This window comes from Myiozetetes cayanensis, unplaced genomic scaffold (assembly GCF_022539395.1).
Source record: "Myiozetetes cayanensis isolate MyiCay16 unplaced genomic scaffold, myiCay2020 scf6-25, whole genome shotgun sequence".
NCBI lineage: Eukaryota > Metazoa > Chordata > Aves > Passeriformes > Tyrannidae > Myiozetetes > Myiozetetes cayanensis.
Window position 1 is genome coordinate 22707777 of NW_026087853.1, and position 72089 is coordinate 22779865.

At 40.6% G+C, this 72089-nt stretch overlaps 2 protein-coding genes and 1 long non-coding RNA gene across 8 annotated transcripts; 2 read left to right on the forward strand and 1 right to left on the reverse strand.

Moving 5' to 3' along the window:
- Positions 1 to 9712: 9712 nt before the first annotated feature.
- LOC126651265 (uncharacterized) lies at positions 9713 to 58603 on the reverse strand. Of its 6 annotated transcripts, none has more exons than XM_050336979.1 (6): positions 58504 to 58603; positions 38406 to 38498; positions 24085 to 24192; positions 22538 to 22640; positions 14228 to 14384; positions 9713 to 13793 (listed from the first exon to the last, which is right to left on the reverse strand). In XM_050336979.1, the coding sequence occupies exons 2-6, from the start codon at positions 38442 to 38444 to the stop codon at positions 13712 to 13714; spliced, it is 489 nt and encodes a 162-aa protein (XP_050192936.1). In that variant the 5' UTR covers positions 38445 to 38498; positions 58504 to 58603; the 3' UTR covers positions 9713 to 13711. The 6 variants fall into 6 exon arrangements, 5 of the variants coding, with proteins under 5 accessions (XP_050192936.1, XP_050192932.1, XP_050192934.1 ...); XM_050336975.1 differs by having other exon boundaries at positions 23929 to 24192; XM_050336977.1 differs by lacking the exon at positions 58504 to 58603 and adding an exon at positions 58295 to 58418 and having other exon boundaries at positions 23929 to 24192.
- A 2208-nt stretch (positions 58604 to 60811) lies between these two features.
- On the forward strand, positions 60812 to 66240 carry FOXA1 (forkhead box A1). Its single transcript, XM_050335774.1, has 2 exons — positions 60812 to 61213; positions 63667 to 66240. Exons 1-2 carry the CDS (start codon positions 61142 to 61144, stop codon positions 64927 to 64929), a joined length of 1335 nt encoding a protein of 444 aa, XP_050191731.1. The 5' UTR covers positions 60812 to 61141; the 3' UTR covers positions 64930 to 66240.
- A 3187-nt stretch (positions 66241 to 69427) lies between these two features.
- LOC126650694 (uncharacterized) lies at positions 69428 to 70631 on the forward strand. Its single transcript, XR_007631465.1, has 3 exons — positions 69428 to 69452; positions 69600 to 69632; positions 70411 to 70631. It is a non-coding gene; the product is annotated as an uncharacterized LOC126650694 (long non-coding RNA).
- The last annotated feature ends 1458 nt before the right edge of the window (positions 70632 to 72089 follow it).

Consider the following 72089-nt stretch of genomic DNA (forward strand, 5'->3'; position numbering starts at 1 on the left):
AGCTTGGTAATATCTTTTGTTCACAGCGTCTATCTTATTTTCTTTCTGTAAGCAGTATATGAAAAGCGAAAGGAAGGATTTATAGTCTCGACTAACCAGGTAGAATGAGAGACATTAAATTATTTTTAAAAACATTTTGCAAGGTGCATCTAAAAAATGATGTTATTTGCTAACAATATATCTTGAAGGGTTGATGTTATTGCTCAAATAAAAGAATCAGTAATGAAAGTGCTTGATTGGATTGTTCTGAAATTAAATTTATTTTAGACCATACCAAGTATATTTTTGTGCTTCTTTTTTTTTAATTGTGGCTGTTATGCCATAAGAGTTATTATTTGCACAACTCTAGTAATCCTTCTAAAAGTAATCTTCTTCTAGTCCAACAAATGTAACAACATTGGTGACATTTTGCTAAACGATTCCTAAAATAAAATAAAAAATATTAGACTCAAAGAGATTCTCTAAAACCCTTTACAAAACCCCAGATAAATGAATCCTTATTTATGAATATTTAGAAGGCCTCAGTGACCTTCACAGTACTACAGTACCTCACTCCAGACATTTGAAACCCTGCTCTGGTTTACCCACTTAGATGGAGCTGAATGATTCAGCATTAAGCTCAAATTACTATATTTATTAGTAACTGGGAAGATGTGATAAACTGCCTGCGAATTTAATCCGCAGAATTGGAATCTACTTTGTATACTGGGAAAAATAAATGTCAAGTCTTAAACAGCAGCACTGCTACCCTCTCACTTCTCTCCAGCTCCCCAGTTTTCCTTCATCTGTTATGTGGTGTGCCGGGCACCAAAGACCATTCCCAGCATGTGGCCCAAAATGTACCCTATATATCAGGACTACAGTGATGTGACAGACTCATTCAGACTGTCTGTGAAAGACTATTACAGAGGAAAAATGGTGACTAATTAGCAAAATACAGGACAAGTGCAAGGATGTGAATCTGAAAGCAGCTGGGAAAAATTACTTAGAAAATGTCAATGCAGGAGGGGCAGCTGCAGTAAATAAGCTGCAAGAATGGGAGCTGAGACATTCAAGCTCACTTTTCAGCTTGCCTACAGACATCTTGCATAACTTTGGACAACACATTCAAATTTGGTCTCCCATATTTATGCATTAAATTTCACAGTTTTACCAGCTAATACTTCTGCATGTCTCCTCATGCATTTTGACACCTCAAATACACATTTTAAAGTCTAAATTTTAAGCACCTCCACTTGAAAATGAACTTTTTTATCCTAATGGTTCAACCTTCCCACTGAACAACATGTACTAAAGACAACATGGACAACATATTTTGTTGGCAGAGAAACTGATGGATTAATGATGATAATGGTAACAATGATGGCAAATAAGATGAACACCCTAAAATGAAATAATGTATCAAAACATCAGTGTTCTGGCAAAGCTTCACACTGAGTCCCTGAGGAAAGATCGTTTCATTTGACACAGCATTAATGTGGCCATTAGAGTGGCAATTTAAATTATTTGCAATACCATATCTTCTGCTAAGTGTGTTTCAAAGTGGAAAAAATACACCAATAAATATTATATTTGTTAGATTAACAACTTCCATCTAGCCCTATTTGTAAAGAAATAAAAAATTTTAAAAAGGTGGTCTGTAGGACCAAATCTGTGTACTGATGCCCTCGTACCACACCCTAATTCTCGCACACTCAGGCACACCTAATGGAAAAAAAAACAAAACCAACCTCCTTTTCTCACATCAACATGGTCACTTTGTAATCTCACCTGGGTTGTTCAGGAGGTCCCTTAGCTGTGTCCAGTACATAATCATCAAAGATTGTACAAGCTTCACAGCTGCTGTGATGGTGGACCTTCACACCATCATCAAAGAGAAACATAAGCAGAGTAACAGTTTTGCAAATAATCCTCAGATTAATTCCTCATGCTGATTCTTAACTACAGAGCTTTCATCTGTCATTTCAACTTACTGCTGATAACTGAAGTTTAAACAACCTTGCAGGCTACAGTGAAGGTCACAAAATGAAAGGTACTTTTCAGCAGGACAAACTTGACAGAAGATGCAAAATAATGTAATGCTACAACTGAATACCTTTCATTTTTTTAATGTCTGATTATGCTTTTGGAAACAAAAAGTGTTTGTAAAAAGTAAGACTTCTACCATACTGACAGACTGAAGTGCACCAGTTTCTCCTATTTCAATGTCATGTACCATAATTACATTTATTGCTCTGTGCTGACTTACACAATGCTGGATAGTGTCCCATTAGAATTACAAGCAGCTGCAGTCCTGCCCAAAACAGGTGAGAGGGGGAATGGGGACAGTGATGGGCTCAGTATGATGTAAAAACCTGATGAAATCAGTGTTTTACCTAAGGCAGCATGAGCTAAATAAAAGCAGATAAAGGCATAGCCCAGATGTGCTCCAAAGCTGATTGAAGAGGTTGCAGAGGAAGGGAGGGCTGGAATGAACTGTTAGTCCACATAAAACAGGGAAAGTCCAGCCTGAACTGTTTTTTTATTATCCTATCATAGGTGTGCTGATTGCAGCTGCTTCTACTCACTAAAGTCTCTAGCAGCCCTCTATCTGCAGAATTTTTGCCCACAAAGTTAATTTTGGGAGACTTCAGGGTATTACAAGTGCCAAAACATATGTTATGATAAATAAATGGTTTTTTACTAACTATAATCAAGAGCACAGCTCCTTACAATTTTCAGGGATTTGACCCAAAATATCATGGTATGCTCCATGCCCTAACTCCAGCACACTGCATTGGTAAGGAAAATACAGATTTTATAAACTGTAATTCATTTAGCTATCAGACAGATTTCTAACGATGACTAGATAAAAAGGAAGTTTACTAGAAGAAAGGTTTAGAAATAAAACTTTGTATTCATAGTCAGGGAACCAGATACGTGGCTCTTCTGCCTTTATCTAGCATTTCATTCTGGAAGCATTGGAAATCACACAGATGTTCCATTCAGGCAATTTTCATTTTAAAATGATACTGTAATAGGTGTGCTGCCATCCACAATTTAGAGGAACTCTGGAGACATCCCCATATAATGGTGGAGATTGAATCAGCCTCTTGCAGTGTCAGTAGTCATAAACACACTTGGGGAACTAAGCTACCCTTGCATGTCCAGCCTCTCCATTGGTTTTCTGAGTTGAATAGATGTTAAGCAGAGCTGACCTAACCAGCTTGTTCAGAAGACACTAATGAAAGCATACTTTAGAAATTGAAATACCATGAAAAGAAATCCTGTGGAAAAGTTTCTGTGATCTTCAAGCAATTACCCACAAATATTTCTATCAATAGAAAATAAATTACTTGATTAGCTTCTGTTTTTAAAAGGCAGTTACTGGGTCATGCTGTCACTGCAGCAGAAAAGAGAGATGCTGCACCTGCAGGCAGCAACATCTGGGCACAATACAGAACAGAAGATGGCAAAATTACCTCTTATAAATGTTGGCTTTGAAGAGGAGCCTGGATGTTTAGGCAAAATTCTGCTTTTACTGTCATTGAGGTACTAATGGATTTTAAAACTCCTAAGAAGGCTTCTATGAACAGAATAGCACAGATGTGCTCCCATGAAAGATTCTAGTGCTGCTTTCTTAGAGTTCAGTCTCAAAGCAGTTACTTGCTTTTTTTAAGTAGTTCAGAAAGTAATAATTCCATCCATTACCTCTTAAGAGCATCTCATCTGCAAGCAGGTATTACCAATATCATTATCAATCTAACACTATTCATCAATAGCTTGCCTAAATTTCTTTTGAGGGCTGTTCCTGGGTTTTGTTTGTTTTATGTTGTTGTTTTCTGTTGTTGGGGTTTTTGGGGAGTTCTTTTTTTGTTATTTTACTGTTTATGTTCTCCTCCATTAATTTAGACAATGAATTTATGTTTATATGCACTAGGTTGGAAGTTATCAGACAGAGAGATAGTCACAAATGCAAGGGAAGGTAGATGTCTGCTCTGGTGCATGAAGATAAACTTTCCCAGGCAAGCAGTAAGTACATAAGGCTAATTTGACTGGACTCTGCAAAAGCTCATCTTCTCCATTTGACTATAGTAAGATCCTATGTAGATTAGGCTTCCTAAGTTAAAATACTTTCTATTACCTTTTTAAAAAATAATTTTCTATACACATCAGCTCTACTTTACATTTGATCTTTTCCTGTAACTGTTCAACAGGCTTCAACTGCATCTAAAAACCTCCTCAATTGCCAAGCAACACGGGTGGTGCTCCTTGTGTTTACAGTAAGACAGGGTGTATCCGTATTTACACTTCAGATATGCCACAGCTTTTACCTTTTACTCATATTCACCATGAAATTAGCAGACATTATGCATTCTAGTTTTACTTTCAAATAACTGCCTTTCAGGTGCTGCAATTTCAATGATCTTTTTCAGTGATTACATTTTCCAAGAAGTACATACTTCCACTTGCCACATCTATTTCTGTAAAGGAGTTACATAACTGCTTTTAACTTGCCACGTATTTTTATGTTAGATATATCTGTGAATTAACTCTTACAGGAAAAGACAAATGAGCATTACTAAAAAGCAATTACCTCAAAATAGTTCATGTCCTAAGTTTATCTGATAGCTTATCTCCTGGTAAAGTATTAATTTCTCACTACTCTGAATTGGATTATTTTACTGAGTTTAAAAATACTTCCTTGTTTGTGTTTTTTATTAATTTCTGTCTTTTTTTTTTTTTTTTCCCTCAGAAAAAAACTGTGTTTGGTCCAGTTACATCTACTGAAGGCCCAATTGATTTGCTACTCCATTATTTCTCTTCCACTAAAACATGTTTGTGGGTTATGTTTTGCTAATGACACTTCTAGGGAGTAACTATCAAAACAATTTGATCAGTTTAAACAATTAGAAAAGTGACTTATGGCAATTCTACTACCTTAGTCCTCACTCTGTTATGGATAGATGATCCCAAACAAAAGTGGTCACTCAGAGCACTCTTAAGATCCCAGTTTTAGAAAGGCAAATAAAACAGAAAAAATCTGTTAATTTGTATAGTGCTGAGACAGACTAGCAGCTCCATAGCAACCCTTTTCCTGGGTCCTGTGCAGAGAAAAAGGACCTGTTAAGCACGAATCTGTACAAAGGATCAAATTAGTCTTTAGCTGGCTAATTTTCATGGAGATGAAAATCTGCCTGAGGTACATTCCAAGCCTTCCAAAAGCAGCAGCTCCAGGTGTGCACTTATAACTGCCCATGACTGCTTATATTTTTTTTATTAAATGTCTATGAACATTTTACAGACAAGGTTAAATTATTCAACTTCATGATCAGTTTTGGTGTTACAATTGCGAAAATCCATGTTAACAAACTGGCTTAGAGAAGGCAGCTTTTGGTTTCCCAAGAAGGATAACTAACGACAGAAAATCAAGTAAAAGGCTGGTTGCCTTATAGTGGGGGTTGTTTTAGTTATACTGATGATAAATAATCAATAATCAAAAGACACAGTTATACATTAACAATTATTCACTATTATCAGTATTAAGTAAATCTGTTCCACTTATCTCTGAGAAACATAAAACCTTTTCCTAGAGCACTGTTCGTGCAATGGTAAGGGCTTCAAATTCTCGATTAAGTTCATTTTTGTGTACTCTTATTTACTCCACTATTCCTTCTCTCCTGTCAGAAAATTATTACATTAAATTTTATTTATGTATTAAGTCATTATTTGTTTAGTATCCTGTATGGATTCTGTACAAAACCAGCAAAAACTGTCGCAGTTTTAAAACTGAAGTGTAAAAATGGATATAAAGTTGACCATCTCCGTGTCTGTCTTAATTTTCCATTTGAGTAAGGGACTTTTCCTTTATAGCTCACAATCATTTTCCTTTATATTTTTTCCTTTATAGCTCACAATCATTCAGGATTTGGAAAATATAACAATTTTAAAGTTTTGTTATAAAAATTATTCAATGAGTTCTGATCCTGTGAGGACACCTAGTGAGCAATTCCATATAGGAACAAAACAGTAAATATTCCTACAACATACAGGATGAACAGACATTTTCATCAAGTCTTCTATTGTAGGCAGATAATATTTTATTTGCATTAGAGCAGCTTTTAAAGCCAGGCAATACTTGCAATAGGCTCCTTATACTCTATTTTATAAGAATACAGAGAAGAGAAATCTATGTCCTGAAAGTTTATACTCTCAGGAAAAATTAGCTCATACATTTTCACAGGCAGTTATACAGCCTCTGGTAATGTAACTTTTACATCCAGTTTGCAATGTTTATCCTGATATTATTCCTGTGACTACCACAGGCCTGTGACTGTAGGCTTTGGCTGGAGCAGGAGCCTTCTGGAGGGGCTGTCTAGAGACTGGGTACACAGAGCCAGCTGCCAGCCAGGTGCACCTGGCACTGTGAGCACTGCACAGAGACACCCTGAACCAGCAGGAAAACCAGATGAGAAGTAGGGAAAGGGAGAAGGAGAAGGTCATGTGTTTTTCACGCAGACTTCACAGGACTTGACAAGTCTATTAACAGAGGAAAAGAGAATGACACCATGACCCAGAGCTTAATCAATATCTGGATTCAGTTAAGAATTGTTTGACATATGCAAGCTTTATATCAGAAGAGTAACTGCATTCAACAAATGATCAGCCATAGAGTACCGTTGCATCATCTTAATGACAATTTAAAGGAAGGAAACAACATTTCAAAGGAAGTCTGTTACATTGTGCCTACTTGTAACATCTTAAAACCTGGAAGATTTGGTTTGGAAGAATACTTCATTCAGCCTCCAAAACCAAAATTTCATTTTGTACACTACATAAATAATGTACTTCTTGAATTGTGTACACAATTGCACTTCCCTTAAGCTCCTTTTGTTCTCTGTAAAGGCAATAACTCTCTCCTTGAAAGACTGCATATAAGACCTTTCTAAATTAGTAAAGCCCCAAACATTGTTTATAGTAGAGGTATTAATTGACAAGGCCTTCAATTTCCATCTAATTATTGCACTAGTCAACTTCTCCAAATCCCCATAAATATTTAAGAAGTTTCCAGGTAATGTAGCAAGCTTAAAGAAAACCAGAAATGAGATACAAAAGGAATTTCTGCTACACATCATGGAATGAGCATAGGGAAACCTGAAAATCCTGTGAAAGGAAAAAGCACAGGTAAATTCTTTAGTAAATTCATTGATTCATTTATGCTTTCAAGAAATTTCCAGTCTAGAAGTGTTAGCTCTGTCACTACACTGGAAATCACCCCCTCGTGTTATAGGAGATAGAAGAGAAAAAAAGTTAGCTTTATGTATTTGGAAAAGTAACTAGGTATTGTTGGAAAAATATATTTCTTAGTCTTTTGTAAAAGCAGTTCTCAGAATAAAGAGTATTGGGTATGTGCAAATAAGCAGAATTTAAGAATGGGCATGGAAATTCTGAAAATATTTTTTTTTCCTAGCATATAAGCATTGAACATCAAATAGGACTTACTGAAATGATTCTCTGAAAATATTTTGACAAAAGTCAGAAAAAGATAGTTGATGCTGATTTGACTTAAGTAATTATGGTAAACATCTGAAGGACAATTGCCATGCTGTGTGATGAGTTATTTTGCAAAAAGCAACCTAAAATAAGTTTATTATCTGGTATTGTTTCTGCTCTGAGCCTTTTTTAATTCATTCATAGTACTCGAAAAAAATTAACACTTGGGAAATGAAAATAATCTATGAAAATTGCTGCAGAGGTACTTCTAGCATGAGTCTTCATGCCAGTAGTCACGAACAGTTGGACCACCCAGAAATAATAACATCATAGACCCATAATGAAGTGAAAAGCAAACATTAGAAAGAATGACAGAGAAAAAGTTATATAATTCTGATATCAACTCCAGCATCCAGTGGGCAAGCCAATTGTCCAATCCATTTTCCTAAAGGGAGAAAAATCCCTGTTGAACACCATCATTTATTCTACCCCTCACAAAGCCTATAACATCTAAAAGAAACCTGACACATTTTAATAGCTATCAAGGACAAGAACTTATCATTCATCAAAATAATTGCCTCCTAAATGGCTGCGAAAAATTCACCCTCGACAATCATTATACAAAATGCATAATATACATAGACCTGCACATAAAAATGCTAATGTCTTATTTTATTCTGAAGTAAAGGTTAAAACATGACCTCTCATTTTAAGTAACATCATTTATGAACTGTTATTTGATGAAAATACTACTTAACATCTCTGTCTAATCTAGTGTTTTAAATTCCCCAGAACAATAAATATGAAGATCAAATAGGCTGAATAAGCAAGGAGTGCTTTCTGTCAGAACAGCCAAACCATTCTTACTTCACTGGCGGATGTAGCCCAGGCTCTCATTTTTCTTACTATTTCTGATTTCAGCATGATCAGACATCCCATTCCAGGTCCAGCTCAGCTGGATTAAACCTTTCCTGCCCTCACTAATGTATCTCCTCGGCTCTGTTTGAATAGGAGTCATGGTGTGCCACCCTTAGACTGTGCAAGTCAGAATGGCATAACTGAAATGACTATAATTATCTGAAGCAGTGGAAAAAGTGCTCCCACCATCTATTTCTTACTAGCAAAGCTGTAGAAGTGTCTAATGCATCTCACAGGGTGAGGGATGGTATCATTTTTAAGCAGAACACAGTACCTTGGAAGTGAAGCAGTTCAGGTAAGTGGAGCTTAATTTAGGCACATTGCTTTGCAACTACATCTTTGCTACTTCCAGTGTAGGCTCAGATAACTTTGCACGAGGCAGAACCAGGGCCTTTCTGCAGATTTCTGCACCCCATTCTTACAATCAACAGTGCTGGGAAGCACAGTGTGTGAGGCTCTGCGTGGGGTGACTGAGGCCAGTAGAGATGTCTAAAATCAGCCATGCCATCTCTCAGGTGGTGATTTCCAAAGCCTGCCTGAAGCCTGTTTCTTCATCTTGCTCCCTCACAACTCTATGTCCAAGAGTTTGTTTAAGCAGGTCCAGTCACAAAACAATGCAAAGATCCAGCTTGTGTTCACTGCCTCATCTGCTTTTGCACTTCTCTTTCAGAGCACTGATGAGTAGACAAAAAGGTGTGGCCTTTCCTCCTTATGGTAGAAGTCAGCCTACACCTAAAGCAGCTGATGTTGCACTGGATCTGAACCAATTTGTTGTGACATCACCCTGTTGTAGCAGGGTTTTTTTCTTGACTCAAGGGTGGCCCTGAGTTTACCATTTGTGTTGGCAACTCTCCTAAGTAAATCCACACCTGTTTTTATGAGAAATTTTATATTCATGTTATTTTTCAGCATCAGTTTATCAAACTAGTCACTGCAGTATGGCCATTTTTACACATCTGACATCCCACCTCCATTTTATTTGCCATTTCTGCACTTTTCACTACAGCTGAAACACCTGAGTATTCACCATCCATTGGAGGTAGAAGAATAAACAGTAATCCTTCCCTGGCTCATTTCCAAAGCTGAATGCATTTTCTCCATACTAGAAACCATACTAAATTATGGCATAAAAAGATGGGATGCAAACACCAACCTTCAAAGCAACTTAAATTTATGTTTATTGCAGTCATTATTTATTAATGTATTGATCTTAGACTTTCACTAATTTCAATTAAAATATCTTACATTCAAGAAACGAAGGTTATGTAAGAGCTGTAATTTACTCATTGCCAATGAACTTTAAAAAATTTTAGTACCAACTGCAGCTGAAAAAATACATACAAAATTCAATTGCCAGGGAAAATAACCATGTTGGATTATGAAGGACTTTTATTTGTTGGTGTCCATAAATAAAAATATTTTCATCAACATAAAAATCCAGTGTGTTTATCATAACTCACTTACTATGTTTTCAGACCCCTGTAGATATTTTCCCCTATGATGTAATATTCTTCCTGTTTTGTTTGTTCTTGACACTGCATCATTTTTTTCATATAAACTCAATTGCAAGTTTTTTCGCTACTCATTATAGTTAATTTTCCTGGTTAGCTTGGAATCTGAGCTCATGCTTGAATCTGAAGAGAGTGATCTGGATCACATGTTTGGAGAACAGAAGTGTGAAGAGGAGAGAGGAAAACCTAAGGAAAATCCTTGAACTTCAGCATTTTGCTTTCATCTGTATATTTTACCATATTTATGTTCTGTTGCAGTAAAACAAAGTACTCACAGGAAACAGAAATGGTAGAATCATGTACTTCTAAAAATTGCTAGGTACTAGATATAACCACAAGAACACACAAAAAACCCACCATATTCTTAACACTGAGCATGGAAACCTAGAGCATTTATCACTTGCTGGCAAAGTGGCACAAGAAAAATCACAAGTTTGAGTAAATTTTTCAAAAAAGAATAGTCACACATTGATTGAAAAGCTGGACTTTTTGGTTTTGTAGAGAATAACTCTGAACGCTTTTTATGGTTCAGAGAGTAAACAGAAAAATGAAACACCCTTGAGAAGCCATATTCCAAATGAAATTTTGTTTTTAATGGACTAAGATTTTATTTTAAACTAATTAACATTTAAGCTCCTTTCAGGTTTTTGAGTAAAGTGAAACACAACTTCTCAAAACAGAAAAGAGTTGATTCCAAGAAAAGTCAAAGAATCCTGTTCTGTAAATGTAAAAATAGAAGGGAAATAAATTGGGGTTTTTTCCTGGTCTTTTGTCTAAACAAGAATTCTATGAAATGTGCATGCTTTCACAAAGTGTAAAACAAAACCAACCTTTTTTATGGTAAAACCTTCTGCCCAAAAGTTTCTGATTTACCCTAATCATACTGTTTTTAAATGAAAGGTAAATTAACAATCAACCACATTCCAGATTTTCAGATTTATAGAGACACCTAAATGCACAGATAGTCCTCTACTGGAATACTTTAAAGTACATAAATGCACATGATGCTTTTGAAAAGGAGAATTAACTATCTAATGCTTTCTGACACTTCTGAGAAATTAATTCAACTCTAATTTTGCTGTAACATTTTGAGTTAACGATTTCCTTCTTTCTCACTGAATATGCAGAGATTTCTCATTTTGCACTCAACAGTTTAATTTTTTAAATTATATTTTGTTTAAAGAAAAATTGTTTGGGGAAATCCTGGCCACTGTTTCCCAAAACAGAAGGTAGGAAGGCTTCACTGTTCATGTTGAACTGTGTTTTGTCATTCCTACTTGACCATAAAGAGTCACATCAGTAGCTGCACTAAAGGATTATTAGGGAAAGATTGGGATATCAGTGCAGTTGGCTCTGTTGTATTCCTGGCTACCTTGTTTTTGCTAAACAAGTAATCCATCTGTTGTTATCTTCCAAAACAGAGGAGAGTTAGGGAGCTGCAGTTGTCACAAACCCTTTAAGATGGCTACCCTACATACCATCCCAAATACTGACAACTGACAGAAAATACTTCCAGCATTTCTAAAATAGCCAGCTCTCTTAATCTACATCCAGCTTTCACTTCTGCAATATTTCAGACTTGCTCAATATTTTTGAATGCAGCAAAAGTATGTTATTCTACAATTTTCTGTAGTATAATGAATACCAGAGACAGTGAAGCAGAACAAAAAAGCAGAGGAAAGAGGAAGAGGGAATGTGTATAGCTATTATAACCAAGTTTCAGGAAGAGATTATAGTACCTACATCTGTACAGGCCTCATTTACCTTACTGACCTGTATACTTTGGTATATAAATCAGTCACGTTGTTCACATTTCATCATCATTCTGCTGGTCTGCACAGCTCCACCACTGTGTTACTATCTTGTTTCAGACAATCAAATCAGTACACATACTGACATCTGCACCAGCTGTCATAATCCAACATTTCAGCTTACAGCCTGCAGTTTCACCAGAGGCATGCTTTCACCTCTTCAAGACAAACTACTTCTGTTTTTTCATTTGCATTCATTTACCTTTCTCAAAATAAGAGTCACGGTCACCAGCAACTGGAACAAATTTTGAGCTGGGTCTGTGACTCCCTTCTTGGGTAGAATCCCTGAGCTGCCACACAGAGGATGCTGTGCCACAGGTGCTTTAGTTTACCAAGCTGATGGCTTAAGAGCACTTCTGCACATGGGGCCGGAATGGAGAGATGTTCTCCCAGCACACACACTGAAATGTTTCACCGAGAAGGGCTTCTAAGAGAATTATTAAGGGTTCAGGATTTCAAGTGCCAAAATAGTGCCTAACTGCAGTTTGTTTTTGAATGCAACTACACAGGTACAGCCCACACTGCAGACACTCACACTCCCACATCCCAGAAAACAACAGCAAAGAGAGGAAAAACAGAGTTTGCAATTTGTCAGACAAAGATTGCATGGTATAACTTAGGTGTTAAAAGCCATAAATAGCTCAAGTGTCAAGCAAGTGGCACAGTGTCATCTAAAATCTCAGCAGTGCTGCAGATCACAGCTTCACCTATGACTTGCTGCAAGCACCTCCAGCCCTATCCTAGCACAGCAGCTAAACTGAAAGTTGCAGGCCTTCAGAAGTGTTATCTGATCTCATCTACATCTCCTGCGAAGGATGGCCTCTCCTGATCAGAAACAGAGCTCTTTGGTCCCCTTTGCACTGACCCAGCCCTTTTACACAAACCTCTGCAGTGACGTTACAGCAAGGATTGATGGAGAGCAACAGCTGAGAAAAGTAGCCTGAGTAAATACCACATAGTCACACCCAGGTTACTTGGATTTTTATCTCCACAAAAACAATCCTCTATCTGCTGCCCTTTTCTTATATATATGTCCCATTTACTTCTCTTTTTAAGTATATGTATGAGAAGTTTCACATTTACTATAAAATCTGACAGACTATTTGCAGTGCCTCGATACAGAAATAAATGCACTATAAACATATTATTCTTATTGTAAGTATTACACTGTAATTCTTAATGGGATTAGGCAAGTCAGCAAGTTTTCAATATTGCTGGGAAAAAAAATGTACTTTTGCCTGCAAGCTCTCAAAAATAGCTAGGAGAGAAGAATGGAATATTAGATAATTCTATTATTAGAAAACAAGGCTAATCATTCTTGTACGATGAGCTTCCTATTGAGACTACTTTAACACATTTTTTCTGCTTGATACTCAGTATAGTTACTAAAGAGCTAGTCTTCAATTATGCAGGTTTTCTTTCTTTAGTTCATAGCTTCTGAACAGCTCTAATTAAAATTAAAGTATAATTTGGAAATCCTGTAATTAAATAATTATTTGTTCTCTAAGATAACTGGTCATTTAAAGACCTGTGTATGAATTTCTTCTTAAATCACAAAATTAATAGTTTGTAACTGCATGAACACCGAGCTTGTCAGTCATCAGCATGTAAACTAGAGCGTGGTGATTTAAAACAAGCTGGGAATTAAACCACAGATAAGCTGCTCCCCTTTCTCCCACTGCCCTCTGGTGAGGGACAAACAAAGGCAGAGATAACAATTTAATTAAAACAAACAGCAATAGAATAAGAAATGTACAGTAACAGCAACAACATTATAGTTATCTTAAAGAACTAATAATTATTAGTTCACCCCTCCACTGGTGTGACTCCACAGAGCACTGTCTGCTCTGGACTGCTCTGCTCTGTTGAGCTTGGGCTTGGCTTTGCTTGGCTCCTCTTGACTTGCCTTTGCCGCCATTTCGTTCACCATGGCTGCCTCCAGCACTGGCACTGCAGAGCATGAGCTCCACTGGGCTCAGATGTGTTTACTACTTGGAGTTACATTCTTCCTGAGGGACGGGAATGGGCAGGTGGCAGTGGAAGCAGGACAGAGTCAGCAGCACCTATCCAGGCAATATCCCTGAGGAAGAAACGAAACAAAATAGCACATTTCCTTTTTTCCTCATGAAACCACTCTCTCAGAGATGATGTAGGTGGTATAGATTAGCAACCTGGGACCAGCCGGGTGCAGGAGGACCTGAAGGTCCCATCAAGGCCCTGACAGTAGGAGACGAAGGCACAGCTGGGCTAGAGAGATCATGGTTGGTCTGGAACAGATCTTGGGCAATTCCTCTCTCCTTTGGGCTCAGTGGGAAGGAAAAACGACCTACATACCAGGTACAAGGTATGTGCATCATCTTGGGAAGAAATGTCTCTTTGCACTGGGGATAGGTAAAAAAAATTCATCCCAGTTAGAGAGCTTGTCCATGCAAAAAAGAGTATAACAATGTGAGCAGGACACAGCTGCAGATCACATCATCTCCATGAGAAAAGGGAGAAGGAAGTGTCTCCTACCTGGGTACAGTCACGGTGGAATCAGGCATGTTTGAAGAAGAAGCACAGTGGTTTAGGAGGTCCTGTCCTCTGTCAGCTCCATGAAGATGATGTGTGTGATATCCCCTCCTGAAGCACCTCCACAGTCTGATGCATGTGGTGGTCCCAGCAGACTGAACTGAACAAAAACGTGGAAAAGATGAGCAAGGGCAAAGTGTGCAGGTGGCCATCCACAGTTCTGGGCAAGGCTTTCCCAAAAGCTGGAGAGGCCATTGGGCACATGTCCCTCTTGCCACTCCTTTTCTCACAGTGTGACCCCACCCAAAGGACTCAGTATGGCTGAGCATGACACACCAAAAGGTCTCAGCAGATACTTCTATGAAAACACCAGGATTTGCCTCCCAAGGCTTAGGCTCATCTCCCACAAGTTCTATCTACTAAGAAACAACTCATCATCTTCCCCAGTGCCTACTTCCACAACGAGGAATGGACTGGTTCCCTCTCCAGAAGCACCTCACTGATACAGACCCTTCTATGGGTACTGGAAGACAGAAAATCCCAGGACTTCCTGGCAGTGAGATTGAGTCAGTGCAAAATCTGCAGAATTTAAACCTTCTGGGAGTTGAGATACCTCCCAAGATGCCTGGGGAAGCTGTCCTGCCCTCGTACCAGAAGCCTCCTTTACTAAACACAAGCCAGACTCTACACCTGGGTTTCTGAGGAGCTCCCACCTGCCCTCCTCCACCCAGCCCTACAGAACCTGTCCTGCCATCTGATTTCAGGGAGCTGCAGGGTAGATGCTCTCACAATCCTCTCTTGACTTGGAAGCCTTCCCCTTCATAGCAGACATGCTGCAGATCAGTGCCAACAACTACTCCGCCAACACTGAGGGAAAAGCAGGAGCTAGGGATGACTCCAGGACCTCTCAACAAGACAGAGAAAGTCTCCTTAAGGGAGTCTCCAGGGTGCTGGTGAGCAGGAGGTGGCAGTCTGGCTGGGGAAGGTGTTCCCAGGGCTCACAAATAAAGTGCTTGTGCACAGCCCTCAGAGTGGTGGCATCACAGCTGGCATCTGTCCACTCCACCACACATCGCACTGCTACTGAAATGGCCTCACTGGGTTGACTCTAGCTTCACACTGTGATCCAAACCAAGGTTCTCTCCAGCATTCCCAGCCTCTGTTGGCTACTGTTCCATCACTGTCCTCATCTCCCTCAGTCCCTCCCAGCCTCCTTGCCCCCACCAACCAGGCAGCACCCGGGTGAGCCAGAGGAGGGTGAACAGGGAGCAGGGCTCACTCTGCTCCATCCCTAAAGGCTTTCCCTAGCATTCAAGCTTGTTCCAGGCTAGGCCAGTGCCATCAGATCTGGGACACTCCTTCCCATAGAAGCTCAGCATCATCCTAGGAAGACTCTGTCCCTCTTTCCACCCCTTTGCAAGGCTTTCAGCAACTTGAGCAGACCCTGTCCAGGTATTCATCTTCATCAAGGATGTGGGGAATTGTGCCTTTGGAGATCTATCCCTTCTCTTCCCACTGCTCCCAGCCTCCCCGATACAGGTATCATTTGTCATTGCAGACAACTCTTCACAAACTGGCTTCCTGCAAGGAAGAGAAAGACATGATCCTCCACCAGTCCTGCTCTTGGTTCAGCAAGCACCTGTCCAGGAGCTGGGACAGGGTTTGTGGCAACCCTGCAAGCAAGCCTGTCCCTCCTTTTCCCCAGACAGCCCCTCTCCTTGGGGACAGCCTGGCTGCAGGGACTGTGGGCCCTTGAACCATTCCACTCTCTTTTAGGTGTGGTAGGAGAGAAGAAAGTGTGAGGTATGAGGTTCCCCATGCACATCATCTCAGGATGTGTTATGTCTTATAGCCTTTGTGGGAGGACAAGCAAAAAGGCTCATTTCCTATCTGGAGAGCTTAGAGCATCTCTCCAACATTTATAACAACCTGACATATCTGGAGAAGAGGGACAACTGAGAGGAGCAAAACCCTGCTCTGCTATGCCCTTGAGATGTGATTTTCTTCACTTTATGCCAGACATGTCTGTTTAAAAATAGTAAAGGCAACAACCTGCTGTAGTAGAGATGAAACTCTGTAGGAGAGCTCATCTACACAACACAGGTTTATTTGGGAAAGTTATTCTCAAGTAAAAGAGCATATGAACTTTCAGTGCATTTTTTTGTTTCAGATTATCTGCCCACAAGAACAGCCTTAGCAAACAGTACATTTACAAAACCATGAAATGAAGTTGCCCATACTAGTTGACAAGCACTTCACTGCAAATTTGTTTATACATTATAAATTTACATTTTAGGAATTGTAAATAAGTTCTTTGCTACAGTGCATCACTATGAAACAGATTAGGAAAAGCTGTCTTTTCTAATAACAACTCTGTCACACCATTCTAGTTTTCATAAACATTTGCCATTATTTTGTAGTTTGACTCAAAACTTTGTCAATTCCTTTCACTGAATTTAATGAATTCTGCATCAGGATTTTAATGACCATTTTATTCACATATGCATCTACTCATAAAAAAAAAATAGAAAAACTGCAATTCAGCTAAGTCTCTCCCAGCAGAGAAACCAGGCTTTCAGCTTTGAAAATGCCCGATGCCTGGTTTTTTGTGTGTGTGTGTGTGTTTTTTTTTTTATTGGTGCTGACCTGCTCTAGAAAGTCACAGCCTCTGCTTGCTGCTCTCAGCCTGGGGCCCTCATTTTTTTTCCTAAGAGTAAAGGCACTTTACCTTTTTCACTCTCTGCAAACAAAGTATTGTGCCCATTTTGGGAGGGGGTCAGGAAGGGCCAGAGGTGAAGAATGTCTCATGAAGCCAGGTGTGGCTACTTTTTAACTTTTCTGTTTGAACTCAAACAGATAGCAGTGGTAAGCCTTTTTCCTTTTGCGACAAAAAGAATTTACTGACTCAACAGAGTGAATAGAAGGAAACATACTGTAAAATATAACTGCTTGGAACAGTTGAAAGGTTCCACAGAGTTTACTGTCTTCTTCTGAATGCCATTTTGTATGAAAGTACCTCAAAATCAGGAGAGGAAAAAAAGTCTGGACAGGAAAGGAGCTGTTATTCAGGGCTTGTGCCACTCATTACCTGTATTATTGCATGCACATATGCTGTCACCGCCGAGACCCGGGTTTGATTCCCGGTCAGGGACACTCCCCAAGCAGATGGAGCTCGTTAACCCTTAAAAAGGCAACCCATCTACGTCCTAAGGACCTCGCTGCCACCGTCCAAGCTCGCTTGGCCCCGGCAGATGAACCTTAGGATTAAAGGGTGGGCTCAGTTCCACGCACGCTGTGTCTCACCTAAAAAATCCAATGCACAGGCTGGAAGGTGTAAAGACCTTCCCTGGATCTTCGCTCGCGAAGACTGGCCATTATTATTATTATTATTATCACATATGCCTGGACATGGGGATGTGCTTCTGCACATGTTCATATACATGTACATTTACATTTGTGATGTATGATAATCTCAATTATCATTTTATTACATATACACCAGTATGTGTAACACCTCCTCTCAACAGTTATGAGAAATGGAGGCTGCTGATGTAGCCAGTTTGCTACTGGGGAGTTGTTCCACTTGAGATTGCCTACTGCCATCTTCTGGTGATCTGTCTTATAGTCATACTTCATAAGAGTCACCTTTTGAATAAGATTACTTAAACCATCATCTTAATACACATTGACATTTTCAGAGCACATTCTGCATGCACACCAATTCCAGTATACTTTTTTTCCCTAATATCACATGAAATGGCTCAGGTTGCATCCTTCTTTTCAAGACCTGGTCCACTGCCAACTCAAATCCAAATTCAATTTTTGTCCATATGAGCCAAGCGCTGGCTTGAGGGTTTAGATAGGGTGGGATGGAAGACACAATAGATAACTTGAGCTAATATTATTTCTACCCAGGTATGCTCTTACAGTAAGCATAGTAGATGGCCCGGGTATACCATGACTTACCAAGGAGTCTCCATACCAGCCTAGACCACCTCAATCTGCCGTTGTGGCAAAGGTACACAGACAGTGTTACAAAAGAAGACCATCACAGTGTCCCAAAGTATGAAACATCTTTTGTGCTGAGTCATAGGCAGCCGATGCTCAGTAGTGTCTACACAGCACTGTGCAGGGCATTATACTAGTCCTGCATCCCACCTCTCACAGTGTGCTCATACAAAGTTCAGGCAGGTTTAATGCTGAGTTGGAACCTGGGTTTTTTTAGCCTTATAAAATGCAGTATAGTTAAGAGTGCAGTACATGTGTAGCCTGTGCATAAGTAATGTGAAAGTACTGACATATTTCTCACTGAAATTAGAAGCACATTACCCAGAATTTTCTTATGGCCTTCCAGGGTGTATTGCCTCTGTTTAATTTGTTGAAAATGACAAATCTGTTATAATTTGGCATAGACTTCAAAAGAAAATACATTTCTGAGATATATTTTGTAAGGCAAAAAGTATTAACAATACTGAGACTAATTTTAATTCATTTTCTTAACCACTCAAAAAGAAAATTCACTTTCAATTACACACCTAGAAAAGAAAGACTAATAACTCACCTTTCCACTCTGAAACTACTATCTAGTGAGAATCCCACAGCAGCAGCCATAACATTATCTTCCTCTATGCAATATAGCTGCCATTCTTCCCCCACTAAAATGAGCAAAGACAGCAGTGAATTACAATTTACTGCATTCTTTCAGGCCCAAGAAAAGTAAACTGAAAAAACTACAAGTTCAGATGCAATGATAGGCCACTTGCATTCATTGCATTTTTACAAAGAGGTTTCCCAAATTATCTTCTAAAACTCATGGTTTTTCTTCCAAACAGTAGTATTGATCCTGCAAATTCTTGGCTTGAATATTGTGTGCAGTTTTGGTCTCCACAATATAAAATGTTAAGCTATTGGAAAGCGTCCAAAGGCTGGCAACAAAGATGATAAAGAGCCTTGAGGGGAAGCCACATGAGAATTGACTGAGGTCGCTTATTCTGTTAAGCCTGGAGAAGAGGAGACTGAGTGGAGATCTCACTGCAGCCCACAACTTCCTCATGAAAGCAAGGGGAGGGGCAGGTACTGATCTCTTTTCTGTGGTGACCAGTGACAGAACATGAGGTAATGGCACAAAGCTGAGCCAGGGGAGGTTTAGATTAGCTATTAAAAAAGGTTCTTCACCCAGAGGGTGGTTGGGCATCAGAACAGGCTCCCCAGGGAAGTGGTCACAACACCAAACCTGACAGAGTTCAGGAAGTGTTTGGATGACACTCTCAGGCACATGGTGTGACTCTTGGGGATGGTCTTGGTCAGGGTCAGGAGTTGGACTCTGTGATCCTTGTGGGTTCCTTCCACATCAGCATAATCTGTGATTTTATGATTTTATTATAGCAGTGCATAATTTAGTTCACTTTCACACATTTTTCACTTCCTTTGCTATGGCAGTCTGGTACAGCAATCTTCTAAATCTGATGTCTGAAGACATAGAGTCTTCAGCAACAGGTAGAAATTTAATTTTGGAATTGACTACGTTCCTGCTAAATGTGGCCAGTTAGGAAAAACTTGTACTTTCTGTCAGGAATCCTGTCCCAAGGCCCTGACTTCCTCTTAAAAACAACCTCACCCATACACCCAATCTATCTGAAACTCAAAAAAGTGGCTGATACTAGAGTTCAGCTGATAACACAGTGTGAAAAGTGTTTCATTTACTTTTGATCTGTTTTATTTACTGCATTGAATTTCTCAATTTGTCACTTCAATGTCAAATCTCTTTATTATTGTCCTTCTTTGTAAGCTACAGCCAGATATGTTGCTCATCCTAACTCCAAGGTGAACATAAAATTTTTTCAAGAAGTATTTTACAAAGCTATTTAAATTTTTTATCTACTTCTTTTACAAAGAAGGATATCTTGAAGATGTAAGAAAATCAGTTACATTTGTCTTTTATAAATTTTGACATACTGCTAACTCTGAGTGCCTTACTTTTCTCTCACAGACTGTCCATCTCACTGCCACAGATTGTCATATTCTCTCTCTGGTTCGATCATTAAACTAGAGATACACTAACATTATGCAAATGTTTCCTGATATTAGAGGTAAATAAACTTTAAAATTTCATAACAGCTAAGGTCTGATCAATACCTTAAGATACCTGCTGCAAAACAACTGCAAAACCCAATGTAATTTTCCCAAACGGAAAATAGTTTCCCGCTTCTTTTCAGAAGGTACCACTTTCCTTTGCTTTTCAATGGAGTAAACAAAAGATCTGCTTTGCCATCATTTCAGTGGCATAACACATCCAAAATAGAGAATGAAAATGCTTTAACACTCAGTTGATATGTGTATGTATGTAACTTACTCTTCTGTAAAAGATTATTCATAACTCCCTATTCCCTTATAGAGCTTCAAATAGGAATATTTGCTTTAGTCCTTTTTTTATAAAAAGTCATCTACTGCATTCTGTATTAATCAACCAGTGCACCTGTTTCCCAGTAACACATGTAGTATTTTAAAGAGGAAGGAAAAACCTACGTGCAACTTACTAGTGGAACAGTGATTCTTAGAGTCACTAATGACAAAATATTTTTAACTGCTTTTACAAACCCTTAGAAAAAACAAAATTTCTTTAGGTCAGAAAGGACATTTAGAAGAAAGATTTGAAGAAAAAGAAAAGGAAACGACAATTCATTTTTTAAAGAATGCAGTTAGTTCTGATCATGCAGTTTGAAATTTTACAGAATCATAGAATCAGATGGGTTGGAAAGGACCTCTGAGATCATCAAGTCCAACCCTTGATCCACTACCACCTTCAGTTATTAGGCTGTGGCACTAAGTGCCAGATCCAATCTCTTCTTAAATACCTCCGGGTACAAAGAATCCGCCACCTCCCTGGGCAGTCCATTCCAATGCCATTCCAATTTCTGTGATCTACTGTGCAAATAAATCCTTCATCCACTTCCAATTTTCATTAAAAAATCTAACATGGTCCCTGAATTGTGGATGAGAGCAATGCTAAATGCTGACATTGGAAAGACAATAAGACACCAGCCATTTCCTGAGCACTGTGTGGTAGATGAAAAGCTCTAAAAATTTAACTCCACAGAGCCAACCACAGAAATAATAAATATTCAGGTTTAAAAGACTGAAAAAAAAATAGATCTACACTATCCATAATTTAAAAATTACAAGCAGAAGAGAGAATAAGATAGTCCTTATTATTTAAGTCGCTTTATCAATAGTGAGTCATAACTGGTTACATCTGGTTTCAGTGTTTAAATGTGAAGATAAAAACCTTTTAAGTATCTATTTCTGTTTGAAGTTCAAGAGAGGTTAAACTAAAGAAAATCCACAGTGAATATTACAAGGAAATGATCCAAGAGAGAGGTTAGACCTCTCTTCATTCTGATTTAAGTTTGATGATGCACTATACACGATGAGGGTACCACTATCTCACAACCCATCAGCAGGTAATTCATAAGGAGGTCAAAGAAAGGAAAAGGCCATAGAATCATGCATAATTCAGCAACTTCATCAATAAACAATTCTTCAATAATAAAAAAGAGCACTGAAAGAGGCACATGATGCTGGAGAAAGGGAACCAAAATACCACCAACACCATTTGCAAGCAAATTTCAACTTTGTGTGTATAGAAAAACTAGATAAATCATTCCCAAATTTCATCAACAACCATGATAATCATGCATGAAAATACAGACACACCTATACTTTGTACACTACACTTGATCCACTTGGGTAGGATGATACCACAAAAATAAATAAGCTAAATAAATGATAAAAAGAAAAATATGGGAGAAAAACCCAGTAAATAAATATCTGGCTACCTAAGTCTTGACAAATTTAGCTTTAGTAATGTAAGAGTCAACATTAAGAACACAAAAGCAAAACCCACAAATAGCAAAACTCTTCACAGAAGCACATGGCTACAATGGTCTAATCGGACCTGACATAGCTATTCTGATTCTTGAATTCTGTCATAGTGCACAAAGGATTTCTCCCTATTCTGTGTCATGGTCTACCAGACCTTTTTTTTTATTACAGTGTGGCAAAATTAATATTTCTAAAAGCTGTTACTGCCAATTCTTATTTCAAATTACTGGAGAGCAGAGCATTTCTTGAATTTAATGTCAACAAAAACTGTAATTCCAAACAGATTTATAGTAATGTTGGGGTTTAACCCCAGCTAGCAGTCACTCAATTACTCCTCCACCGGTGGGATTGGGAAAGGTACCAGAAGGGTAAAAGGTAGAAAACTCTTGGGTTGAGATAATGGCAGTTTAACAGGAAGAGCAAAAGACGTACCTGCAAGGAAAGCAAAACAAGGAATTGATTCACTGCTTCCCATGGGCAGGCAGGTGTTCAGACATGTCCAGAAGAGCAGGGCCCCACCAAGCATAATGGTTACCTGTGAAGTTAAATGCCAACACTCCAGTCATCCCCCCTTTCTTCCTTCTTCCCCTGCTTTATATAATGAGCATGATGTCATATGGTATGGAATATCCCTTTGCTCCATTTGGGTCACCTTTCTCAGCTGTGTCTCCTCCCAGTCTCCCATACACCCCCAGCGTCCTTGCCAGCATGTCAGAATGAAGAGCAGAAAAGGCCTTGGCTCTGTGTAAGCAAGCACTGCTCAGCAATAACAACAACATATCTATATTATCAGCCCTGTGTTCTGCACAAATCCAAAACACAGCCCATTCAAATCCAGAACACAGCCCCTTACCAGCCACTATGAAGAAAATTAACTCCACCCCATCCCAAACCAGCACAAGTAAGTAACACTCTAATGCATAATACTATAAATAACTATCGATGTGCAACATCCTTCAACATATAGGTGTATTTAAATTTTTTTTAACATCTATAGACATTCCTTTTTAAATGTTAGAGGCACTAATCGTGAATAAACAAAAACTAAATACAGAATTATCTGATTTTGTTTTAACTTTTATACAAGTTAACTATATCCTTATATCATACCATTCAAGTATCTTCAATTTCCTTAAGAATAAATCTACTGAAAGGTACCTAAAAGTAGAAAAAATTAGAAGCTGAATGGAAAAGTGGCTTGAAGAACCAGGCCTGAGCATTAGAGTAAATACAATGTAAACACATATAATTGTACACAAAAATAGGTAACATTTGGGATTTTTTTGCAGGTCACATTTAAAATATAAGTATTTAAGAAATATCAAAAAACTAGCAAAAGCATTACTTTCCCCCTTGTCTTTTTGAAGAAAAAGGTTTGACCATTTTAATAATGGATTTATATTTAGATTAAACAATTTTTGTCATTTCAAGAAGCTATTCCATTTAAATTGCAACACATACTAAATGTCCTAAGGATAACTGAGCAACATTTATTTTTTCTGTGCATTGAAAAATACATATTATTTCTAGATAACTTAAGTTCTTTGCATAATTTCAGAGCAATATTTAATATTAAAAACATAAAACTCATAATTAGATAATACAGTTAGAAATTAAAATCTATTCTTTAAAAAGCAATACATATTAATTAAAGAAAACCTTAGAAGAATCTCTCAGGGTTGACTTAATTTCTTAATCACAGCTTCTAATTTTCTAGGGTTTATTATTTTCTTTTATTTCTTTTTTTTTCTTTCTTCTTGGGAAAACAGTGTATTTAACCCCAGCCTTTTGAGGTCATTTCACAAAAACGATGTCATTCTCACCATCATCTGTCCAGCCAAAGTAGGCATTTTTTCTACTGGTATGTCTGTCAGTGTTGACTGAGGATGATTACAGATTTGATTCAATAGATGCTTGGTAGAGGAGCTTTTCCCAATCTCTGGCTCAGCCTCTGGCTCAGCTAACCATTGCTTCATAACCTTCAATTCTTTCATGCTGGTTTTGAAATTAGCTGACATATTTAAAGTAGTTTCATCTTCGAAAGCATTCATCTCCAGAGCTGAGATTGATCTTTTAATCAAACTTGTCTGTTAAAAAAAAAAAACTTAATTTATTCAGATATTCATTTGAAATAAGATTCATATACCATATTTCCTTAGTTTTAGTGGACTGAATTTTATTTTATATAAAGTTGTAAAGAAAGAAAAAAGAGTGACATGGGGACTAAGCTGTTGAAAAAAAAATTTGTATTTAATGGGAAAAAAGATCTGCATATCTCAGGATATGTGTCAAAGCAAAGGGATCTGAAAAATTAATTCAAAGTTATCTGAAGCCCATAAAGGGCTGAAATCAGTCTTCCCTAAAAATTATCACAAGAAATTTAAATTAAATTACCCCAGACCTTGTAGGGAAGTTAAATTTTAAAATTAAAAATGCATTCCACTGCTGGTGACATTTACAAAAAAATAAACTTCAGGATATTCATGAACCCAGAAGAAATGACAGGAGAACTCTGTATAATGTTTAGAAGTATAATTATATTATATGGAAACATAGTTAATATCTGAATGTAATTATGCACTCTTATACTTTGTGCCTCCATCCCTTAATCAACTGATGAAATCAAAACCTAAAGAATAACTGTTATGCTCTGGTGTTTAATTGTTATTAATTATTAAGCAAGTATTTTTTGCAATAACAAATGTATTGCTTCTCAGATGTTTTGTGAATTCCAGTTCGCTAACCTGTACTATAATACTAGGTATAACACATCTTTGTCAAATAAGTTAAAATGCAATTTCATGTCAACTGCCTGAAACGTACAGAGAATCATTTGTTACTAAATTAAGATAAATGAAAAAAATAAATGAAGTATTGAATAACTTTTAATTAGACTCTGACAGATTATGGGAAACTGAAAGGTCCTTGATTTAAAGTAAGCACAACAACTAAAACACCAACGCTCAATGTCATATATTCCTGTAACCATATAAGTATGTAAATTAAAACACCTATTAAATGGAACATTTCCCTTGTCTCAACACATTGTAATATGGCAACACTGACACCTACTGGTATTAGTCAGGTTTGGGGGAGCTTTTCTGCAAACAATCATGAAGTTTCTTGTGCATTCATGGAATTAAAAAGTGTTACTTCTGTTAGTTGCAATTCCACTGTCAGAGGTATATATGCTAAAGTGAACTTGATTCTCGTTTCTGCTAATTGCAATGTATTTCCATATAAAGACTTATTTAAATTATCAGAATACTGAGTAAGTGGGGGTGTCTCAGCATAACTGAGAACCAGCCATTTGATTTGACAAACAAAATGCTTTCTTGAAATTCATTTGGTCATTAAAAAGGAATTCTTAAAATGCAGGAATTATTCATAAGTTGTAGTTCTTACACAGTGAAAAATATTGCAGACCTGGGAGTAGTTTTTGAACTCTTTTTAGAAGGTTTCATTCTTCAAATGGAAGCTTTGATCTATTTCTTAAAGAGAAAAAGAGCAAGAACTGAAATCCAAACTTCTGACAAGCATTTGGCCTTCCTAGTTTTTCTTTATATTGAAGCATTTTGTGTTGTATTGGATTTCTGTGGCGAGATTTTGGTAGTGGGGCAGCTACAGGGTGGCTACTGTGAGAAGCTGCTGGAAGTTTCCTCCGTGTCTGACAGAGCCAATGTCAAACTGCTCCATGATGGACCTGGCACTAGACAAGAGTGAGCCCATCAGCGATGGTGTGAGCACCTCCGGGTTAATATGTTTAAGAAGGGGGAAAAAAACCTGAGCAGGAGCAACTGAAGACAGAGAAGAAAGGAGCAAGACTATGTGATAGAAACAGATGCAGAAACTGCAGTCACCAACTTCAGTGAGGAAGAAGAAGGGGGAGGAAGCGCTCCAGGTGACAGAGATGAGATTCCCTTGCAGCCATAGAGATCCACGGATGAGCAGTGACCCTCACGCAGCCTGTGGAGGAGCCCCACAACGGAGCAGGTGGGTGCCCAAAGGAGGCTGTGACCCTGTCAGAAGTTTGTGCTGTACTTGGTTATTAGCAAGGCCTGTGGACCTGTGGAGAGAGGCCAAACCGGAGCAGGTTTGCTGGCAGAACTTTTGATCCCTGGGGGACCCCCACTGGAGCAGTACATGAAGAACTGTAGCCTATGGAATGGATTCCCTTTGGAGCAGTTCATGGAGGATTATCTCCCATGGGAGCAACCCCACGCTGGATCCAGGGAAGAGTGTGAGAAATTTTCCCACTAAGGAGGAAAGAGCAGCAGAGGTAACCTGTAATGAACTCAATCCCTGCTCCACGTTCCCTTGTGTCACTGGAGTGGAAGAGGTAGCAAATTCTGGAGTAAAATCTTCAGAAGGAGAAAGGGGTGGGTGAAAAGTGTTTTTAAGATTTGATTTTATTTCTTATTTTCCTATTCTGATTTGATTGGTAATAATGTAATTTTTTTCTTCCAAGTCAAGTCTGTTTTGCCCATGGCAGTAATTGGTGAGTGTTTTTATCTCAACCCATGAGCCTTTCATTATATTTTCTCTCCCCTGCCCAGGTGAGGAGGGGACTGATGAAGCACCTTTGATAGGCACCTGGAGCCCAGCCAGGGTCAGTCCACCACAGGTAGTTCTGACTCTTCAAGGTGTGTTTCTGCATAAAATGAATGTCAAATGAAGCTATACAACATGCAAAATGGTATAAAACAATCAAAATATTTTTCATCATTTGGTGGTTAAAAGTGTTTTAAGGCAACAATGTAAAAACAGCTGTCCTTCTTTAGGGCACTTCTGTCACAAATCATTTTCAATTCAATGAGTTTATACTAAATAATCAACGGTGTGTTAATGAAAAACAACAATCAGACTTTTCATTTCTGGAAGAGGGAAGCAACATCTAGTAAAGCTCCAAATAATAATAATACTGATCTAATAATATTGTTTCCATCTGCTGGTAAAAAAGTGTAAAATCAGAATGTCTCAGGGAGATACAGGCATTTCTGTATGAAGGAACCTTAACAAACATAACATGAAGCTACAAATCTCGTTAAAAGTTTTGTAGCATATCTGTGAGGAATAGGTTTGACAATCCACATATAACCTTCATAAAAATATATTTAGCTTAATACTTACTTTCATGGCCAAAAAAATAGCTTTTTTAACTCTCAGATTGATGCTTGCAGAGCATGCCAAGATTAAACAGGAGTGCAAAACAAGGCACCTTTGCTATCTGATTAAATAAATTTAATACAGGCAATCTCAGGAGAGAGTTGTACCTGACCTTGGGAAGTTTACACCTTGATAAAATGATACATCCTGCTCTGCAAGACATTTTTTTGCAGATGTGAATGAAAAGTTATATATTTTTAAGCCTGTGGATATTTTTCATAGTGAAGGCAAGACTTTAAAGCAAGAAAATTATTGCTTCCTTGATCTGATTTACGACAAAATCCTACCACTGTAGGAGTCTTTGGACTCTGTTATAGTCAAAAAAGATTCTTGCACAGAAAAAGTCTGAATCAGAGGGAAAAAAAATCTATCACTATTTAAATTGGTAAAGTCATTTGAATTTTACTATATCCACTACACTGAAACCATGTTTACCCCCAGACAGATACATTGCATTTGTGAAATTAGCTAAATGAAGGGAATTGGTCAGTTATGAAAGGTGAACAGCTTAAACGGACCTAAATTAGTGTCAGGTAAATGATACCCTCGACCTTCAAGGCGCACACAAGGCAGTTTTTAAAATGAGGACCAGGTGATTGTAGATGGTGCCACTAGATGGCAGTCCTCCAAAGAATTTAGTTCTCCGGATTTTGGTGATTAAATGAATTCAGCAAAGAATTTTAGTACAGGCTTCTTTTCAAACTTTAATTCTCTTCCTGTCTGGGGAATGTTGCTCTCAATCTAAAACTTTACTCCCCAAAATTTCTAATAATTCGTAAAGCTCAGACACCTTCAATTTCCTCAACCTCTTGGCTACCTCTTGAAAAACAGATTCTTGTCTTCAAGTCCTGCCCTCCCATAGCTTCTACAATGCACCTCTTCTAGATCCACTCCCATCTAATTCCTTCAACCTCCTGGGTATTTCAAGGGGTTCTGTCGTTTGCACTCTTCTCATTTTCCTCTACTCAGTGTCTAGCAACTTTATAGTCAAAGATACGAACAGGTTCCTTCTCCATGGTAATGAATAGGAGCATGATTCATCACTCTGTTCTGCACCAACAGAAATATCAGATGATCTTTCTCTTAGGTATGTCAAGCTACCAGTTCTAGCTCAGCAAGGCTGAAAGGTAAGGTTCTAATGAGCCTTGGCCTTTTCAACCTTCATGACCTCTCCACTACTTTCTTTCTTCATTCACTATGGCTAGTACAGACTCAGAACACAGGTGATATTCACAGCATTCTAAAATTAAACGCTTTTTCTTATCTCTCTACAAAACTAATGTCTGGTATCTAATTTCATATCTTGCTTGCTGTACCATCAATTTCTTTAGCCAAGACAAGCATCACCTTGTTCTGTTCACAGTAATTCAAACTGCTATTGCAAAGACCATAGTTACTTCCTTGGAACACTACTCTGTCCTTTGAAGTAACAAAAAAATAAAAGCTAATTCAAATACAAGATGCTCTTCTGCTTTAAAAGCCTTCACAGACTTTCCTTTTTTGTCATCTCCAAAACAGTAAAATGATAAGTTCTACTTTTGTGACTTCTAACTCCATCACTGACTTCATATGTTCGGGGGGGTTCTTTTCTGAACACCTTTTCGCTACCCACCCTTACACAGCCTCTCACACTCCTGAGAGCCATTGATTTATTGTCTCAGAATTTCCTTAAATTCTCTGCCACCATGTTCTGCAAAACAGTTAATGACTGGGTTTCTGGTATGCTGAGACCCCTGCTTAAATGCTGTTTAATGTCCTTATTAATCATTGCGCTGTCAACGCCAAGGCCTGGGTTTGATTCCTGGTCAGGGACACTCCCCAAGCAGATGGAGCTCGTTAGCCCTTAAAGCAATCCATCTACGTCCTGAGGACCTCGCTGCCACCGTCCAAGCTCGCTTGGCCCCGGCAGATGAACTTGAGGATTAAAGGGTGGGCTCAGTTCCGCGCACACTGTGTCTCACCTAAAAAATCCAATGCGCAGGCTGGAAGGTGTAAAGACCTTCCCTGGATCTTCGCTCATGAAGACTGGCCATTATAATCATTGAGTCCATATATTCTGTGTATGTATCTGTCCTACTGACATAAGTGCTGCTGAATCAAAAGCAAACACTCCAACAAAGACCATGAATCATATTCATATGCTGCCCAAATTACTGACCAAAGCAGAAGCTCACAAAAACTAAAGGGAAACATCAGGGCCTAATCCTGTACCCTGAAATAATGCCATCCTCGATGCTTAAGATAATCTTGACTACATCAAAAGAATTCAATTACTAAAAACTTTCATAAAGCAATTTATGGATTCATATTTTAAGGCAGAGAGAAGCATCATTATTAGCTAGCCTGACCTTCTAAATAACACAGACAATAAAATTTCATCAGTATTCCTGCACCAAGCTCACAACTGTCTGGGTGAAACCCAGGTAATACCTCAGAAAGAAATCCAGTCTTGATTTGAAGGCAGTAAGTAATGGATAATTTCAGAATCTGATACCTTCATTGTTATACACTGAAATCTTACAGCTAGTCTCAATTTGTCTAGACTGAAATCTCAACTATTAGGTCTCTTATGTTTTCATTTAGCAAATCCTCTTGCATCAGAAACTGTACTATACAGGTAACATATTCAGACCATTTCTCTCTCTCTCTCTCTCTCTATCTCGTATAAAACCTACATAATGGTAAGTCTTAACACCGAACAGGTAGTCAAGAAAAAGAGAGAACATATATAGGAATTGACACTTCTGCTTGCTCCCTTGTAACTTTATTTGAAACACTCTGTTAGTGAATTAAGTGCACAACATTCATATGAAAGAATAATCACATAATTAGGCAACGAAATCTGGTGACCTTCTCTGGAACTAAAATTTTTCAGGGGCTGCAGACAGATATTTCCCTCCATTTCAAATCCAGAATATGGAGTCCTGTTCTAAAGGTGAATGCATCCATTCTTTCAAGGAAGGGCAAGGTGCTTTTTTTTTTCTTTTAAGAGTAAAAAGCAGAGATGTCATTTCCACCTCTTTATGATAATACATTATTGAAGCACAGAGCCAGGAAATGAGAATTCATTGCTTATCTGAGGATTCAAACCTCACTTATCATTAGATTATTTGAGCATTCTGGGTACAGGAAGTTGTGTTGCTGAGCAGAAAAGAATGCAAAAGTCATGCAGACAAGAAGGACAACAAGTGCTGACATGACTATCTCGGTTGTTAGAGCACTTACCTGGAATAGAAAAGCTCTGTACAATATTTCTAATCCCAAAACTTTTTTTCTATATTATTGCTAATGTCTCATTTCCTTTATTTTAAGGTAAACATATTTAATTTATAGTTCAGAGGGTATTACAGAGACATCTTCTGTTGCTTATCTTTCAAGACTGTAAAGCTCCTTTCAGAGTTACTGCTGCTTTTCAGGATACAATCTGCCCTCCTACAAAGTATGACCCTAATTCCCTATTCTTATCCTTATGACCTTGCATTTGGCTGCACTAAAATGCATTTTTTTCAAGTGAACCCAAGTTAACAAGCTACACAAATTGGCTTGTAAAACTGACCAAGCCTTATCCTTATTTACCACTCTACCATTCTTTAGTCGCTGTGGACTTTAGAAGCAATAATTCGGTATTTCTGGAGCTGGTGATACGTAGAAACTAGAAGTAGCAAACTACCAGTCTGAGAAACCATCAGAAAAACCTTGAGAGTATTAAGGCTCCAATTCTGAATTTTTTTATATCATTATATCATTATAGAAACTAGGAAGACACAAAAAAGCAAAATAATAAGCAGTGAAAAAAGAATATGCTTCATCGTATCCACAATATTTAATGCAAAACAAATAACAAATGAAAACCCCCACATATTTAGGAATTCAGTACAACCAAATGTAACAACTGGCAATATGAAACACAATAAAACTGAGTAGGTTTATTCCACAATTAATTTACATTTCCTCACTACTTCTTATAAAATACATTTTTTGACAGATCTCAACTTACCTACTATGTCAGCCTCAGAAAAATTAACTATAATGCATTTTGTTCTACTTCAGCTCCTCATTTATTAAACATCCTGCAGTTATCATATAACTACCAATTACATGTGTTATGAATATTTTTGACTACAAGTTTTCCTAGGTCTCAGTTATGTATGTGTTTCCTTTTGTGCATGTGTTGAGCTCAACAGAACTACACTCAATTGCTTAAAGTTATGCTTGTTCCTAAGTGTCTGTAGAGTGAAGATTGAGGTAAGACTCTGATAAAGGGCTGGTGGGTGTGTACTTTAAACCTTTTACTATTGCAGAATTTTACATCCACAGAAAACTTTCTGTATTTGTTTAGTATTTCTTGTTGTTTCAATGGGACCTCTTGTGAGTAGAATATATTTATAACCTAAATTGTGGCATAGAACTTCAAACATGTCTACAAAATGCAATTTATTTTTAAAAATATACATTACTTTTTACATTCTAAGTAAGACACAAGTCTTTTAGTAGCTTTGTTCTAATTATTTTAAAATACATCCACCAAATAAGAGAATTTTTTCAAATCTTTTTCTTTGCCACTTCTTTAAAGTTACAAAATCCTGAAACATCATAAAAGTTATTTCTCAACATGTAATGCTGTATATTACAAAAGGAATTAAATCATAGTAAGTCTGAAAATAAGTAAGTTCATAACTTTTCTTTTCAGCTTGCTCTTTCAAATTAATATATTGGTTCTTCCTCCTATTGTCTGTGTCTTTCTGCACCTAACATAAAAGGCCTCTAAAAATTAAAACAAAGAAATCAAGAATCTTCATATCTATTCTCTAGATTCCAAAGTACATAATTTATCAAATACTACATCATGACATTCATCTGACCATAGGATATAAACAGCAAACATAAATACTTGGCACAAGGCGACTAGAAATTTCTACTAAAAATAGAGATAACATTATTTAGGAAAAAAAAAAAACCTGATAAAACTAAATTGTTGGTAATAATTTTTAAATTAAAAAAAATAAGTGGAGGAGTCACAATTTTCCTCTTGCAACTTAAGTAAGTCTTTCCTTTGTTGCACTGAAAACTTAAACCAAGTAATGCAGATTTTACATTGGATATTACATTATTAAGTTGGATACATAAATGTGTAAAAATGTTACACATACACTCATATTCAAATTCTCTCTCAGCAGAGAGCATCTTGTAAATACCCTTAAAACTTTGAATTAGTTTTCTGATATGAGATCACTTGAACGTCTTCCAAGCTTTTCAGTTCGGCTGTTGATTTTAGAGGAAACACGGGGTCTTTGGCTATCTTTGAAAAGTTAATAACTACAAAATTCTACCATTTAACTCTCCAATCTAAGCTGTACCGAAGGTGATGAAAGTCTATTGACTTCCACAGGCCACGAATCAAATTCTAAACACAGTCCCTGGCTACTGTATGAACTCTACAAAGTTAATAAATGTCTAACATGTAGACAGTTACAATGTGAAGGGCAGTATATGGAAAATGTCTGAGACATAAAAAAAAAATTGGAAATTAGTCCGCAAATATAGACTACTTTAATTAAAGTTTGTAAATACCTTCATATTTTAGGAGAACAAAATGAAAATGGAAGAAATTCCACCTTGAAATTACACTGAACAGTTTTCAGGTTTAACAATTTTGTCCCAGGCTCTCCTAGGACAATGACACTTTCAGCAACTTTTTGTTATAAGGACCTATGCCTTATGTTATAAACAGATATTATAAAGGGGAAATCATCAAGAATTACAAAATTGAGTAAAGAAAAACACAAGACTGATTTATCATGCAATACATATTCACATTACAAAAGTATTTTATATTTGCTTACATTTTTGGGGGAAAAAAAAAGACTGCAAAAAAAGTAAAAGTCACACTTGTAAAGAAAAACCACCCCATGAAAATCAGTGTAATAGAACTTTGACTCACAATCAAAAAATTATCTGAAGCATATATCAGAATATCTCCACTACATTATTGTAGTTTGAGTCCAGAATCTTATAGGCACATGACAATGCCACAGGAGTGTCAATAAATCTCTTTATTTTAATTAAAACTATTCAAAATAATTTTTTCAAGCCATACACTTTTAATGTATAGAACAGAGCCTAGTTACTTAATGCTTCAATGAGACAGTTTCACAGATCTTGCAGTCCAAAGTCTCTACCGAAATCAATGGCTTTTTTGCCTGAATGAGAACAGGATTGAGGTTATGAATAAAATGTGAAAGTTAAACATAAAAATGAAATATCCAGTTTGAAAAGCAGCTCAATCACAGAATATATTGATTAGGATTTGAGGCAAGCTTACAGCAACCCCATTTGATGCAAATGATTTTTTTTTTTTGACTAACTGAATAGTTTTACAACATGAATAGAAATAAGTAACTGTTCTGGACTATGAAATCGGAGATCAGTGCTTTAATAAGAAAATCATATTAATTTAAAATTAGAAAGAAATATTTCACACTGCATTTTTAACTCAATAGCAAGTGTATAATCTTCATAAATGTTTACAGAAGTTTAGGGTGCTTTCATTTTCTTCTTTCTCTACAATTCACTTTCTCTACAATGCAATTACCACACAACCAAAATAAAACAAAAATAGGTGGTAAACAGTTTAACTTTGAACTTACAACATTTGGAATGATTTGTGTAAATGATGACTGGTAAAACAACTCTAAAATTTCCAGGAACTTTTTCTCTAAGTTTTATCATTTATTTTAAATAAATAAAACCATTTTGAATGTTATTTTAATTGCATTACCAGTACTGCCCCTGTGTAGAAGTTATCATTTCATTGAATCAACTAAATGACTGCTTTATCAATGTAAACTGAAATATTTAGGGCATGCTGCAGGTAAAGGTGAATGTTTTTACAGCACACACTCTCCTAAAATAGACTATTTATCATTCTTTGAAAAAGGGGACATAAAAAAACAATACTATGTGTGTGGCCTACATTACCTTCACTTAATGCACTAAATACAAGTTTTTAGAAAATTGTGCAGTTTCTGCACCATTGATAATCTGACAGTAAGTATTTATTGAAGGTAAAACACTCATTGTCTGTTGACACTATTTGTTTTAATATATAATCTTGCTAACCAAATGATCTTTAAGCAATGCAGATAAGCAAAGGCATGCAAAGGGTCACTTAAATGCCAATTTGACTGTTTCATAAACTTAAGCATTCTTTTCCCATGACTATTCTCAGCTACTTAATTGAAAGTATTATCCATTTACAAACTTAAGGCCTGCCATAAAAAGGCTCTCTTCTGTATCCAATAGACCTTTCAGGACCCTAAGAACAACAAAATCTAATCAATAAAGCTTCTCTTTTCTTTTCCTCTTTTCTTATAGGGAAGTGAAGAACTAACCTATAGTACATCTAAACAAAGCTATCTGTAAAGATCTTATTATCAGGGAAGACCGTAAAACTGAAGAGTCTGACTTGACGTGGGATGGACAGGATCAGTTAAATCAGGACATGGTCTGTACTACTTTTGTAATCTGCACTCCTACTACAGAATGACAGATACAACCTATGACAAGAGCAAGGTAATAAGCAGTTGTCCTTAAATTATAGCTCTACATGTAAAATCTCCTGAATTTCTGACAAGCACTGACTGTAATACAAATTCAAGTTAATGAATTTTTAATACATCTTCTCTATTTAAAGATGATGACTTACAGCTGGCATTGCTTATATTAAATTTGTGGTATTTTCCATTGTTTGTTTTTAATTATTTTGATTAGATTATGCTTGGAATTGTATGGACAAATTCAACCTCACATAAGCAACTTCAGATTCTGATGCAGTCAAGAGCAGTTTCATCTGCATATAACAGGACTGAATAGGCCCTTTGTATTTTAAAAACCATACAGAACTATTTCAAGGAGATAAACAGAAAATTAAAGCTAGAGGTACCAAATAAACCTGATAATTTAGATTTGGAATTGTAAGTGTTCAGGTCCAGATTTGGGGGGAAGGCATTATTTCTTCTCCAAACTTGGCTATCATGCTATGCACCAATAACTTAAAATATTTTCAGTAATTTTCTGATAATAATGAAATAAGATTCAAAAATTGCTTGACATTTGAAGCCTGAGGAGCCAAAGATTGTTGCAAGTCGTGTTCTTCTTGTAGCTCTTTCTGAGCTTCATCTAGTTTACTTTTTTATAGTGCTTTTCCTTCTACCTGTAGCACATCCCAAGATGGAGCCTAAAATGTTTATGAACAACAGATAAACACAGTATTAAAAACTGCTAAGATACTTGAATATTTTCACACCCTCTCTGGAGAAGTACAAGGAGCCAACAGCACATAAACAGCTCTATCAGAACAACACAATTCAATTAAACTACAGCAGTTTAGACTTGCTGTCACTACACATATCACAACAGTGCCTACAGCTATTGAGTATAAGGAATAAGCAGAAAATGGTAATAAAACAGAATTTCCAATGCGCCCTACGTAAATTGTTTCTCTGATTAGTGTATAAGATTAACATATTTCAATCAATTACAAAGATATAATCAAACATGGGTCAAAATCATAATGATAGGATGTAGAACTAATAAACTTAGAAGAGCATGAACACATCTATGATTTGTATTGTGTTTTTAAGCAAATTCAAACATACACATAGTTTAAAAGACAATTTTTTAGGAAAGTTTCTTCAAGGTTATGTTTATTAAATACAGGAGCTTCAGCGGGAGTACAGATGTAAGGAATTCCTACTGTTTCCACCCACAGCTGCTCATTCCTATTTATTAGTTGCGCTTAGTTGCTCCAAAAATTGTTTTTTTCACACTGTGAAATAAATCAAATAACTGATCCATGTTGAAAAAATCATACAAAAAAAAAAAAAAAGATGTGGAGATGTCCTAGTCACAGAGGCCAGGACCAATTTATTACTATGTGGGTATAACTAAAACTGTGTATTCTACATGCTCTATGTCATTTCTGAAGGACTATTAATAATGGATCATTTGCAGCAGCTGCCCAGAGCACACTTGATACCTCAGGCTACAAGGTGGATGTTAAAGAAACCCTGTGAGGCAGGGGAGTATTTCAGTCTTCACACCAATGGCTCAGCTGTGATAACTTCCCTCTGGGAAGTTTTAGCACCTTCACACCCAGCCTGAGGGGTCGTCTTTGCTAATGGGGCATAACGGACTGGCATAATAGGCAGCTGCAACCACCTAGACCATCAAAGACTCCAAAAATATCCCATGACTCACAGAGTTAAATCACCCATTATGAAATTCCTTGCTCTGGGGTAGGTACTGGACATTCCCACTTGAACCAGAGCACATATAATCTTGGGGGTTTGGGATTTCTGGTACCACTTGGATCCAGAGGACAACCAGAACTTTAAGAAGACTGCAATAGTCACTCTTGACAAGACTGGGGTCATCACTTCAACAGAACTGCGACCATCATCCAGACCAACAGGTTTCTTTTCATTTTATTTTGCCTCCAAGGGGGCCACGAGATGGTCAGCACAGGGGTGGATGAACACCACTGTGTCCTTGTCCCAGGGTGTGGGTTAAAACCAGTTTTCCCTGTACCATTGCATTTATTGTAATTTTTTTTTAATAAATTGTAACTGACTTGTAATCTCTTGAGTTGGGTTCATTTTGTTTGCCAGTTTACTTTAAAACCAGCACAGGAGGGAAGACAGACATTAATCCAAGATCCATGATTCTCTTTGTAGAGTACCCTCACATAGAATTTTCACCTGAGACAGCTCAGTATAATCCAGTAGCAAGAGCAAGCAGCAAGGAAAAGGAATACTGAAGTCATCGTTGCTGCCAAAATGTCTACATCTCTTTCACAAAACTGAGCTTCAGAATCTATACCCTAGTACTGCTTTTTCCATATTGTGATGACTTCCAGAGGTCTGTTCCAACCTTAACCATTCCACAGTTCTCTTTCCTGCAAACTGTTAAACATTTTTAAAACAGACTAGCAGTGCCATCAATAGAAAGAATTCTTCTGAACTCCACTTAAAAGCCTGTGTATGTAACGTAACAAATCAGGTTCAAGAAAATAAACAAGTATAATCATAGAGTAACAAAGACAGGCAACACCAGAACAACACAGTGCGGTAAATTAAGTTTAAAGTGTTTTGTCTTGAAAAAAAAGTCTATCTTCAATATGAAAATTACGTCCACATTTGGGCCCAGGTCTTCCTGTTACACAAGGGTAATTAATTCTGCAAGTCTGGTAAGGCTGGCTACCTTAGTTTATAGAAACCCAAAGAACACAATTATTGTGAGCAAATGCCTTTCTAATTTAGTTTTCAGTCCCATATCTTGTTAAATGAATTATAAATATAAAGAATTTTACTCTTCTTTAGTCCATTCACAAGCTTTATTTATCCCAGAACATAACTGGGCACAGTGTTTATGTTTATTGATAACTTCAGCCAGTATTTAACTTTTTAGAAGAAATCATTTCAGGAAAAAAATGAGGTGAGTTTTTAGCTCATAAACAAGTGCATAAACCACCAAGTAAAAGATAACTGAGAACTATAGAAGATACCTAAATGAGTCAATGCCTTCTGAAAAGGCTTATTCAAAATTAAAATTGTTTCATATGTTGTTAGTTTATTTTTGAAACCAACAACACTGTATATATCAGCACATACATGAAAAAATATGAAGGTGCAAAGTCAGATATTTGATCTTTACCAGAAAAACAGAAAGCTGATCAAAATTTTACACTGAGAAAATAATCTAACAAAGTTAAAGAATACAGGAAAGCTTGAAAGCTTCTCTACCTGAAAATCTATCAATAAAAAGAAGCAAATATAAGACTATGATTTTTGCTTTTTTAATGTTAGGTTAATGTTTCTGTCATGATCTCTTGTCAAATTTAAAGGAAAAAAGTAGCCTGACTAGATGCATTGCCATTTCCAGCTTTTGGAATGCCCAGATACTCAAATAAATTAAAAATTAAAAAAAAATAAAAACAAAAAAATAAAAAACCTATGAATGATATCCAAAGAAAGAGAGGATATTCAGCAACATTTGTTGGCTAACTGAAACCTCCAAAACTCAAATTACAGGAGCTGCTATTTTAAAATCATAAGTCAAAGTTCTGTGATCTCACCTGTTTGGGGAAACAGATCAAGGAAGGGGACTTCAACATGCTCTTGCAAATGAATAATGAAGGCTATATAAGCAGACAGGAACTCTTTTAAACCTAAAATCAGAGAACATTACACAACACACTTACTATTAGATGGACATCATAAATTTATATAATCTCAGATACTATTTAATTTTCTTTGTAGAAACACCATGAACCAACATACAACTTTTTTTATCAAAATATTTATATAATTCAGTTACAGATGTAACATAAAATTACAGTAACTAAAGCAAATGTCTGCATTTTTTCATCTGACTGCTTTGTGTATAACCAAATTTGCAAGGTCATCTACGCAATAAATCTGTTTATCTAGAAACTTCATGGGCTCTGGCGCCCACTAAGCAAAGCAAAATTATTTAAAAATAAAATGTCACAAAAACATACCAATGAATAGTGTTCTATAGAAATACTAATATATAGTATATTGCCATTACTCTGTATAAAAATAGTTCTGCTAAGGATGCACTAGAGCATTTAGCTAGTACATACGAGTTCTTAAACCCATTTCTCTTTCTTTTTCTAGAAATTTATTTTCATTATTTTTCCATGTGTAAAAGTGAAAGAATCCACATTCAAATAGAATAATATATTTCAATTATGTAGTACTTGTGTTAAATACAAGCAAATGTATGTTATTTTTTCAAGTGCCAATCTTGCAAACTACTTTTTCTCATGAGATCACTGAACACACACTGATGAACGTAGTTGCAACAATACCACCAATGCATTACAGAAGTGCCATGTTACCCAAAATATTTAATACTGTCTAAAGAATATCATCACAGTGCCTCAGTACTGTTAAATAACTGCAAAACTGTTCTGTTGGCAAATAACAGTATATAATTCAGAAGCAAAAAAATAATCTTACTACATTCTTTAATATTATAAATATTACCATCAGTGACATTGTATTGTGTATTTTTTATACATCATTTAGCATATTTAGTTTAGCAACTAACAGATCAACTGATGTTGCAGAGTATACTCTTAAAACCACCTAAAATGTCATTATTAATGCCTTCCCTGACTCAGCCTTTTACAGTAAGACCAGCTCTTCTCTAGGTACACAGCCCCCTGAGCTGGAAGACAGGGACTGGGAGCAGAACAAAGCCCTATAATTCAACAGGAGATCAGTGATCTACTACACTACTTAGACACTCACAAGTGTCTCTGGCCAGATGGAGTCCATCCAAAAGTACTGAGGGAGCTGTCAGAAGTGCTCACCAGGCCATTCGCAATCATTTACCAGCAGTCCTGGCTAACCAGCTAGGTCCCAATTGACTAGAAGTTAGTAAATGTGATGCTCATCTACAAGAAAGGACTGATGAATGATTCAGGGAATGAGAGGTCTGTCAGCCTGACCTCAGTGCTCAGAAAGGTCATGAAGAAAATCATCTAAAGTACCATCACATGGCATGTACAGGACAACCAGGGGGTCAGGTGCAGTCAGCACAGGTTTATGAAAGGTAGGTCCTGTTTGACTAACCTAATCTCCTGTGACAAGATGACCTGTTTGGTGGATGAGGTAAAGGCTCTGGATGCTGTGTGTGTACCTGGACTTTTGTCAAGTTTTTCACACCATTTCCCACAGCATTCTTCTGGAGAAACCAGCTGCTCATGGCTTGCACAGATGCACTGTTCACTGGGTAAAAACTAGATGGATGGCTGAGCTCAGAGAGTGGTGGTGAATGGAGATAAATCCAGCTGGTGGCTCATCACCAGTGCTGTTCCTAAAGGCTCAATATTGAGGCCAGTCCTGTTAAGTATCTTTATTGATGATCTGGATGAGAGGATCAAGAGTACCCTCAGCAAGTTCACAGACAATACCAAGTTGGGCAGGAGTGGTCTACATGAGGATTGGAAGGTTCTACGGAAGGATCTGGACAGGCTGGAACAATAGGTCAAGGCAAGTTGAATGAGGTACAATAAGCCTAAGTGCTGGATCCTGCACTTGGGTCAGGCCAGCCCCAGACAATGCTTCAGGTTTGGGGAAGAGCGACTGGAAAAGCTGCTTGGCATCCTGGCTTGTATCAGAAATACTGTGAACAGCAGGACTAAGGCGGTGATTGTCCCCCCGTATTCGGCACTGTTGAGGCCTCACCTCAAATACTGTGTTTAGTTTTGGGCCCCTCACTACAAGAAAGACACTGAGGTGCTGAAGTGTGTCCAGAGAAGGGCAACAGAGCTGGTGAAGGTTCTGGAGCACAAGTCTTATGAGAAGTGGCTGAGGGAGCTGGGGTTGATTAGTCTAGGTGGGGATATGGGACCTGAAAAGAGACCTTATCACTCTCTAAAACTACCTAAAATGAGGTTGCAGAGAGGTGGGGATGAGTCTTCTCCCAGGTAACAAGCAACAGGACAAAAGGAAGTGGTCTGAAGTTGCATCAGAGGAGGTTCAGATTGGATATTAGGAAAAATTTCTTCACAGACAGGGTTGTCAAATACTGGAATGGGCTGCCCAGGGAGAGTGTGAAGTCACCATACCTGATAGAGTTTAAAAGACCTGCAGATGTGGTGCTCAGACACATGGCTTAGCGGAGAACTTGGCAGTGTTAGGTTAATGGTTGAACGTGATAGTTGTAGAGTTTTTTTTAAACCTGAATGATTTCATGATTGATATTAATTATTTAAAATATTATAAGCATGTAATACAGATGGCAAATGAGAATTCAGTTACTGAAGTATTGGAAACATTTCTGACCTTTAAACAGACAAATATTGTAAGGGCAATTTCAAAATGCAGTATTTCCATTCATTTTTTCAACTGAAACACTGCAACCCATTTAACAGATATCATTTTACTACCACAAAAGTTGCTAGGAAATATTAATCCTTGACTGTAGAAGAATGCCTGCTAACTGGAACTGTTCAGGCCTGCATCACCAGGCCATGTAGGGCTCTACTTCATGACCACGGTAGCCCCAATGTAGAATGCAGTGCCAGGACTGATGGGGAATTTCTGTCAGCCCCCTTGTGACTCACTCCCAGAGCTCCCCTTGTGCCTTAGCTCTTCAGAGTAAGCTGTGTGCACCTCTGCTTCTTGGCTGTCCAAAAACTGATCAGGAAAATTGGTTGCTAATGCCCTGGGATTCTATGCACGTACCTACATCTCTCTATCCGTTTCTCCACACAGCTTGGAGACTCAGTCAGGGCTGAACTACAATCAGCAGGAGGAGCTAAAGAAGCAGCTGAAGCAAGGCCTTTAGACATTCAGAAAGTTTCTCATTTTGACTAGACCTCTGCTTTATAATGATTAGACCTTGAAACAACACTCTTAAACAACTGATCCATCAAAAAGGATTCCATATGTGTCTCTCTCATCCCCTTTTCATATTGATCTTTTATCTCTCATCTCTTTCATTTCAGCACTTGTATCTCTCTTCCCATGTAGCGTATCCAACCTTACGTTCATCGCTTTAATTTAAGCTTAGGCCAAGTCTATCTGGTACCTCTGCACATAACTCTGCCTAGCGGAAATGTATCCCATTCTTGGTTGTCCTTCTCATTATATCATTGTGAACATTATAAATAGTGTTATTCTGTTTCACAACAAGCACATATAATAATTTTAGGGCAAAGTAATAACTAACATCAAAGTTGCAGAAAGAATCATGTTAGGGGTTTATTTAGTATCTAGTTATAGCTTTGAAATATCGGAACACTAGGTACTGACAACATAAAAGAAAAGACATTATTCGATCTTGGCAACAAATTTGTCCTCTGTGGTACTGTCTCTATAAACTGTGTTCTCTACTAAAAAAAAAAGAAAAAAAAAATCTAAGCTTTATAGAATTGATATTCTAATTACAGTTTTTGTCATGTGAAATATCACAAAACTAAAAGGATATTGAGCATTAAACCATTTTCCAGGAAGACATCCACTTGTTAAATGTAGATTAGGATTCTATTTATACATTGTTTCATTTATAATCTTCTTTCCAATCTCATAAAGAAAAGCCTAACCCAACAAATGACCGAATGAACCTGAATTTGTTTTTTCCTCTAATGTTAAGCTGCAAGACCAGTATGAAGACCTGTTTTATAGAAAACCTTCTTTTAAAGGGTAGGTGGTAAGGAAACAGCTTGCAGACCTCTGCATGCTATAAAGCATCAAAACCTTAACCATGGAAAAACTATCTCATGACAGTAGTAAATTTAGTTCACCTGCTTATTATATTTAACAGCTCATCTTTAGGCCAAGATTTATTTTCTGCTGCTTGAGATTCTTTCTGAATTTCTGAGAGAAAGGGAAAAATGTAAAAGATGAATGCGAAAATTTTTTTACAACATTTTTGTCCTCCCTTCGGATAATTCAGTACAATATTTATCATATGTGGTTATTCTGGTTATTCTTTCAACATCAATGAAACACCTAGAATATTTTATCAATTTTATCCTAAGCCAACTTATTTTCTCAATAGCTAATTAGATTTCCAAAAATAAACATAGTAATAGGAAAAAGACCTACAGTGATTAACATTTATGGAAATATCTTATCGAAGGTCTGGTCTGTTTCTTCTACAGATCACACTGGTAAGAAAAAACTGCAAATTATGAGAAATTTATATCAATGGGTCTATGATCCTTTAAAACAAATAAATCAGTAATGCCTCTAAACATTAATCAATTCCCCAAACATATCTAAGTTCAAATATTTGAATTTTCAAAACCATTTAAATGAAAGGCATTGAATTATGGGCACTAGTATATATGAATATAGACAGATGTCTTATAATTTCACTTCCCTAATCAGCATGTTACTTAATAAAAGCAAAAGTCTTTGTAGTCAGCAGCTGGGAAATCAAATCTCATATGAAAAAGAAAAAACGAGACGAAAATAAGAAAGAGAGAAAAATAAAGGTATACTTGTTATTTATGAATTACCAAAATGTTTTCGAGGACTGTTTAATTTCCTTTCCTATTTTATCAGTTTAAAATATGAACTACCTATCTTAACAACTCTGCTAGCAAACAGAAGCATTATTAATTTATTATATTTTAACATTCCTAGGTGATTCAGAATATTACCAAGCTTGGTTGGTGAAAACTTGGCAAGACTTGAGATTTTTTATTTCCTCATGTTCAATTGGTGCCTCTTGTATAAGCAAGAGAAGAAAAATAGTATTAAAAAAATGCTGAAAAAAAAATTGTACTACTACCCTACAGAACAAAAACATCAAAACAACATATATACATAAATTGAAGTTTGAGTCTTCATTACAGAAATCAGTTTGAAAGAAACAAGTGCATTCAGAGACAAATAATCTTGGGCTCATCTTTTGCAAACATTTACACATGTGCTTAACTCTCTACTATGAATAACTCCTCCATGGAACTGCTCATAGTAGAGAAGTTTACCAGCTAAGTGCAATTTCCAGTTAATTATTTTCTACACAGACAAAAATTATAATTCCTCCACTAACCAGAAATCAATGACTAAATTTGAAGTTGTTCTCACTTCCCAGATATATTATTCTTTCTCTTCAAAGGAATGGTTCAACAATTCCACTTTTTGTTACAGAATATCCATAGGGGGAAAAAAAGAGAAAAAAAAAAGGCAGAATTGAAATGCAGCAACAGCTCTCAAAACAGGTGGTAATTTCAAGGACAGTGTGCTTCCTAAACATCTGGTTAGCATACATGCATGTAGCTCAACACACGTTTGTGCTACAAACATCATTTGTGCTACACACTGGTTTGAGGAGCCATGTTTTAAAGGTAGCAGTAACAAACAAGTATCCCATTTAAACTACACTTCATTTCAGAGTCCTGTTCTTTAAAACTGCTACAGAAGTGTTAAATATTTCTGGGGAAAATATTTCAGAGCCACAGGCTGATGCAAGGATGCAGAATGAGTTGAACATGTATCAGAAACAGTCTTCACATCATCCTTTGATGGCATTACAAATGTCCACTTGCTTTTTTCATGTAAGAATCTTCCACACATAGAATATTTATTCCACTGAGAGTATTGCCCACCTAGCAATCCAAAAATACTAATTTTTTTAAGGCCTGAAGTTTTTCACATTTGACTTTAATACCATGCAAGAACTATATTCTGAATTGTAACATTTTTTTCTTACATATTAGAAAATGAAAAGAATAAAAAGGAGTCTATTGGCCAACACAAAGTGATAGATGCATGTATTACCACAAAAATGTAAACTAGAAAGCAATAAAAAGCCATGGCCTTGCATGTACATGTACATGTTGGTGTTTTTCTTTTAAACAGAGCCTTAGTAATTTATCTACCTCTGACAGAGAAGACAGCTTAAGAAAAAAATAATTCATATTACATATTTTTTCATCACTGTGAGAGCAAGGAACTAAAATAGAAGAAGGCAGTAGCAACTCAGACTAAAAGAAACAGATCCAGCATTATCTTCTCAACCTATACCAAAAAACCTTTCTCTTCTTTGCAACATGTGCATGTTTTCAAACACGGTGATTACTATGGACTATTAATTATTACAGTCCATCCAAGCTGTCTGTGATTTATTCCCTATGCAATTTATTGTCCAGTTCATGGAATCAAAGGCAAATTTCCACAAAGCCCTTCACTCAACCAGACTGGATCAACTTACGTTTCTAAAGCATTGCATAATATGTAAATTTTACATATTAATTTTCCTGTTCTGTCAAAACCAACAGAATTATATGAGCAAATATTATCTTAATTTCATTTTAGACACCTTTACATGGTATGTGATTGCTTTCCTTTGTTGGGTGCGGTGTTTTCTCTTTTGTCCACTCCCACACAGATGACTCACAGGCACAATGCTATTGTGTTATTTTAATAAAATTATGTGTACTATCCATATATGTGCTAAGGGCCATGTGTTTGCTTCAACAAAAACAAGGTCAAAGGGGTGTGATAAAAACTTTGGGAAATAAAAGTGTTGAGAGTTGTGGAAACTCTTCATTCCTGTGGGAATCTGTTCTTGAGTGTTCAGCCCATTCCTGAGGAAGCTGTTTCCTGCACTAGTATTTTAACCTCATGGTGGAAATTTCTACTGAGCCCTTAAAAAACACCTTTATTAGACATAGCCTTTCTTCCAGCGTAGAAAACTGTTTAGGTACCTAAGAAGCTTGATAATTAATTATAAACCATTTTAATATTATTTTGGTGTGTCTGTGGTATCCTTTGTAGCTGAAAAAACTCATTATGAACTCTGACATACAGAAAACGAATGTTTTTTATTGTTGTTGTTTATGTTTGAGTTTGTTTGTTTTTAATAATAGCTACATGCTTTATAATGAACTATTTACCTCTGTTTTTGACAAGTAAAGTGCTGAAAAAAACCTGATATCACCAGTGTAGAAAAGACTCTGATAAATGGTAAAAGAAAGTCAGCCTAGATGCCTGAATATACAAATGTTTATTTGTATAAATTCGCAATGTTTTGTTTATACACAAACATTATACGTACATAAATATACCTAATGACCCTGCACCCCTTTGACAAAACTTGAAACTCTGAGAGATTACAAACTATCTGATTAAAACCAATTTGCTCTCATATTATAACAGCAGCTTACTGACCTAATAGGGATTAACCTCCAATTTTGTTAGACAGAAAGGTAAAAAGATACTCCTTGTTTCATAAAGTCTGTAGTATTTTTAAGACAGGCATAAATTATTTAGGCCTAATGATCATAAGGAACTGGAAAAGGATTGTGATAGCTACAATTATTTCTGATAAGTTGAAAAAGAAATGGTTTTCCACATCCAGGAACTTCTTGAGCCCTCTTCCCATCTGCCTGAAGTATTTTTGTAATCAACTGGCAAATTTCAACCAAAAAAAACAGTTCCAAATTATTAAGTTCCTAAAATACAAGTAAAGCAATGAAGAGGGAATGCTGCCCCACTGAGGAAAGTCTTCTCTGATTTCAATGCCACTGGAAATACACCAAAAAACATATAGAATGGAGACACTGTGAATGCCTCAACCACGCACAATAGCTCTCAAAAGAAAATCAAAGCATAGGACATAAACCTACTGGAAATGCAATTCCATACTATTGTTGCTCATGGCCTTCAGCATTTAAATTAATTTAGTTCAGGTGGATTTTTTTTCTCTTCTAGTTTTTGTATTTAATCAAAAACCAGTCAATCTCACATTAAGGGATTGTAAGGTACTGTATGTTTCAGCTGTTGTGGAACTGAAAGAAAACAATCAGCCTAGCTAAGGGAGGACAAAGAGCAATCTGATGCTAAGTTATTAATCTAGTTAACAAATTAATTGGCAACCTTCTGGGGAAAGTCTTCACTAGCATCTACCTGATGCCTAGAATTACTGATATCACCTGGTGTAATTAATTGAAGGTACTCTCTTAGAGCTGCTCACATAATGTACCTAACTATGACAATAAAAATTGTCCTATCAAGATTTAACAAGCTAAACAATAACTAAAAGAAGAAATATTTCCAATGATACTCCAAATACATTTAATGCATTTTTTCATCTGTCAGACTGGAATACGTCATCTTAAAAATGGAAAAGAGAATAAAAGAAAATAGATATTAAGCTTCAAGCAATGATAAAAATATCACCCAAAAAACCTATGTTTTAATGTATTTTGATATTGGCTCATTTTCATTTTTAAGGGACATTTTAAAAACTGTCTGAAGAAAGAGTGAAGAATATGATACATCAATGTCTTTATACATGTGTTTTGTCTGGCTTCTTTGTTGTAACACATTGTAGGAGCTGGAAAAAATATACAACTCTTGTAAAATTAATATTTACTCAAGAGAAAAATATTTCACTTGTTCTGGTTCACCCACTTCCATCTTTATGTTGTATTTCTAGCCAAGAATACTCTCCAGGAGTTCTTTGATCATCTGATGTAAGGGAGATGGAGAAGTAGACTGCAGGGAAGCAATTATTTCATCAATAGATCTTGCAACCACTTTCATAGTCAGCCCTGGTGTGGAAGTAGGCTCTTCAGGTTTGCTCTGCTGGAAGTTCTCATATATTTTTGAAATGTCTAGTCTAGTCACATCTCTTGTCTCTTCCAACTGTTCTTGAGCCGACCTCACACTTAGCTGCTTGCTTCCTTTTCTCAGAACCCTTCCTAATTCAACATCTCAATCTTGTTGCTTTGCTTTTGAAATCATTCTGCTTCTCTTCTTATAGCTTTCGCTGATGATTTTTCCCTTTCTTGAAATGCTTTTATTTGTATCAGAATCTGTATAGCTAAATTCAACACTATCTTTAATACAGTACCTATTTCCTCAGTTTTATCTTTTTAAATTTTGAAGATCCATCTATAACATACACACTCCATCCTTAACTTTCCTAACAACTTTTGTTTTTTCTAATGAGACAGAGAACTGCTAACATGAAAACTAGACCTGCAGTAACTTGACTTCTGAGGTGGCACTGGGTGCCAGACCATTACAATGTTTTTTTAGTGGTACCCGCAAATGATGTTGTTACTGGCAGTGTTACAACTGTACTTTCATGACTAATGTATTTTTTTCTGTTGACTTTTTCAGAGCAACTTCTCTGATTTTTGTGACCACTGTCTTCTTCTACAGATTTATTTTTTCCTCTCATCACCCTGAGATCAGGAGTTTGTTTTTTCATGACTTTTACTTCAGAGGATATCCTTACTTTCTGTGAACTTCAGAACACCCAATGAATTAATTTGGAGTATTTTTATTTATGTTCATGACAGGCTCATGTGGACTCTTTGACCTCTGGAGAGGATAATGTTGTTAACCGATGAGATTGATCTGGTGTTAAATCTTCCAATAAGGGCTAAATGCTCATATTTCTAGGATCAGTAACTGTAGCTTTTTTGATCTTCAGACTATCCCACTGTGATTCCCCACATATAGTCTCATGTTCCTTAATCATATTCAATGCTTCCATATAACTCAGTCCTAAGTACTCATGTTTTCTAGCAATTTTCTCTAACCATACACAGCCTGTAAATTCAAGCAGGAATGAGGTTGTGTATTTTGTATACAAAAACTGAAGCCAACCTTGCAAGGGCTACTCCATACCCCACTGGTGTTAACAAGACTGTTCTAAACATGTATCATGAATCACCAGCAATGGTTATTAGCATTTTATGTCAGGAGGCAGCTGAACAATTTCTGTCTTTGGGAGTACAAACTGAAAGTTGGACGGAAACTTCGAAGACAAAAAGGAAAATGAGAAAGAATAAAGCTCAACGCTTTCTCGATGAAAGCACGAAGAGCTTTCCACTTAAAAACCAAACCAAACCAAAACAAAACAAACACAACAACAACAACAACAAAAATAGCCGTGACCGTGGGCCCCTCCAAGCCGCAGTTCTGCCCCGGCACGGCACAGGGCGGGCCCCGCAGCGGTATCCCGACAGTGTTCCCCACACTCGTGGTCCCGCTGCACCAGGACGAGCCGACCCCGCTCCTGTGGAGCCGGCAGGACAAGGACGCGCTCCGTAACCGAGCAACGAGCTCCGGATGGGAGAGAGAGGGAGAGCCCGCTGCCACCTCTAGCGAGCGCTCTCTCCCGGCGGGGAGGGCCCAGCCGGGAACACGCCGCACTGGGAGACGGTGACGTGAAGTATTCTATGTGTGGGGTTGGTGAAAAATTCCTCCCTTACATGAGCTGAAACGTGTCAGCGTCATCCGGAGATTTCGTTAGGAACGTGTTCCTTCCATCTGACCCACGAGCTCCTCAAGGGTGCGGGATGGGTGAGGGGATTTGGACGGGTTTAGCCTCATTTCTCCCCCGTGCATAGCAACCCTTGCTCTGCTGTCAGGCTCTTCAAAGCTTTGCCGTGAAAACCAAACCTGTGAAAGGCGCTTCTGGGAACTTGTGCACCATGCACTGCAATCGCTTCCTGGGTGCAATTGCAGACACATTTTTCCTATCAAACTAATTTTCCTTATTGTCAAAGTGTCAGCTAGGAAATGAAAGCCCCACTCAGCTTTGTGTGGCTCGCTCATCATCATCAATAACGTTTCTGTTACTGAGATTTTATTTTCAATACTAGGTATTGTCTACAACAGGAGAGATTCTGTTTCAGAGTTCATAAACCAATGAGCTTTACAGTATTAAATGAGCAAAAAGTCCAAAACCAGCTCTTTGAGAAGAATCCGGGACCCATGTCTTGCAGTTTTATTAGCCAATCCTTCAGAGAACAGAGGTGTCAAACATATTTGACATATTTTAACAGCAGCTCTTTTCACATATGAAGTATGGACCGTAAGTGGATAAAAAAATTATATATGACCAATTCATGCCAAAAATCATCAAACTTCAGGAAAGAAATTAAAACATTTACATATAAATTTAAAAATAATGTGGAAAGTCCAGCTAAATCATAACTATGGCATAAACCTACAAGGTCACACTGATCAGATTCCCAAGAAGGCTGGTTGTCTAGAACACAAGCAAAGCAAAGCAGCTTATAGCAGTAAGGGGGAAAAAAGTAGTTTCTCGTATATATTCTGAATGCAAAACACTGGAATTTCCATGAATCTCTGGAGTGCAACAGTTCACAAAATTATGTTTGTAATCTACTTAAGTCTCCTATGGTGAGTAAAAATACAGTCTTTTTTCTTTTTGTCTTTCTTCAGTTTGGATCCTCAAACACCCATATGATAATAAGGAATTGTAGGGACTAACTACAGATATTGGATTCCAATATGGCACTGAAGTGATTAAAAAGCTCCACTGATCTAACAGGCAGATGCCTCCTATTATCCTCTACTTTATAGCTGTCAGATACAGCTTCATAGGTTTTGTTCTCCTGCCCAGTTGTATTCCCAGTTGAAGGGAGTAGCCAGTGTCTTTGTTGCAAATAATACATCTTACACTGGGCTAGCCAACAAAAAGATAGCCAACTTTTAGCTTAATAATGCAACTAAAAACATTGAATATGGAAAAAGTCATTAACCAGTCACAATACATCCCAATTACTAGCAGTTTTTCTTCTGATGATGACAAGGCAACTGATTAAAGTCCTGTAAGGCTCCCCAGGAAGCCTATCTATTTGATGCCTAATTTGCTTCTCCCTCTCTCTAGCAAGAATCCCAGAGTAGTTGGAGGAGCAGAAGGTAGAATATCAAGTAGTTGATCTGTGTTGAAGGGATTCCTGTTAGCAGTCCAGGCCATTAGAGCAGTTCAGAACAGGAATGAAGTGTTCAATTGCCTCAATGAAGATGAATCCTATTAGCAGTTTAATGCAGATGTAAGCCTAGAGAACAGATTCATTTCAAACTAGTTAAACAGTAAGTAAAGCTTCAATGATTTCGTTTACCTAGAACAGTTCCTCTCTGCAGGAGTCACAGTGGGAAGTGGAAGAGAAAGCCCTGCATGTGAAGAGGTATTTGCATCAGGAAGTTCCAGTAAGAAGCTGCTGAATGACAAGAAGGATTTGCATTAAAAAAAAAAAAAATGGAGGAAAGAAAAATACCTTAGACATGAATTTCCTGTTTAGGTTAATAGTTACCATAAAATAGAAAATATGTATATTGTTTGCTTGCAGAAGAGCAGGGGTAGGCTTCTGGAGGATGCAGTTAGGTTGTAAGAAAGGTTCAAGCCTTGATTCATATACATTTCCTGTGTTATAGCATTTAGGCTCTAGGTCTTGTAAGCAAAGGGAGTAAAGCACCTGAGGAGATCTGATGTCAAGTCCCAAATGCTGTATTTTAATTCTAGTAAGCCAGACAATTGTTTAGCAGTCATTCTAGGCGAAAGTGTTGCCAGCGTATCCTCTAGATCCCCAGACTGAGCTCCAGAGATGACAACTGCAGAGATTCTTGACTCTGATACACAGGAAAACTTATTCCCCTTTCCACAGGTATTCTTAGCATGTGCCTCTCCCTTAACGATCACAATAATGCTTATGGCCTGTAGGTGGTTTTTTTTATTAACATTAAGTATTTATTTAAACAGGCTAAGCCCTATCTCTGTAGATTGCAAAGTCTGAAATTTAATCAGTAGATGAATCCTTATACTTAACAAATGGATCTAGATTTGGAAAACCTTCTGCAAATTCAGTCCCTGGGTACACATTATTATTTTTCATAATTAGACCTCACCAGATCACTAAGCTTTCTAATGTCACATAAATTACATTATCTAAGTTATTAGTCTATTAATGTCTGGAAGGTTTTTTTCTCTTTAGGAATAAAAGCAATCATTAAAAAATAGTTCAACTAGTTGGAGAAATTAAAAAATGCAGTTTCTTTTGTCCTAAATTGGCTGAGTCCATGCCATGCAGGAGGTCCCACTCCCAGTGAACATCTCTGTCATGATCCAAGTTTATGCTGGAGTGAGACTGAGATGCCCATAAGTACTCCACAGCCTTTGGGAGGCACTTGTAACACACTCAGGAGGAGTTAATCATGTTTCTGATAGTCACCTTCATCTAGGCAATGAGGATTCGGGACAGCGTGGTGCATATAAAATATGTACACCCTGTCCAGAAAATGCCAGAAACAGTGTTTGGAAAGCCGCAGAGCAACTGTTTAAAGGAAAAAGGAAAGTAAGAGCATAACTAGTTTGCTAGCTCTGTGGCTCACATCTAGTTTGTCACTAAATGCTATGCCTCACCTGATATCCTTTTCTAGCTGGTTGTGAAACTCTTTGCAGTGTCATAGTCCAAAGGCTCCCCAGCCATGCTGGGGGTGCTGCATTCTCCCTTTTGCTGTGCTACAGGCAAAGCTATTCCAGTCTTCCTCAAAATGGCAGTACATACGCTCAAAACTATTCACCAAAGCAATAGTTCTAGAAAGGATAAGAGCATATTTACAAATACAGCTTCACCATGATGTCCAAATAGCATTATTCCATTTTAAAGACTGGGAGCTAGAACAAAGAGAGTTTGAATGACTGTCTAAAGTCCCCTAGTAGAACCAGCGGTAAATTTATAAATGAATCTGTGCTTCTGACTGCGAGTAAAGAGAAAATCAGAGGTAAGTATCCTCAGCCTACAGGCTACTACTGCTTACTCTTCAAGGGCATCAACATTTTTAATATTTCTTCCAGGTATATATAAAATGGCCATAAATACTTAGAGTAAATAAATTAATTATAAGCTAAAATACTGAATAGTGAATTATGGACTGGGAATGTAGCACAAAAAGTTCTCTGACAGTTACACTGTGGGGACAGTAATCTGTAGCAGAAAACCAAAGTAAATGACAGAGGAGATATCTTTTAAATCAGAGAGTGTCAATACTGAAAAGCTTTTTGTTAGTTGCATCCAGCTGAGCTGAAGGAAATACTTTTTTTTTTCTTCCCCAGTGATCAATCTATATTGAATCCCTTGTGCAGTAAGCAGCCATGGAAAGGTTTTGTGGAATTAGTATTATAAATCACACATCCAATCCCTTTGTGAGTGTTGAAAGCATTGTCATTCTTCTAATCACTATATCCTATGTTTGATCCATAACAAATACGCACACCCAGCTCTACTAATCTCCATTATGATTGTAAGATATCTGTATTTGCCAGTACAATACCAGCAGAAATAGTTAACATTTTTCTTGCTCCTATGATTTTGGGCTTTGCTTTTTTTTTCCTCTCCCCACTCAAACACATTGATATTTCCTTTATAATTCAAAATAGATATAAACAAAAAGGTGAAAATAAGATGGAGCCCTTTTAATTAAAACCATATTTATAATGAGATCATTACAATGAAAAAATCACTTGGTTATTTTGAGTGATCATAAGTCACAGATTTATTTTTAGTATGATGTGACTGTAATATTTCCAGGTATGTGCCATTTTATACAACCCAAAAGAAATTATATGAGTTACTTCTAGAAGCCCATCACACATAGCCATTAGTATAGGCACAAGGTCAGAGACACTCCTGGCTTTGAAGAAGGCTGTAAGCAATAAATGGAGAAATTACAGCTATATATGTACACAAAGACCTGCCAAAGTCTTTGCTGAGCTTGGGCCTTTACTTGCTTTAGTTTTAAAATCTGATCATATTTGATCATATCCGAGATACATCATATCTCTTCTCTCCATCGTCTTTCAGTTCACACAGCAAGTTTCCAGTTGGCCATTCCAGTCTAGCTGTTCTGTTCTCTTAGGACAACATCTTGAATGTTGATATATAGATGTAGTTGTGTATTTGTAGATCTCATAGATTTTGCAGCTGAAGACTCAGTGCTGGTGGACATAGAAATCCCATTTATTCACAAGAAAAATCTTCACATCTGATCAGTTTCTTCAGCAAAAAGAAATACCCTGCAAAGGGGGAATAGAGGTGTCTGCAGAGGTTGAAGTTCAAGCTACCTCTAAGAATAATGTAAAAAAAGATTTAAAGGGGTTTTGGCAATGGATGGATGGTGAAATGAATATTCATAGATCCTGAAAAAGGGAAACCGGTTTGTTCAATGGGCAATGGCAAAGTCACCTGATGAGCTATGAAATTGTTTGGATGGAAGAGAAGATCTCTCTCTTTAGGGGGAACTGAAGGAAAGGTCAGATGTTGAGTTCCCTTTCAGTCATTCCACCTTAAGTCAATACCTAAAATGGACTAAACCTGAAACCACAAGCACCACAGAAATACTTAGGCAGCTGTCTTGTTGACTGGGGAGGGATGGAGGAAGAGTGAATTAAGTTTGATTCCTTCCTTGTGTCAGTAGCTGCACAGGGAACTGAACCCAGATGATAGTAGAAGGGAAGCCACGTAGCGATCTTTATGACCTTCCTGAAGTCAGTCCCTTAAAACTGCTCAGCAGTTTTCAGATTCACCCTTGAAATGCTTGAAGCAGAAGCTTAGACCAGCTTCTGGGAGGACAAAACACTCTTCAAAATACTGAACAGCTCCTTCCCCTGAGAAATCCTAAAATGTTACCAAATCCAGACCTTCCTCTACTTTTCCGTAGTCATTAGTTAACTGTACTGTTTTAAGGGTCTTATGATTTTAGGGTGTAACCAGCTGATGGTCACATTTCAGTGTATAACTACCGAATGTGTTACGTTTGGTCTCTGGGCATCCTTTTCCAGGGTAAGCATAATTGTTGCTATACACAGGTTAGTGTACATCCTCAATAGAGTAAATGGCCAAAGTGTTTCTGTGTATGTGTGATGATACTCCCACACACTCCACAATTGCTCTCTGTCCAAGTTAATACAGCTCAAGAAAATGTGCAGTTAATGCAGCTTGAATTCATTTATGATCTAAGAACTGAAAGCTGGGTTAACGCTGTGGAACTGCTCCCTAGGGAGGAATTTAAATAAGCCAGTTTTTATTTTGTACATTTGATTCTTCAGAGCTGAAGTCAGCCAAGAAAACCACTTATGATGGATAGTGGTTTCTCCCAACGCTTTTCTGTAGAGAGAGATGTTACCGTAGAGATGCTACTGTAGAGACAGAGGCAGGGAAATGAACAGTTCTTTGCAGGTAAATGGGAACGTGGTAAACAAATTGAAAATATGTTGCTATGCGGTGAAGGATGGGTAGCATTCCTTCACTCCCCATCGCTCAAAATCAAGTCCACCTTCTGCATAAGAATATCAGTTTGCAGAAAAACTAAAGTAGTACACTAAGAAGAATATTCCTAAGAGTTAATCAGCTCTGAATCTCTTGTCTAATACTGTAATATTTGGTTTACATCAGTAAAATGGGTGCTCTCAAAGAGAAATCATCGCAGTTTTCAGAGAAGTATGACTCTTGGAGGGTGGAAATGCCTTTTATTCAAGCAGCAAATATAGTTGGCACAGGGTAGGTTGATTTTGGTCCTTAAAGTTACTTGGACATCTTTAACAAAGAAGTAATTCTAGAATTCATGCATAAGTGTCTCTTCTATGAAGCTTTGTTTCTTATAGCAGTATATTTAGGTTAACTGTACTCACTGTCATAGTTTGTTTTCTCTGCTTCCTACAAAAATCTGAAAAAAATATGCATCCTTAAACACCATTTTTACAATTTGGGTGAGATTCTGTAAAGTGAATGCCATTGAAGTGCATATGTTTATCTCTGTGCATAACTGAATTCCCATATCCTCTGATATATTTTTTCCATGCCATAGTACTGCAGCTACTTCAAAGCAAAACACCATTTAGAAAAAAACAAACCAACCAAAACTTTAAAAAATATATCAAGTAATTTAACAAGAACTGGCACACATTGAAATACACAACAGAAGTGTTTACATTTAGATTTCAGTAAATTATAACATAAACAAAACAAACTATAATTGAAATTATTATCTACATGGCTGCTCTTGAGTCAAATGAGAATTACCAAGTGCACTTATTTTTGCATAAAAGAAGTAAAACACACTTGGCCAATGACAGTCTGAAGTGTGGGCATTCTTGCCAGCTGAGGTTCTGCAACAGCGTGCATACACCTAACTATATTAAAAAAAATAAAGTCGTTGTATGCAATGGATAATGATTTACCTACTTAAGAATTCTTTCACTATACTATCAATAAAAAGAAACTGCCACAAAACAGAGGCTTCCTTACTCCTATGACTGCAACCATCAGATATCAACACTCATAATTTTTCATTTCATTATTTGTGCTCCTTTCTTCAACTGGTCTGCTACATGATTATTTTCAAGTGGGTGGGATATTATGTTTTATGTTGCTCGTGTCTTACGATATCAGTTCTGCAGAACGACTAGGAAATGAAAAGCAATGAATCGGACTGAAATAAAAAAAATAAAAAAATAAAAATCCGGCAATGTAACCTCACTAGTGCAACGAGCCACACAGTGTCTCCGGGACCTCATGGCCTCATACAGCGTCCATGGAGGGAGCACCGCCTTGAGAGTGACCCGCGAAAGCGCAGCAGGTCCGGTGCCCCCTGGAGCGCTGCCCGGCGCCCCGAGGGTGCGGTCCCGGCAGGACCGGGCCTTGGAGAGGCCACGCTCCACCGCGCTCCTGCCGGCGGCAGGGCGGCACTGCCTGGGGTCCCAAAGCCTCTGCTCTCGCCGACGGAGGCTGAGAAGGCTGGAAACCCAGGGCAGAAGACCCGACAGCGGGCAGGAAGGGCCCGGCGGGGAAGGGGTGCGACCCCCAGACCTTCCTGCCGTGGACGGGGCGGCGGGAGGGCACAGGAGTCCGCCCAGGAGAACCAGACGGGTCCTGGCGAGGAGAAAGTGTAGAAGGAAAAGGGGATGCCCTCGTCCTACCTCGGGTCGGTCGGGGAAAGGGAGTCGCTTGATCCTCACGGTTGGAGATAAGAAAAGTTAACGCATTAAAGCTCCGAAGCAAGTGGTGACCCCATGCAACGCCCTCATCTTTCCGGGCCCTGCTCCCGAGCGAGAGGAGGGTATAAGCTACCTTATCACATTGCACCTGCCAGTGAGCTCCGGGGTCAGGGACGCGGGAGCGACTGCCTGGCCGGGGGCTCCTCCAGGCAGTGGGAGCCCGGGCGTGTCGGGGGGGACCTCCACGGGCTCTTTTAAAAGAGAACTCAGAGACAGGAGCACAGAACCAGGGCGGCATTGCCTGTGTGAGGGAGGGAGGAACGGCAGGAGGGAGGGAGGATTGAAAACAGCCCCCCGATTCGGCCGTCATCTCGGAAGGAGAGGCTCTCCCGGCAATCACCGACCCCAGCTCCCGAAGCACCTGGCTCTGGCTCGTTCCCAGCCCGTTAGTGTTTGCCTGCTTGGATGATGGAGGACTTCGGGTTGGTAATAGAGATTTCCCACCGTCGGGAGGAGTGGATGAGTAAGTAAAGTACGAGGGTGGGAGTAGCTAACGGGGTCCCACGGTGTTTGAGGCGACCCGCTGCAGCCGGATACAAAGAGAAGGCTGTACAGTGAAGAAGAGCAGGGAAGGCACCCAGATGCGGAGATAACCTCTCAGTTGCTTCCGAGCTAGACGTCTGGCCCACACAAGCACTGCCGAGAGATTCCCGTCCAGGAGACCATGACGTTTGGGCAAAATAGAGTAAGACCCTGCAAGTTACACTGAAGGGCCGGCAGGCTCTGTTCCTGCCAGGGGGAAAGAATCACTTACAGAGAACGAACAGAAACAGCGCTCCACAGTTAAAATTAAAGCTCCCGCGGGTTGCATCGGCCGCCCGCCCCACGCGTGGGAGGGTATCGGCGGGCGGCGCTCCCGGGCAGCGCTGGGCAAGGGGCGCCGACGAGCTACTGTGCCGTGGCGGCTCCTCGCGTGGGCAGCGCCGTGCCGATGCCAGCTCCGGGGCCCGCGGCGCTGCCGGAGGGCCCTTCCAAAGGGCAGGGCCCCTCGGTCCGGCCCGACAGCGATACGCTTCCCAAAAAGCAGGCGCTTGCGGAGTGATCTTCGTGGGGCCCAGCTTTTCCTGACAGCGCTGGTAACACGGGTTCCCCTGGATGTCCTGCCCCCGCTCCCCACAGCCCCGCTCCACACACAGAGACTTTCTGTATTTTTTAGGTCAGGTTTGCACCCTTGGCAGCGCACACAGGTGAAGCCAGTAGATGAGACCCTGCACCCGTTTAGCCAGGGAAAGCACAGCTCACCTCAGCCTGCGCTTTTCTTCAGGATACCGTAACAGAAAAAACAAACAAACAAACAAACAAACAAGCCTCCCACAACAACAACAAAGAAACAAACCAAAACAAAAAACCGAACAAAACAACCAAACAAAACAGTGTACAGCGTGGTCAAAAACTGGTGCTACTCACTCTAACCAGAGTTGGGAAAAAGCTCTGAGTTAATAGGGCCAGGGCTACTGTCTTGACTTCTGAAAAACACATAAGCAGCTAAGTGCTCCTGGAGAGCTCCTGCTTACTAGACCGCGTCCAGCATCCTAGGAGAGTGCTTCGCTTCTGCTGAGCCTGCTACAAAGGGTACTGATAAATCGCACTGGACTCGCGGAGCATCCTACATAGGGTTTCGCAGAGACTCAAGCGCAGGGCAAGGACAATTACCGAAATACCCTTTTCCAGTGGCTATGGGCAGAGCCGTCATGACACTCTTCTTCACTCAAGGAAGGCGTTTCTCCACCAGGATTGCAACACAGCAACCGGAGCTGAAGGGTATTTCCAGCAGCGGCTGGCTCTGACTCGGAATTGCTGATTGTACACCAAGTCGAGAGGCTCTAAGCAGATTACAGAGGGGAGCCTAACTACGCTCTCACCTCTGGGAGCAACCTCAGGAGCGAGTTGAGCCCGCAGCCGGACAACAGGAGGCGCTGAGGCTTTGCACAACCCCCGGTTCCCCTTCCCTCCCGAGCAACGGGCATCCCAGCGAGGGCGGCCCTGGGGGAGGCCGTCCCGGAGAGCGGTTTTGCCGGGCGCCACGTCTGCTCCGCCCGGCGAAACGCCTCCGCGGTTTGTAGCAGCATCCGATAAGCTTCACCAGCTTCGTGCCTACCCTTTTTTCCAGGTACGAAGTGACCCAGCATAGGCTGCCCGACGTCCCACCGGGTGTTGCTCCCGCGGGGCTGGGCTCCGGGAAGGGGCACAGCACCGCCCCGAGGTCACCCAGCGGAGGGGGTGGGGGGGTGTGCCACCACTGGGGTCGCTGGGGCAGCTGCACCCCTGCCAGCCTTCCCGCTTGCGTCTGTGCCGCTGGGGGCGGTCCGTACCCCACAGACCTCAAGTTCTGAAACGAATAAGCCACTAAAGAAGTGGCTCTGTTTTCAGACATATACACCGCTTCCACTACGTAAAGGGGGGGTGGGGGTGTGCATACATGAAGACGGCAATTTTAATATCTCTTAAGTATTCCACTGGGTTTTGTCCCAATTTCCATGAGTGTAGTTTGACCATTTGAGAAAGCAGAGGTTTAATCCAGTGTTTTTATATATTTTATTTCCTTCAAGACACATTTTCATCCATTGTTCTCCTCTGCTGATTCCAGAGTTGTGTTTATTTCGAGGATTTAATTCTATTGCCAGATAAGGAAAAAAAAAAAAAAAAAAGACGAGGAGGGAAAGAACAAAGAAAGGGGTGACAGAAAATGCTTTTAGACGACAAGTTAAATATATTTTTAGAGGCAGAGATATGCTATATCTTGTCATTTGAATCCTGGGTCTCTGTATAAGAAAATTTAAAATCGTGGTTTTGAGGGTGACATTTCCGCAGATCACTCGAGAACAAATCACTGTGGAAACAACTGTGGTCGTGCTGAACGATAAACATGTCAGGCCAAAATTCAGACCGAGGTGTGTATTATACTTTGTGTGTATGACACGCAAGCCTTTTCCAAAATCCCAAGAAGCTTTACTTGCCCTTCAAATTCCCATTGTCAGGAAACTTGTTTGGGTTGGGGGGGCTTGTTGGGTTGCTGGTTGGTGGTTGTGGTTTTTTAGGTTTGTGTTTTTGGTTTATGTTTTTCACTCTCAGGCGATAAAAGTTCTAGTAGCTAGGTAGAAACAAACTCACAAGGGATAGATAGAGAAACCCAAGAAAAGTCTGTGGTGTTTACATAAGCTCGAAGAGCCGGACAGGACAGAAAATGTTTGATCCATCTGCAAAGACTGAGAGATTCCCTCCATAATAATAAAAAGCTTTGTCCAATGTCAATTTGTTTTATCGGTGTTTTTTGCCTTTTACCAGTCTGTGCAGGTTCCTCCTCCCCTGCTCGTTGTGAGAAATCAGGTCAATAAGCAAGAAGTTGGTAATGAGATACCCGCTACTTATTATTGCTGCTCCTGTCTGTCATCAGAGAAGGCTTCCAAATGAGCCTTCTGGGCTGGAGGCTTTCCACAGTAAAGATATAAAAGGGTTCTAGTGACTCACCTGATGTTTGCCAAGTGGAGGTTAATATCAGTGGATCCGCATTCAAGCCACTGTCCGTATTTATTGGGTGCCTGTAGTATTGTCTCAGCGCGGTGACTCACATGGTTTCTAAACCTAAGGCACCAGAAAAGCAATATCATTATCACCATCTACATAGGACAGCACCCCCGGCTGAAGACCTAGTTCAGACTGGGGCGCGGGTGGGTGAGGGTGTCGAAGGGTTTTGCGGAGAGCCCCGAGGGCGATGGGAACGTGAGGTGCCGCGATCGGGCCTGGGGGTACCTGCGCGGTAACCAACTTTGATGTGAGGAGTGGGAGCAGGGGAAAGGCCTGTGGACTGCAAGACTCGGGACTTTGGAGCACATCCCGGACACAGAATTAAAGGAGCATCTACCAGACTTTAGTAAATATTGCCCCTAATCTCAGAGCTTTAAGGCTGGATGGCCTTTTGCGTTCTCTTCAAATAGAGGGGGCTGCCCTTCCCTTATATACCTCATTTCATTTCCTCCTATCCCTCCTAGCATTTGTCCCATCCACCTGAAAGGGTGGTCGTGTCCGTCCGTCACCCGTCCCGTCCCGCCCCCCCTCCCCCCACCACCTCTGTCTCTCCTTCTTTCCCCACAAGCTTAAACCAATTACACCGCTTTGCAAATAAAGGGCCGCCCCGGGGGGAGTTGCAGGCGAGGGGGACTGCCTTGTTTGCAGGTGCATCTCCGGCTTTGTAGGTGCGAACGCCTTTGTGCGGCGGACAAATGGGGAGAGGAGGAGGAGGAGGTGGGTACTTCTGCGACGTAAGATCCACATCAGCTCAACTCCACTCACATCCCAGCCGGCACTTCCTCACTTTCTCAACTGTCTCGCCCCACACCGCTCCCTGCCTCCTTTTTGGCTGATTATAGAGGAGAATACAGCACCCCCCGCCCCTCCTGAGAGCTGGCTTCCTGCTAGGTCGGGCTTTCGGGCTCTTTTCCTGCTGCCCGTCGCTCGCTTACAAGAGGGCTGGATGGTTACACCGGGCAGGTTAGCTCCATAATGTTAGGGACTGTGAAAATGGAAGGGCATGAAACCAGCGACTGGAACAGCTACTACGCTGACACTCAGGAGGTGAGTAAATCCCACGGTCTGGCTTCGCAGCTGCCCCTCTGCAGGGGGAAGGGGGGCCTGAAGGGGGGCCTAGGAGTCTGGGGGGCAGCAATCGGAGAAATCGGTTTGCAGTCCAGATCCTGCCAGCGCAAACGTGCTTCCCCCTCCCTCCGGCGCCGAAACTCACCGGGCTTCCCCAAGGAAAACACTGCTTCCAGGAGCCCTGGAGGCGTCTGGAGGAGACCCGGGGTGGCTGCAAGCCCTCTGGGAGGGCCAGGGGGCTGGGGACAGCCCTTGATCTCATCTAAAAGGCGTAATCTCCGCTTGCGGCACGCACAAAAGCGCCCCGTAAACTCCTAGTTTGGGGCAGAGGACTCGCCGCGCCGCCGGCCCCCGACTCCTTCCCGGCAGATGGCAGGGGGCAAGGGAGATGGTCGTCAGCGCGTCCCGCGAGGGAGCAACGCCTTCCCCGAGCTCCTCAGCGGGACAGCCGGCCTCACTTCTCGCCGCCGCCGGGCCCTCACCTGTTTAAACCGGGGGAAAGGAAAGGAGGGGGAAAACCAGCCGTTTGTCCGTACTTTGCGGACAGGCTGCCTGCGGCGCGCGCTGCTGCCGCGGGCCGGCTGGCGGCGCTGCCGGGAGCCGGGCCGGGAGCAGGGCCGGGAGGGGGCCCGCACCCGGACCTGGGGGCCCGCACCCTAACTCAACGGCCCGCACACGGACCCGGCCGGGCCCGCGGCACCCCCGAGGCGCTTCCGCCCCCGCGCCTGTTTGGCAGCGCCGTGCACAAGGAGGAGGAGAACCGGCCCAAGCGCCCACAGCTGCGGAGGAGGAGAGGGCCACGGCAGCCCCCGGAGCCATCCGCCCGGCACGCCTCGGCCCTGCGGGGCCTGAGGTCCGCACTGTGCTGCCGCGGCTCTGCAGCGGGGGTCCCGGGAGAAGCCAGCGCCCGGCAACACGACCAGCAGCACCGCGGATTCCCGCCCGGGAAGGAGCTGTTTTGAGGAAGTGCAGCAGCGAGGCAGGCACCTGGGTGTGCGCACCCGGGCATTGCATCAGCATACCCGGACACACGGCTCCACAATCCCCACGTCTTGTCCCGCACCCGGAGCTGGCGCCCATAGGGCCACGCGGACACAGGCAGATACGTGTCACCCAGCTGGCATCTTCTTTAATAAAGGAAAGTCGGCTAAGGGCAGATAAGGGTCATGCTAATTATGAGCTGTTTCCAGACTCATTTATCCTCGCCATATTCATTGTCCACAAACACAAAGTTAAGCGACCTTCGCTTTTGCTATTTTTTTTTCAACTTCAATCTTTTCTCCTCCTTTGCTATTTAATTGGAATCACTACATGGATGCAGGGTGGAAAACCTAACCGCGTTCTACCATTTGAAATAATTAATGTGATCCTCAAAATTAAAAGCGCATTTATAAGCTCGTGTGATTTGTGGGGATCAGAAATTAATTTTATACATTTAACCGTCGCTTAAACCTAATTTTCTCAGTCCTATTAGCTGTAGTTCGAGGTAAACTGGCAGCATCTTTCTCTCTCCTGTTAAATTGGATGCCGTGGTGGACAGTACAATTTCAGGCTCTTCGGTTCTACTTTTTTTTAAGAGTTGTTTTATGTAAAAGGGTGATACGGTTTTTCCATGTCTTGCAATTGTAGAAAATCTCAGCCAGGAAAAGTTTAGGGGGTTTGGACTTTGGGAAAGTTTGTGTATATGTTTGTTTGTTTGTTTCGGGGTTTTTAAACTTTAATTTAAATACTGTTTTGATAGAAAATGCAGGCAAGGGAGAAGCTTCTCAGAGATAAAATGCACCGACACAAGCTGTTTGATTTTGGTGGGGCTTTCTGTTATTAATTTGCGACAAGATATAATTGCATCTTGTATATATCTTAGACTATGAATTTAAATCAGTGTAGGAAGGGAGAGACGCGAGAGATTTTTCTCAGAAAACGCTAGCAGTCTTTCTCCTTGGCGCAAACAGTGTGCGCCTGTCAATTTCCATACTCTGATGATTTTAAGTATTTAGCTAGCGAGACAGGACACAAACCCAACAAAATGCAGGAATGCTCCGGGAGAACACCTCCTCCCGGGGCAGACTGAGCCCGCAGCCCGTCCCCGCGAGTGTGCGGAGCGGTTCCGGGAAGACCATCGGTCCGTGCACCTCGCTGATCCTGGTGCAGCCCGCGCAAGCCGCGGCACGCCGATAAACACGGAGCGCGTCCGGACCGAGCACCCCCGCTCCATGTCTATTTATAAACACGTATCAATATGAATTAGACCTTTTCAAGGCGACAGCGGCCTTTCCACGAGGCTTTGGGGAAGCGCTTTCCCGGGTGTCGGCCCGCATTCCCGCGGCAGGACGTTTGCTCGGCTGGCTGGGCCGGGCGGGTGGATCCGGCTCCGACGGATCCCGCCACACCTCTCTCCCCCCTAACTCCCTCTCTTTGTCTTGCTGCCCTAGGCCTATTCCTCGGTGCCCGTAAGCAACATGAACTCAGGGCTGGGTTCCATGAACACCATGAACACCTACATGACCATGAACACCATGACGACGAGCGGCAACATGACCTCCAGCTCCTTCAACATGTCCTACGCCAACACGGGGCTGGGGGCTGGGCTGAGTCCCGGCGCCGTGGCGGGCATGCCAGCGGGCTCGGCGGGGCCGGTGAACGGCATGCCGGCCAGTGTGGCCGCCATGGGCACGGCACTGAGCCCCGGTGGCATCAACGCCATGTCTGCACAGCCGGCCCCCATGAATGGGCTGAGCCCATATGGAGGCATGAACCCTTGCATGAGTCCCATGGCCTACACCCAGTCCAACCTCGGCAGGACAAGGGATGCTAAGACCTTCAAGCGGAGCTACCCCCATGCCAAACCACCCTACTCCTACATCTCCCTCATCACCATGGCCATCCAGCAAGCGCCCAGCAAGATGCTGACACTGAGCGAGATCTACCAGTGGATCATGGACCTTTTCCCCTATTACCGGCAGAACCAGCAGCGCTGGCAGAACAGCATCCGCCACTCGCTCTCTTTCAATGACTGTTTCGTCAAGGTGGCCCGCTCCCCCGACAAACCTGGCAAGGGCTCCTACTGGACCCTGCATCCTGACTCCGGCAATATGTTTGAAAATGGCTGTTACCTCCGTCGGCAAAAGCGCTTCAAGTGTGAGAAGCCGGCAAACAGCAAAGCCCCTCAGGAGGGCAGGAAAGATCAGGCTGGGGCGTCCAGCTCAAGCTCCAACTCCCCCCTGCACAGAGGCCACAACAAACCCGCACAACTGGACACCGCCACCTCCCTCTCCAGCTCCAACCCGTCCACGAGCCCCCAGTCTATGGACCACAGTGGATCAAGCGCAGAGCTAAAGACCTCAGCCTCGGCCGCCTCTTCCACCATCAGCTCCGTCCCCACCTTGGCCTCCGTCCCGCACCCCCCTCACTCCTTAGCACATGAACCCCAGCTCCACCTCAAGGGTGATCCCCACTATTCCTTCAACCACCCCTTTTCCATCAACAACCTAATGTCCTCCTCGGAGCAGCAGCACAAGCTGGACTTCAAAGCCTATGAGCAGGCGCTGCAATATTCCTCCTATGGGGCCAGCATCCCCAGCGGGCTGCCCCTGGGCAGTGCCTCCATGGCGGGCCGGAGCAGCATCGAGCCCTCGGCCCTAGAGCCCTCCTACTACCAAGGTGTGTATTCCAGACCCGTGCTAAACACCTCCTAGCTCTGCATCCCCCACCACCGCCGGAGGCGAGACCCCTCTCCCCATCCTGGCTTCTCTCCCCACTTGCCCTGAGACAAACCAAGGTGTTTCCGCACGTTGCGTGCAAAGGACTGTTACTTTTTAATTGTCTCGCAACGCATTGTGTGTTGTTATGATCCACCACGACCTCCTGCAAAGCCACCCCTGTCCTGCTTGTACATATCTCCTCTGGCCCCTGCTGCCCAGCCCCTTTCCCCAGAGACACCACCTCCCCACCCCCAGCCTATGCAGGGTGTTATTAAAAAGAAGAAAAAAAAAGTTCAGCTTGTAAACTACTTGTTTGTGCTTTCTGCCCCCTCGTCTCTCTCCCTTATGTGCTCTATAATCTCATGTAAGTTTACAGGTATGTGGCAATACTTTAACAATACGGAGATGAAGAAGCGAGTACACATTTAAGACTTTTTTTTTTTAATTAAAAAGGCTTTGAAGGACAATACTGCTGTGAAGTAGCAAAACACTAAGAGAATCTCTAAGCAACAAGAGGACTATTTACTTTCTCGGATCACCCTTTTGATACTTGCAAAATAAACCTTCGGCTAGTACAACCCGCATACACCCAGATGCTGCGGGCCAGATCCTGCACTCCTGAGGGGACCAACTGGAGCTTTGGAGTGCAGGATGCGACCCTGATTTTTATCCAAGTGTTACCTGTATTGGAATATAATACAAAGTTGCAAGAGGTCACAGACAGTTGGAATTTTTTTCCTTCCCATCTGTTACTGAAGATTCTCGTTCATCAGGAGCTCTCATCAACATGTGGATGACATACTTATTTAATTTAAGTGTCTTCATTGTGTACCAGCTAGAACTGTGTATGTATAACCACGTTATTTTCCCCCTCCCCCAGAAAACGGTGACTACTACACCGATGCAAGGAAAAGAGGACAGCTCTGTCTCTCCTCCTTTTTCCAACTTGTTTAATAATTTTTTTGTGGCCGTTTAATTATCGCCATCATTAGCTTGTTTCATCCAGTGTTATTGCACTTTCCACAGTTTTACACGGTGTTAGCATAGCCAGACGGGTTTTATTATTATTCCTGTTCACTGTCTCAATGTTCTTAATTTATTGCATGGTTTATATTGTTTTCTTTCTTTACAGCTGGAAATTGCTTTAAATGACAGTGGAAAAAAAGAGAATTACACGTCAATTTAAGAAATTTTGTTAATTTTATAAATGTGATTGTAATTGAAAAAATATTTTGATTTAAAACGATAACTGAAAATTTAATGCGTGAAGTATGTTTTTGATCACTTGCAGTAAAGGACTTCAAATAAATCAAATGTTATCAATTAAATACTTCTGCTATTTTCTTTCAAAATTTCTGGGGTGGGTTATGGAGGACGGAGCCTTGTGCGAGAAAATCAAAACGTAGTTCTAAAGTGTGGATGTGAAGAGGGAGGATTTGTACAACCAGGCTTGTGCAGAGCGAAGGCAGGGGATTTGCTGCGATGCCACCGGCCTGTGAGGCTGTGAGTGTAGTGGTGTCCCCCCTTTTTTTTCTTTTTTTCTTTTTTTTTTTTTTTCTCTTTTTCTCTTAATTCACGGTGCTCGGGTAGGTTGAGGAACGGCAGAAAAAAACGACTCGAGGCGATGTAACGTCCTGGGGTTTTTGCGGCCGGGGTGGCGGCAGCCAGACCCGGGGTTTCCCCGACGGACGGGACGACGCCCACGGGGAGCATCCCTAAAGTGGCTCCATGTCGCTCCGGGGCGCTGGAAAGGCCCAGCTCCTGCTTTCTAGTCCTCGGTCGGAACGACCCCTCGGAACGATACCAGCAGCCGCACTGGCGAGTACTGTTTTCCAGCAAGAGTCTTTGTCGGGGAGGGTAGTTTAAACATGAACTGATTTCACTGTGCCGAGCCCCGTTCGTGCACGGACGCCAGACAAAATAACTATAATTCTCGTAATTATCACATAATTGCCCCCCGACGGCTTAGGGACAGCGGCGACAAACCAAATTTAAGTGTCGATTTAGAAAAGTCAAATCAGCGTCCCAGAAATCTCATAACATTCCTCCAGCACTACCATCCAGCGAAAAACGGGAGGGAAAAAAAAAAGTGTTGTGAGAGCCTCTCTGCTTTGCAAGGGTGGTCGAATCACCGGTGATGCGCGCAAGGCACCCACGGCAACACGGAGCTGGCTCCCGCTCTGTGCTGTGTGGGTGCGCTTGGTCGGGCGGGCATTTACCGCAGGTCCCACCCGGTTGCCGCATGCGGGCCCTGCAGCAGGCGGGTGTTGTGCCCGCGACACCGGGTTCGGCCGGTTACCCCATGACCCGGCTGTGTGGCCCCTTCGTCTCTGAATGTCCCGAACTGGCAAACACCAACAGACCCCCCGCAGCCAGGGGCAGCTCGGGGCTGCTCGGCACCAAGTCTGGGCAGGCAGATCCTATTTGAAGTCCCGCTTCTTCTGCCAAAAGGAGATTCGTGAGAATCGAGACAGGGTGAAGCCCGCTTTCAGCAGGACTTCACTTGTCTCCCACAGAGTAGTCTATAGAGAATATGCCCTTGCAGAGTGGAGACATTGATTTAATGCCTTGGGCTTGTACACGGAAAATATCAATCGACCGACAGAGATAAGGCAGCAAGTTTCACATATCAACTGAGGAGCACAGACCGTGTGTAATGGAAATATTCGGGGCGTGGGTAATAAAAGCGTTTAAGCGGACCGACTCAGCTCCAAACCTTTCATAGATAAGGAGAGGAGCCTGTCACGGATGCAGTGTGTGTCCTTTCTCCACTTGCCGTCAAGACTGTATTCCTCCCCTTGCTTCTCGTAGGCAAGTGGTGTTTGCGGTGGGCAATGAGCCACTGACAAGACAGGGCTCATATTAAAAACGCAGCTCCCCGGCGCAAAGAACGCAGTCTTCTGTGATCAGTTTAAGACTTGGAAATCAATAGTGGGGAGAAAAGTCCCCTGTTTCTGCTCCTAGCTGCCCTGCTGTTGCTTTAATCATGTGCTCAAGAAGCCCCCAGCCACAGTGTAAAAATAAACCAAAAGTGGGCTACATAGGAAGAGGGTGTATCTCCCCGCCCCGCAATGTGCAGAAGAGCTTACGGGCATCTCCTTTCAGCCGGACCGATCACCCCGTCCCAGGAGGGAAGAAGCTGGCGAGTGCGGGGTTTCTGCCCGTGTCTAAGGTGGTATCTCAGCCCTGAGTCAGGGACAGAGGCAAAGCGGAGTCCCGCCAGGCTGCAGGTTTCAGACTCCGGCCGCCAACACAATTTATAGGGGAACTTCGCCTTTTCCTACTCGGCAATTATCTCCGATCGGACAAGTGCGAGAGAGAGAAAACGGCTCATTTAGCATCATTAAATACAAGCGGGGGGTAAATCAGGGCCGCGGGAGATCCTTGTAATGATTTACACGGAGTTTGGGCGGTGAGGGGGCTCCCGACCCGGGGTGAGAGGGGATGCTGAGCGCGCCGGTCGGGCCCCTCGTAACTGCGAGGTCGGTACGGCCGCGTCTCCGCGGCGCTGGGAAGGGGCAGCCCCGGCAGCCGAGGACGAGGGGAAGCGGTGGATCCCCTGGTGCGGCGGAGCCTCCTCTGCCGCAGGGTCTGAAAGTCTTACGTCGTCCAGCAAGAGGGGCAGGACGGGGCCCTCGCTCGTGGCACCTCCTCGGAACACCTGCGAGCAGCACCTCCCCTCCGCAGAAGAGAAGAGTCGATGGAATAAAAGCAATTTCAGCCGTCCGAGTCAAAGGGGAGAAATGAAATCATAAGTAATTCCTGGGTTGTTTCCTGAGTGCGAGTGGACAGCACTACACATCTACATGGTCTACACTGGCAAATAGTTGGAGGATGTACATTATTTGGAAATAATTAATTAGAAATTTTCGGGACTGAAAGATGAGGAAAAAAATTGCAGGACAATTTTTCATTTGAAGCTTATAACTGTCGATAAAATATAAGTAAACTGTAAAAAACTGCGCGAGAAAACTCTTCAGACATCGGTATAGCTTCAAAAAATGTTTTGAAATGTGTTGAGTAGGTATTGAAATTGGCCCATCAGCATAAACCAGAAATAAATTAATTTTCTGGATGTAACACCAACTAGCCATTGACTCGGTTTCAATTTTTTAGCGATATTATAGATAAAAGGCTTGATTGCGATACACCTTGTATCGTTTCTTTTCTGTAATGATAAAACGGAATCTTGGCATCTCTGTATGAGCATATGTGTTTAATCACTCTGAAAAAAACATTTTTAAAACAGACCCTTCATAAATAAATAAATAAACAATTTGCTTGTGCATTTTCGTGATACATTTAATTTGTGAAAAAGCAAATTATCCTCATACAAATACGAGATATAAAGTTCTTTCGGGAGGTGTATAGATGTATGTATTGTATATAGTAACATAGATGTAATTAGTATGTATTTGTTTCCAGGGGAGACAAGTGAAAATATACATAATACACAATGACCAGGCGAAAATCACACCACAATAGTGCAAAGAGTGACCGGAGTACATAATGTACACGTAAGTCCTTGCAAAACTCCCACGCTGCAACAGTGTTTTAGGAAATGTGGGAGAATGGTTAATAGCTAAAATCAAAATGCAATTAGTTTGATTATTTACATGTCAAGGGCGGTATTACAAAATGGTTCTTTTTTTTTTTTCCTCTAGATGTGAAACCAGTCTTCTGAGCTACTAGCAAAGGTAGAGTAATAATTAAAAAAAAAAAACCAAACCAAACCAAAAACAAAAACAAAAACAAACAAACAAAAAACCCAGTTTGCACATTTTCTGTGATTTGCAGTGTCGAAAGGTCTTTTTTAGCCGGAGAAAATAACTAGGGGAAGAGAAGAGTGGAAAACGGGAGGCGATAAGAAAAAACCTGCCTTTGTTCTCTCTGGTTATTTTCTAATAATTATTCTGCCCATGGTGACAAAGTAGCAGTTAAGGATAGATTAGTGTAAATAAACCTCGCATTTCACTTGCAAACCGCACAAATTTCTGGCCCAAGCCGTGCCATGGTGTTTGTTTCTCCCCTTCACCTCAAACAGAAACTCATTGAGATTTCAGATCTTTGAACTTTGGACAGATCAAACTGCCGGCGCTCACCTTTGTCTCCAGTCATTAGAATTTAAAGCATATGTAGGCTCTTTGCAGAATCCATTTGTCTCTACGAGGGGAAAAAATTTCAATCTCCTCTCTCCCCCAACCCAAAACTCCTACATTTAGTTGAATTAATCGAAAAGATCATTTCCCAGAATGGTGCCTCTGCTGCGAGAGTATTGCTTTGAATGGGTTTTGCCCAGCCGGGTTACTATAGGGGAAGTTCGTCCTTGTTTTGTTGTCACTGTTGTACTGTTGGTAATCTAATTTTTCCCATGAAATGTTCATACACCTGTTCGCTATCCCAAGGCTGAACTACAGCCAGGTAGATGATGATGATGATGGTGATGATGATTACTATTACTATTATTCCAACCAGAAGGCAGAACATGCTCTGAACTTGAGCGCTGCCGTGTCCCTGCTGGCCTGCCCGCGCCACGGAGGTCCCCCTGCAGCAGGAGAAACTCTGAAGCGGTGTGGAGGCGACACGAGAGCGGGCGGGACCAGGTCCCCGTGGGCGCGGGGTGCGGTGCTGCTGCCCTCTCTACCCGTCCGGGTGTCCCGCCCGGCCCCGGTAGCTCGAGCCTTCTCCAACGGACAGCGTTACTCTCCTGTGGTCCAGCCCATCTCTGGGTTTAGGACCCCCATCCTTTGCCTCACTGAGTCCCCGGAGGAAATAACGAGGGGGGGTGGGGGGGAGGGAGAGGGCGGGGATCCCCAGGTGGACGTGCTTCGGGTGACCGCATTTTTTTCTTCCGAAATCGGTCCATTCACACACCGCTTGGTAATAAAAGAGTGCCGAGTCCGCCGGGGGAAAAGCCACGACCATTATCTGGAGCGGGGGCATCCCCTTCACGGACGGGTCGCCCCTTGGCCACGAGCAGTTAGGTGGAGGTGCTTTGTGCCCCCGGGGCTAGCACCCGTTTCGCGGGAGGTCCGGGAGCTGCCACAAGCCTCTGAGAGTGAGACCTGCGTGATTCCATCCCCCGTCAGGCTACCACGGTACAGAGGTACAGACGCGATCCCGGGACCCTGCCGGCCGCAGCGGATTCTCACCTCGCTCTGAGCCAGCCCGGGCACCGAGGCAAAGGGCCGCCCGCTCCGCGAGCGGGATCTGGCCCTCTCGCAGCAACCATGTCTATAGCAAACACCTCCTTTGCACCCCATACCCCAGAGTGCTCCCTAATAAATCATCTACATTTGCCATCTACTGCGCAGTAGCTGAAATGTGTTTCCCCCTTTATTCCTTCTATTCCCCGAGCCTGCCCGGCGGGTTGCTAACACACATTTCCTCCTCTTATGACAGACAGAAAATGTAAACATGCTGGTAACTAGGAGGTGGGCCTCATTCTGCAAACTCGGATCTCTCCATAGTGACTCTCAGTAATGACCTCTTTAGCATAATAAAGCCCAGGGGGCGGGGAATCTTTGAACTCCGGGACAGGAGATTGGAATAAGAGCATGTCTGAACTTATTCAAATGTATGCAACAAGTTTTCTAGTTCTAAGGTTATCTGATGTGAACAACAGACGTTTTTCCTCTTCTCGTTTTTCCTTGCCTGATTGCTTTATCTAAGGAAGTACTTTAAAACTTCAGGTATGTCATTAACTTATATGAAATAGAAAGGGAACAAAAACCAAACAAATAAACAAAAAAAAAAAAAGTGCGACAAAAGTTCCGACCCCACATTCAGTTGGGAAAAAAACCCAATCCAGTAATAGAGAAAGACTCCTGTTCAGAAAGAGGGGATGGCCTCTCCTCCAAACAGACAGCAGCAGACCTAACATCATGCCATGGACAGAAGGAGCCCTGGAAGAACCAAACGGCGAGAGGAGGTGACCCCTCACATTCCCACCCGCTCACCGGGGTTCCCCTGTCTCCCCTCGTGAGACCCGTGGGTCGGTGCCCGTCGCTTGGTCCCGTGGACACAGGAGCAAACCAAGAGACAGAGAGCGTCTCCTTGGGTCTCCGTTAAAAACACTCCCATCGGGGCATCGCTGTCCAGAGGACAGGGGAAAAAAAGACCTGCTGTCCGGTGCAGAGCAGAGCTCTCCCCAC

What these genes read in the sequence shown, in the direction of transcription:
- LOC126651265 (XM_050336975.1), bottom strand. Translation starts at nt 38,444, where the DNA reads ATGTTGAAGTCCCCTTCCTTGATCTGTTTCCCCAAACAG. An exon ending in TGATCTGTTTCCCCAAACAG is followed by an intron (nt 24,193 to 38,405) that starts GTGAGATCACAG and finishes TTTTTTTAACAG; the next exon opens with ACAAGTTTGATTAAAAGATC. An exon ending in CTTTGGCTGGACAGATGATG is followed by an intron (nt 22,641 to 23,928) that starts GTGAGAATGACA and finishes TTAACTTCACAG; the next exon opens with GTAACCATTATGCTTGGTGG.
- FOXA1 (XM_050335774.1), top strand. Translation starts at nt 61,142, where the DNA reads ATGTTAGGGACTGTGAAAATGGAAGGGCATGAAACCAGCGACTGGAAC. An exon ending in ACTACGCTGACACTCAGGAG is followed by an intron (nt 61,214 to 63,666) that starts GTGAGTAAATCC and finishes TTGCTGCCCTAG; the next exon opens with GCCTATTCCTCGGTGCCCGT.